Source organism: Gavia stellata, chromosome 1 (assembly GCF_030936135.1).
Source record: "Gavia stellata isolate bGavSte3 chromosome 1, bGavSte3.hap2, whole genome shotgun sequence".
Lineage (NCBI taxonomy): Eukaryota > Metazoa > Chordata > Aves > Gaviiformes > Gaviidae > Gavia > Gavia stellata.
This window is the reverse complement of record NC_082594.1, coordinates 30920182-30985142: the sequence shown is the minus strand read 5'-3', so window position 1 is coordinate 30985142 and position 64961 is coordinate 30920182. Positions and strand designations below refer to the sequence as shown.

Genomic DNA, 64961 nt, shown 5'->3' with positions numbered 1-64961 from the left:
GCAGTCGCAGGCTAACCCTGCAGCCCCTGGGTGAGGCGGCAAAGCGCAGCACAGCAAAGTCTTCAGTGCACGGAGTGAAGAGGCAAGGAGCTGCTGTGCTGATTCTGTGGCTGGCTTACCGAGCCCGAGCCAGAGAAGGCTCCTCCGTTTGGCTCCCTCGCTCTAAACCGGGGCTGTTTTGCCTCAGCAGCTGCGCGAAGAGCTCCTGCTCCTCACCGCAACTCACCGGCCGCGGGGTGCAGGGCTGCAGCGCAGCACTGAGCGCAGCCGTCAGGGGGCGCTGTTATGAGGGAAATGGGCCCCGCGAGGCTTCGCGGAGCGCGGGAGCCCGCCCGGCTGCCGGGCCCCGGCTGCCGCTGACGGCGTCTCTGCCCGGGGCGGGGCGGGGCGGGGGGCAACTGAGCGGCTGTACCTCTACCACGGCAGGGATGTGTTTTACCATAAATACAGCGAGAGGCATCCAGAAAATCTTCCTGCTGCAGACAGCAGAAGACAAGGGTGTGCCTGCGCGCTGTAAACGCCAGGACGCCAAAACATGGCTGGCGTGACTGTCGTGGGGGTAAAGGGCACCGCTTGAGGCGAAACAGCACAGGTTTAACCGTGCTTGGGCTAGGAACAGACATGCCGTGGAAAGCGCTGAGCATGGCTTTTCCCTGGGGTGTTTCGCAGTGTGACATTTATCCTCTGCACTCCAAATATCATCTCTTTGTACCTGAAATTTTCCACTTCGCTCTTCTGAGGAGCCAGGCTCTGCCTCAGCACTGGCTGGTCTCCCTGAAGCTGCAGGACCGCTGTGCCTTCCCACCACTGTCGAAGGGATGGATGGCTTCCATCTGTTCCAGCTTTAACGTAGATGGTACTTCTGCAACGTTAATCGCTGGAAGTAGAGAGGTGTATTAACAAAACCAAAGCCTTTGCAGTCTGCCCGTGTTTTTTCTCCTCCTTGGCCTTCATTGCTCAACTCTCTTTGCTTTAGCTCTGGTGAGGTCACCTCACTGCTTTGCCAGTAAATTTTCCCCCAGGGCAGCTAAATTTCTAACTTGGAGGAAAATAAAGGGGTTGAAGAAGCCTGGGGAAACCTTGAAGCATTTGAACAATAACTTTAGCTGAAGCCAAGCCTTAGGGACATGTCATACCAATGCCAGCACAGACACATTCCCCCCTCCCCCCCGTCCCTGCCATGGCCTTTCAGAAATACCTGAAAAATATATTTAAAATAGTACGAATGCCAGCACATTCACCTGCTGCTGGTCTTTCATTCCCAACGTGGGGCAACTCAGATTTATCTAGCAAAAGCAAAAAATGGCAGAAGGAGAGGAGCCTATCTGTATGGCTGGAAGTGGTCTTAGCGGGAGAGCTGGGGCTTTTGTTGGAATGAACATACGCCTCTCCTCCCTCAGCAACGCCTGCCATCCCTTGGGAGATACTGCTTTCTTGCCTGCCAGTGGGCCTGCCCCCCTGTCTCCTTCCTTTGAGCCTTTGACAGGAAGCATGAGCCACTGCTGTCAGCCCACAGCAAGAACCGGCTCTATCCCATGAGCTAATTGTGGCTCTGCCCTTGACACTCCTTGGGGCACAAGGCGAGTCCGTCAGTGAATATAATTTTTCCCCCACACCCAGCTTTAAAATGGGGAGGAGGTGCCTTTCTCTGCTCCCCCCCCCTCGGGAGTTCGTGAGACCTGCTGCCTGCAGGCTCCCGCTTGTCCTGCACACACAGAGCCCGTTGGGCATCTGACCATCTGCCTGAGCAAATGATGGGTTTATTTGCTCCCTGCTAGCTGCTGGGGCAGGGCTGTGCCTGGGTGTGCCGCCTGCTGAAAAGCTAACCCTGACTGCGTGTTTGCACAAAGCTCTGAACAGATGCAACGGGCTCTGCTTTGACAGGGGTATTTTTAAATCCGCTCCAAACCCTTGTCAAGCCAGCTGTTCTACAAGCGAACTGAAGGGCATTGCCAAAGCCATGCGTTAGTAGAGGTAACGTACCCGGCAATTTGGAAATAAAGGGCCTCTATTCATGAGAGTTGAGCAAGGCATTTTCATGGCCCCAAAGACATGGTCCTGTCTTCTCTGTGCCCTCAGAAGAAATAACGCCATTCATTAGCAGACTGGTAGCTCTCCCCAGGAGCACTGCACTGGGGAGTTGGGTGGGTTTTGTTTCTTCGACTACGAGGAGCTGTGCTATGGTGCCGTGACTGGGCTGGTGCCTGTTGTGGAGCCAAAGGACTTTGTTCGTGCCTGTCACCTTGGTGGTCAGGTGCTTGTTGCCCAACTGCTTGTAAAACCCTAACATGCTGGAGGTGTCTGCTAGCATGGCGTGACAGTTAAAACAAGTAGGTTACACTTTTGGCCATGGAACAATGGGGCTTCATTCCCAAATCTGCACATAGGGGAGAGGCTCATAGCCCCTACAAGCAGCACTAGCAAGAAGCAAAACAGGCACACCAAGGGAGGGAGGAGGTTGAGGTGGCATGGGACACACGTGAGCCATACTTCATGTGCTGTGCCACAGCAGATATCTGAAGCCTCACATGTGGCCAGGACAGTGCCATGCTTTCCTGGGGCAAAGCTCAGTAGCAGAGCCCTCGCTGGTGCCATACAGTGATGAAAAACAGCCATGGGGCTTTTGTAGCAATGGTGAATTACAGTGTTCAGCTGCATGATGCAAGGCAGAACACTATCTCACAGTATACGCTGGGACACCCCTGACCTCAGTACCTCAGTCAATATTAAGCCAGATAGGTGTGGGTGTTTGGGGGGGAGCCCCCCCTCCCTGCTGTGGCATGGCTGAGCACAGCCATGGCTTGGCCAGAGCCGAGCTGGCGCTGCGCCCTGGGCAGAGGCTTTCTCCACGCTCCTGCCACTCATGCTGTGACACAGCCTAAGGTGGAAAAGGTTATTTTTATGATGGCTTTGCAAAGCCACTCACAACCAATGCCATAGGAAAGGAGTTGCTTGTTTGATTGTTTTTCCTGCTTTCACATTCCTGGGAAGAGGGGCCAGCGGGAGGCAGGCGCTGTGGAGCAGGACCATGAGTCAGGAGGGCTGGGCTCCCTGCCTGCCTCTCCCTGGGGCTCTTGGGAGTGCTGGGCCAAGACACAGCCCTGTAAGATGCTTGGCTTACAGCTGAACCACACTGCCAAAACTGCTAACCTTGACCTGGGTTTTCCCTTAGCCTTGTCCCGCGCTGCCTGCCCAGCACCAACCGTGCTCAGAGCTGGCGTGGACTGCTGATACCTTGTGGCCTCACGCACCGCAGGCTGAGGGATTCCAGCCTTTGCTGGAGGCAAGGCTCCCCTTCAGCATGGGCTGGGGTGGCAGTGACTTTAGCTCCTTCTCTTGCCCAGGCCACAGCAGCTCTCACCAGCGGGACTGCCTCTCTCACTGTGGGGCTGGACCTCCCACTAGAGGCCCTGGGACACCTCATGCCCAGTCTTAACAGCTTGTGCTGCTCCGCTTGGTGCACGTGTATGGAATAAAAGGGCAGTGAGCCTGAGTGAGTAACTCCATAGCTCACCGGGCTCGTCGCTCAGTGGGAGAGGAGCCCTGGATTTGCTCTGGACAGGTAGAAAGACTGGCTGAGCTCTCTGTTAAGGTGCTGGCTGGCAGGGGGTACACATCAGTTCCTGGGGCTGGGCCTGCATTTATGCTAAAAACTGATGTAAACCAGCAGCTCCAGGACGTGGGCTCCAGCAATGAAGGCCCTTAGGAGCTTGCATTCATCACTGGGCACGAGTGAGTGTTGGGTGTCTCCTGCTCCGACCCCAGGAGTGCTGCAGATCAGCAGAATTTCTGCCAGCTATCTGCTCTGACAGGAAAGCAACTGGCCACTTTAGATTCATCAGTGTAAGAGCTATGAAATGGGCTTTCAGAGCACTGCTTGGCAGTAAATGTAATGAATCTTTATGGTCTATATAGTCCTCAGCTGCTTGATGTTGTTCAGCTGCAGGCAGTATGTGTAAGTCCAGCGGGTGATGCTCAAGGCAAACACAGTGTGAGCTCCACACAGGGAAAATGGCAGGTGCCAAAATGCAAGTCTAAAACTGGTGGAAGGCCATGGAAACCTGTATTTTTATACAAGAGTGCTTAATCAAGAAGGGGGAGAACTAAAACCCATATCCCCTCTGCCTCATAATGGCCTTCACCGCCAGGCATAAGACATTCTGCAGGAAGGTGCTTCCAGCCAAAATGTTGAAGTGCTTCTACTTCAGACAGAAAAATGAAGCATTTGTTGGCCCAGAGAAAAAGCTTCTCTACTGACCAAAGATCACTGCACCCTTTGGAAAGAGGCCTGGGTTCTCTTAGCCCTGCTCCAATTTCAGAGACAAGAGCAGAGCACGCACTAGAGAACAAATGGGATCCAGACCTTCTCTCCCTCATGCGAGTGCTTTTATCATTAGATTGCAAGGTCCAAGTCATTCTTTCCTTCTCATCTGATCTTGTCCCCAGAGCATGCAGATTAAGAGGCTCAAGCGGTCTGAACGCCCACGTTTCTTGAAGGCCAGAGTCCTGCATCCTCCCCAGGGTTCACACCTGCTGGCGTGCATGCCATTACAGACAAGGGAGGCTGTTGCCGCTTCTCATCAGGTTTTTCTTAGTGGCACAAGCTGCCCAAATCCCCGGACAGAAGCTTATGATTCAAAGATTCCTGGCACTCTGCTGTATCAAATAAGGTTTTATGTGCAGGATCGTACATCGCATGTTGGCACAGATTCATTCATACGATCCAAACCCCCCTGAATGCTGGGTGGGGATTGGAATGGAGAGGTTGCAGCCCAAGCGTCCTCCAGCTTCTTTTTCTCCCCGGACTACAATCTTCTTCCCTGTCCTCACTCTGATGAACTGTGTCCTGCAATCACACAGCTCCCCCCAGATATTAATTTCAGATAAACTGTGAGTTACTGGTGGGAGCAGTCGCTTACACAGAAGAACCACCTTGACTGAATGCACCAAAGGAAATCAGGAGTTCTATCGTTATTTCAAAGTTGCATTAGAAAAGACCTAATTTTCATTTAATTAGGGATGTGCCCCCACCTGCTGTGAAATACTATTATAGTGCTTAATTTCATCTTCACCATTTCTTTTCCTTTTTCTTCTTTCAAAGAGCTAAGCTAGTTGAGCTTGGGGAAGACTCGATTACTTTGAGGTGTGTTGGCAGTATCTACTTCAGGACTGGCTTCTTGTATGATAAGCTGCAAGGGGCCTGGCACATGTCATTCTACCGTAAGACCACTCCTTTTTTTCCTCACCTGCAGACACACATTCACACACTCCCCTTTTTCACAAGCCCTCCTTACCACTTATCCTGCTGTCAGATGGCTGCTCGCGCTGGGAAAGGCTACCTTTGCAGAGATGGGGCCCATCACTCTGTTCCTCGTTGGCCTGCCACATTTCTGCCTACGCAAACACTGGGGGTGTGGGTGTAACCTCACTCCTCATATGACAGCCAGGTTTTTATGTCTTCAACTGCTCTTCTGTGTCCAGACTGTGCAGACAAGAGTGGCTCACAGTGCTGACCACCCTCTTTATTTCCACAGATGCGCAGGGCACCTCTGCATGGGTTACACTCACATTGTCAAGGGCAGGCATTCCCCAGCAATGCACCATTAGACACCTTTTCCAAGCGCGGACTGTAAGCTCGATGTTCTCATGCGACTCCAGAGGCTGAGGCAATGGACATGTGCCTCTGTGCTAATCCAGCCCCGGAGACAGCCCCACCCTGGGAGCTCAGAGCACAGCCAAGCTCCTTTTGGTTTCAGGCTCCAAATCTCAGAGGATCAGACTTAAAATTACTACCTCTGAGGACTGCGATTCTGGAGATAGTCTTTATCGACCCACAAGCTACCACTGATAGTGAACGCTACCTCCAGGGCTGGGGGTGAAGATCGCAGTCAGGCTAAGCTGGACTGCAGCCTGTGTTGCCAGGCCCCCTGCCAGCCAGGGCTGCAGATGTGATGCTTGCAGAGTGCATTAGCTCTGAAGGCAGTGCTCGCTCTCTCTCCCTCCATCTGCTGAAACTGCTTGGCAAAGGAAAGAAAGAATTTAGCACTGGCTATCCAGAAAGGCAAGAGGGGAAAAAAACAGAGATAGAAATAAAGGGTGATCAGTAATCATGCCTTTAATAGCTTGTAAATATTTTTTTTTAATTCCAGGCCACTAAGATGTACATTTGTTGTGTATATCTGACATTTGAAAAAAACATGAGTCCACAACCTGTTCCGTTTCATCCCTTTTCTAAAGCACATAAATTAAAGTGTCAGTCACCCCAATATACAATAGTTTTATGAAGGAAAAAGTCTTGTTCTGTTTTTACAATTCAGTGTCACCTTTTTATCTGAAGCATTAGCTAGAGTTTTAGCTAGATAACTGTCTTACAACAAATAGGAAAACTCAGAACTTAGGCTGTCCAGAAAAATTCAAGAAATTTCCACTCCCTGCTCTCAAACTCCACTTCCTAATAAAGCATCAGAGTAACATGTTCATTTCCCGCTAGAAAATGAAAGACCCCCAAAACTCATCAGACACACCTGGGAAACACTGTTTGGACCACAGAGCTTATTAAACTTAAAACATGAACAGTGCAACTATTTCCTATTCTGCAACTTCAACGCAGAACCTGAATTCCTATCGGGATGAACAAGGATAGAAAACGCCAGACTACCAGTAGCCTTTGGCGCCTGGGGCTGCTAAATTGCCTCCCATGCTTGATTTAGGTATCCAATAAACGCTCTCAGCTTTGAGAGCACTTGCAGGTCCCAAATGACTCAGGGCCACTCAGTGGTTCAGGCTGAGGCCATTTCAGCATCCCCTTGCTGAACTCGGCTCAACCCCGGCTCGCACAGCTGGGATTTGAATCCAGATGGGAAGACGCTGAGGACCCTTCTCTTGCACTGGTGCCGGGGCTCAGCGCTTGCCACGATTCAGCAACGCAGCTCTGGCCACCACCCAAAATTACTCCCACTGGAACTGGGGCCAGGCTTCTTGCTGATTCTAGTAGATGCAGGATGACTTTATTAGCAACGCAGCATGGGCTTTGACAGAGGGGGGTTGCTCTTGCCTTCTTCCCATTGCGGGGTACATGGGCACCGCGTACCTGGGGCGGCTCCTCATCAGTCTGCTTGGGAGGTAGTGGGAATAGCCTGTGCTCTAGCACAACATAGATCATGTACAGGAAAATGGGAGGCAGGCAGAAACAGCAGAAACAGCTCATCTGCCTGATGTCTTCATCCCTTCCCTAGCACTGAATAGAAAACCTCTGATCTAGGGGAAAAGAAAACTTAAAGATGAAAGAACACAAAAATAAAGCAAAAACATGACCTTTACTGCTTTTTCATCTCCCACTGTTTTGACTAAAGAAAGAACCCTATCTATAAGTGCAGCTAACTCCAGAGACAAATGTACTCTTTCACAGTCTTGTGTGTGTGCAGCGCTAAAACAAAGTCACAACTACAGGTGCAAAGGAACAATGTTACCGTTCTCAGGAGACCTACTCTGTGCACTCACCAAACAGCTTGAGTTTGCTGATAAAGTTAAGCAAAGAGGTTCATTCTTCTTGAGCACAGATGAAAATCCATCAAACCAGATTCTATTACAGAGAGATTCTAAACTGACATAAATAATTATAGTCTTGATTAAAAATAATATATTATTCTAGATTTTTTTTTAGTTTTCATGTAAAACCCCTAACTCTTGACATCTAGGAACAAAGACAAAATAAAAACCAGGCACTTGCTGTGCCTTCTCAAGCACTATTGTGGTGTTTAAGGGACACAGAGGAACTTAACAAATGAGATTAATGCCTACAGTGGAAAACAAGAGGAGTTCTTCATGCTGTTGGCTTTTTCAAGTCTCGGATTTGCTTAATCAGGTAGTTCTTCTCATCAGTGAATTGTTCATCATCCGTCCTCTCTTTCTGGAAATTGCTCAGAAACTCAATTAGCTTGGGTTGGTTTTTCAACAGGATCTCCACAATAGGCTGTGTTTTGTTTGGACTGGCCACAAAAACCTAACATGCAAACAAAACCAGGCACAGAGAGACACACAGAGAGAGGAACATCAGTCACAACATCCCCATGAGTTATTTTCTAACAAGTCAGCTGAAGGCTGGCAGACAGATACTCTGCTGCTACACACCTTGTCCCAAGGCACAGAAAGAGGAGTTACAAACACGTTGGTTCAACAGCAAATTGAGGCAAAGCTATGCCTGCGTGTGGTATCGCTTCCCTTTAATTTTGGTCCTTGTTGATAAAGCGTTTGATTGTAAACCCAGCTGTTGAGAGTGGGATATGAATTCTCAGCCTCTTCCACGTGCAAGACAAATACACAGAAATTAATTATCAGAAGAATGGAAAAACTTCGTGTCAATATTGATATCATTTCCATACTAAACCAGGCCTAAAATTAGACTTGCCAACTTCGTTTTGATTTGGAAAAAATATGTCAGAGGCTCCACTTCCCTCTGCCTAATCCATTCATGGGAGAGTGGAAATACCCAGCAGCAGGAGCAGGAGTGCCATGGTGTGCCCAGCGCTTTTGCTGCCCTTGACGAGTGGAGGAGGGTGGCAACGCAGGGAGGTGACGTGAGACACAGATACTCACCTGGCACAGCCAGCCTAGTGCTGTGGGCTTACTGGTCATCTCAAATAGTAGTTTCTAAGGATAAACCTAGCTGTGCTCTGATTTTTCCTTCTGTAATGCCTAAAGCCGCGGAGTTTTCCAGTTCTGAACATGACCCCCTACGCTGCGACACTGTTTCTTTAACATTTTCGCTGCCCTACACACCAGCTGAGAACAGGAAACTTAAGGAGGGTTGTAAAGGCCAGTGGTGACAAGCTCTTCCCAGGGACCTCAGGATGCCGCAGAGATGCGGAGATCTGCCGGCGTAGGTCATGGGGGGGCAGACGGGGTGGGGGGCCGGCGGTGGGAACACATGCGCAGCACACCCCTGGCCACCCTGGGAGGAGCTCCCACATCTGGCTTGCACGGAGGTTACCATGGCTGGTCAACAAAACACCGCCCGAGTGCTTGTGCAACGACATAAATAACTCAAGTTATTCTCTACCCGACGAGAAGAAATTAAGGATGGACAGGACTGGAAAACATCCAGTTTCTCTCCAAGCCTGTTCAAACCAGAATGAAAACAAACATCTGCTGACCGTACAGAATGGCATGTTGTCCGGCCGAGCGCCCGCGGCACCACCACTTGCCCAGCCCCAAGGCTGCTGGCTCTACACCTGGGGCTCTTCTGCAGGTTCATTTATCTCTGCTGCGATTGCGCGCACATGAAAACCTGGGCCACATCCAGCTGGACAGGGAGCTGCTGCATTATGTGATGAGGAACAGCACACACACCATCCTGGGGGACTACGTTACAGCCCCTTGCCCCCAGAAGCAACATCTGGTAAAGCCCGGACAGGAAGCCTAACCCATCGTTAGGCTTTGTACATCCCAATTAGGGGATGTTATACGAGTGGTGTGGAAAATGCCACTCGTGGGGAACGTGTGGAAGGTATGGGGCTCAGCACACATCAACAGTGCCTCACTAAATACTTCTGCCCACACAGGAAGGTAAGGCTATTTTTTATATTCCATAAAGGTGAGGTAAAGCGTCTACACTTAAACCCTGGCATCCTGATGCCGTAAAAGCCCTAATCCCTGCCTGTGCTTTTGTCTCCTGGGGATCCCTCCTCCTCAGGTCTCTCCTAGGAGTCCCTGCTTCAAGGTGCTTTTCCCTCTGCTCTGGCGAAAGAGCTGCAACCTCTGCCATGCTGGGTGAACGTTCCCATGCCCCAAGGCTTTTACAAAGTTTTCCTTGATCTAGTGACCAGACCGTGGTCCCTGTGACAGTATAGTATCTACAGTCATTCACATTGTCTTTGCACAGGCCTCCACATCGCCCTTCTCTGATCACCCTGGGCTATAATCTCAAATAATTTCTTTTTATGCCTATTTGCCACGTAAAACTTCTCAAGAGTAGCACCAACAGCCCCAACTCCCAAGGATCCCTTCAGAGCAGCCACTCTAAAATAACAGCTTTCCTGTGAGATGCTCCAAGCACTCAAAGTGCAACATCTTACCAGGGACACGTCTATCAGTGGGTCAGACAGCCAGGTCACAGCTCTCGCTACACTTGATGGACTGTCGATAGCTGGTTGTTCTGTTGCAGCCTGCAGCATCTGAAAGCAATATCCCTTCCCTTGCAAATAACTTTGATACGCTGCTATTGATGCATTGATTCCCCATAAAAGAAATAAAGGGTTTGGGGATGTAAATCACTACTGTACTTTACAGCTTTCCAGTCTGTGCCTTATTTAGGGAACACAAATCCTGAAATCTTGTGGGTATGAATGTTTGGCTTTGGCTGAGACTGCGGCAGTTCCTGCTCTCAGTTCCAGCAGTTGCACGGTGCAACTCCCCACGTGCTGACCTACAGCAGGTCACCAACCTGATGGAGGCTGGGTACTTCCAGGATTTGGACTGTGATAAGCTCCAAGTCACCTGGACAAGCTTCCTTTGAGAAAAGCAGTATGTAAGCCTATGGGCAGTGATGAGGAACATAACCATTACAGATCTTCATTAAAAGGTTTTAATTTTGGAGTTCAGTTCCCCCTTTCTGACCAGGAGAAGAAAACAATCAAGTACATTGTGAGAGGACCCATGTTTTTAGAAATAATCTGACTATGGTGCAAATGGGATCCATTAAAGAAGGCCTGACCTTGAAGTGCTGAACATCTTCCTTCAATGAATATTAGGCCTCCTTACAAAGATAACTGAAGGCTGACTCTCAAAATGAAGAAATCTAAATCGTTCTTGTAAAAGCTATCTGGTCTGCAAACAGAACCAGAAGGTTTTAGTGGTAAACCTACTAAATACCAGCATTTCATATTGGTCCTACAACTGGTATTACCATAGCAAATAATCAAATAACTTAGTGTAATAGATGACATCACATCCTGTTTATCTTCCTGCTCAATTATTTATAGATTATAATCTTCCCCTTGCAAAACTGTCAAACTGAACATTCAAACAATGATCATCTTGACTGCCAGTCTTGCTCAGTGTGTCAACAGGAACTCTAAAGAGAGCATGTTAAAGGACCAGAAAATTCCTGAAATGTTATTCAATACTTTGGCTAAGCAAACAGAATCAATTCTGCTAGTATCAACTAATGAGCTTCACAAAGCCCAGGATTAGGACCACCATGAGACTTTACTTTTAAAAGAGCCCCCCGCATTCACAACTCTGTATTGTCACAGAGGAGGAGATAAATCCCTGAACAGAAATCATTATTAACACTATCTGGAACATGTGTACTACAATGAAGTATAACTGAAGCTAAAACACTTCAAAGAGAATTTTGTTTCACCTATGGTTTTATTATGAAAGGCTGTGTGTTCTAGAGCACTTAATTCCAATATATGAGAGAGACAGAGACCAAAATAAAGAAAGTACTCATATTAAAATTCCAACTCTAAAAATAGCCATTTCAGCACAGTTTCGTTTTGTAAATATTTGCAAAAGGCCTGGAATGAAAATCAACTCTGAAGCTTCACAAGTTGTCCAAAGTGGAGCTGTTGCTCTCTTCTCCATTAAAAGTCATACACTGGATTTCTTCAAACAAGTACCAAAATCACTTGATTAGAGAATCTGACCTTGTTTCCTTACAATTAATAACCAGGCATCATCCCCCTCTGGGACTACAGCAGAGCAAAAGCGATTACAGAAGTTGGATACCCTGGATTGAGTATTTTAAGTCTTGCTCTGGGGTCACACGCAATCTTACTGTGTCAGGAAACTGCACGTAGAAGTGCCTTACGGTTCATGTTGCATATAGTGTAATTAATGCTTCTTGTAACTCTTCCTGCCCTATAAACTCTCCAGCTAAGAAACAGAGAGGACACATCCCCACAGGCATGGTTTCAGCTTCGTACCAAGAGAAAACTGTCAGTACAGTCAAATTATGTGAGACCATTTGCAGAGCAAGCTGCAGGAGGTAGCTCTATCATGTGCATGAAAGAGAATGGAAAAATGAAACTAAGGTCACAAAACACAGTGTACCCATTCTATTTTTAGATTTAAACAGTAAAATATATCTTGCTAAATGTCTGTTTAAGAACAAGAAAGTTGCATAATCCAAATTCACTGCTACAGGGTGTTTTCCTCAAAACAATCTAATTGTTTATGTGAAAGCCAAGAGAGCTTGTTATTAGCCTTTATTTGTAAATTTGTAAGGTCAAAGGAATACCTGCACCACGTTCAAGTAAGTCTGAAAAATTTGGTCTCCCCTACAAGCAAACTCAAAGCAGGCTCCACTCATAACTGTCACAAATCCATCACAGGAGCTGGAGAGCCCTTCCCAATATTTGGTCCTCAAAGTGTGCATGCTCAAGACTGAGACCTCTCCACTGAAATCAATGCAGAGAAGAACCAATGACTGTCAAAGCCTATAACTCTAAGCAACCCCACTGGATTATTTATGGAGGAGGAGGAAAGGGGTGAGGTGTGTTAGCTTTTCCTGATGATTAAATACTGGTTAATTCTCACACATACATTGTCTGCAATATCCAGCTTTACAAAGCAGCCACAGGCCTTAGGATGGTGGCGCAAGGCAGAAGCTCCATTTTGCTCAGGCCAAAGGAAGAGAAGGAGCTGGAGCTAGGAGGAAGATCATGCATCTCCTCAATGGAGAATGGAAGGAGGCGCTGCAAGTGGGCGCTCGGTTTGTCTTCAGTTTCCCACTCAAAGTATCCTGGATGAGTGAAATGTTCTCAGAGCTTGAAGGGCTACTGGCATTTTCAGCCACTAAATGTTCCTGCAAAATATTTTTCCATTAGAGGTGCTCAGCATTTGCATCTCTATCTTACAGTTTTGAATCTTCAATAACTAGAAATTGCCTCAGGGAGTTAAAAGTCATGTGCCTTTTTCTGGGGCATGGGAGTGAGTATTGGAATTTGGATGCTTACAAAACAAGGACTGTCTCATTTCAGCTGTGTCTAACTGGTGAAACATCTAAATCAGGTAATTTAAACCCAGATCTTTCGGCAGCTCAGACAGAGCAGCAAGTATCCACTTCTCAGCAGACCTTTGATTTCAAATCACTCTGCTTAATCTACTGTAATTTCAACCAGGACTGCACAGGTATTTTGCAAGCACAATTTAAAAATGCAGGCACAGTTTAAAATGTATGAGATTAAAAGCTGAGGACAAGATTCCTCTCCCAGTTACATTAGCATGGAATTATTACAGCTGACAGGAGAACCAGGCTGAGGGACACTAACCCAGAAACAGGAGGCAGGGACACTGCAGAACAGGGCACAACAAGGCAGTAGCGTTTTTCCCCATTCTCTTAAATATTTAAGGATTTCCTTTAGTAGTTATCAAGAAGTTAGAATTCAATTTAAGAAATGAAACCAGAGGAAAATGCTTTTCTCTGACCCGCTCTACAAAGCTAATTCACAGTGCAATTTTCTATAACGGACCCTATACCCCTACCATGCCCACCAGGGAGAAGCTGAGTGCTTCTACATCCAGCTAACCCAGATCCTCAGTGAAGACCTAAAAGGGGAGCTCTGCTGCACCTCTGGAGGTATCTAGAGTGCTGCTGGTGGTTATAAACAAGCAATTTCCAGCTGATCAGGTTCTGGTCCAAGTCTGCAATTTCCCCTCAACGAGCACTATGCATGTGAGATACTGTGAGGCACACCATGGCACTGCTTAAATGCTGCTGGCAGGTACTGCTGGAAAAAACCAACATCATCTCATGGAGGTTAGTATCTAAGGACAGAGTTTAGCTCCTTGAACTTGAGAGACATAATGTTACCACCACACACTCTTTCTTTTGCTGGGCACCCCAAGCACCTCAGCACTATTCAAGGAATGTGTGGATGAGGCATTGTGGGACATGGTTTAATGGGCATGGTGGTGTTGGGTTGATGGTTGGACTTGATGACCTTACAGGTCTTTTCCAACCTTAGTGATTCTGTGATTATGTCCACATGTTAGCAATTGCAAGTGGTCAGGCAAGGCTGAGCCTACAATATCTCCACTCTAACTGGAAATGGGACACAACATACTGGAAAAGGAAAGGAAGGGAGGAATGGGAAGGCAGAATGGGAGAAACAGCAATGCGTGTCATGGTTGCACAATGGAATCCTTTCAAGTTATTCCAAACCCTTTCAAGTGCCTCTTAAAATAAGCAAAATCAGCTGTTCCCAAGGCCTGGGCCATGCCTATCATTAATTCAGGAACAGCAACTCCTGTGTTTCATACATAAAAATCTGGCATTTATTCACAGAGCGGCTAAGAGAGCCCAATCTTCTGATCCCTTCCCTCCATAGGCATCTCAAAGGCTGCAAGTATTTGGAGCCTGGCTGCTCTCTTATCTTGGAGCCACATACCTCCTGATAAGGAGGAGAGTAGAAGTTACTCACAGTGGTTCAGCTGACTATGGAGGAAGTCAGAAAGGGAACAGCTTACCAAGCTGCTTATTTCAGGGAGGGAATTTTTTTTTAATCCTCCTTGAAGCTTTTTTTTTTTTAAAATGAAAAGCTTTTTGGAGAAGCTGCACATCCTCTAAGTCTCCACACTGAAGATGTGAAAACTTTTTTCCAAATCAGAAATGGCAGAAGTACAAAACTCAACAAGTGACCCTGAATTTGTGAAAGGTGATGTAACCTTTTCACAACAGCATGCCTTTTGGTATGATCTGGTATCTTGCTTAACCATCTTGGGGAAGGATATCCTTACAGGCTCAATACTCCTGAAAATCATTAACAACTCTATTTACACAGCTTGAAATTAATGTGTTCATTCTAAATTAAGGGTAGTTTTGCATAATAACAACCCAACTCACCCTCTGTCCCAGAGCAGAGAACTTTTTTGATAGGAAAACGGTAAACTTTTCACTTATTAACATTAATCATCATGAAAAAACAGACACTGGTTGGGTCTGGTAATTGTTTAAGACTGCACTAATGATGACTGCAAAAGGACGGAAGGATTAAACTCATTTCAAGCTCAGATTTACCAAATCTTTTTAATACTTAACAATAAAAGCAAATTTGTGTTCGTACTGATGCATAGCGCTAGCACCATCTACTTTTGATCTTAATGTAGAGTTTTAAGACTTCTTTTTTTTAATCTTTACCCAGAATCACATTGTAAAATGACCTAAGAGTTGAGGGAAGGTACCCTGGATACAACCTAGAAGCTGTGTATTTTGTTGCCTGTAGCATCCACCTCATCACTACTTGAGTGACTACTCTCAGCCCAAACCAAAATGATGCTGCTTTAGATCTCACCTGAAGGAAGACAAACAGAAATCAGAGGCTGAGTGATAGAAAGGTTTTCAATTAAGGCATTCTCAAATACTGGAAGTGACTGTAAGCCCCAACCTTTACTTTAATTTTCTGGGCTTTCTCTTGCCCACCTTGAAAGACACTTTTGTGAGGAAAAGAGGAAGTCTGTCACCTCTACAGCTCATACTAGCTCACCTTGAACACGTGGAATGCTTCAAACTGAATGTTGGGGCTTTTATCTCGCAGCAAGTTCATCATCAGCTTCAGATTTTCTGGTTTGCTGATGTATTTTGTCATGATGGCAAAGTTGTGTCGGTCCAGAATCAATTCACCCAGCAGCTACAGAGACAATTAAAAAAACCCAGAGGTTTTTCAGTCCACCACATTATTTTTGAATGTAATAAAGCAGCAACATATTTTAATGCTTGCCTAAGAGGTTTCAATGTCCCTACCTTGAAAAAAAAAGTAAGTAGGCTTGTTATCATGCAGTAATGTCCAGTAATGCTCATCTTCTAAATACTACAGCAAGGGATCCCACATATGGGCTGGGTGTAATAGGAGCTGCTGTGAGCCAGCTAGGACAGAAGCAAGTGTGGTGCAGCTGTCCCACAAAGACACCTTCATTTCATTCGGATGTTACATTGACACGCCTGTCTGGTCCCATCTGCAGGTCATGTCAGACTTGGTGCTGTAGCAGCAAGCAGCACCAGACAAACAGAGACTATCACATTACTCTCAAGTTCATTTTAACCTACATTCTGAACCAAAGTACAGATTTGAGGTCAGAGGAAAAATGATAGTGCTTGTTCCATAGAAATGGCCCAATGCTTCACCAGAGATCCAGGAAATAGAAGTCACAGCAAGCTCTCATGCATTTTAAGAGCAGCATCCCCAAGCACTTATTTCTTTTTTGTTAGAAAGTACGTGGCTGCTCCATTGCCATACGTGCATCTTGACATTCTGCATAACATGGAGTTCAAATTTAGAAGTGCTGAGAAACTTTACTTTACCTTCAAAGATTGTCTCTTTGTTACATAATTCTCAGAATGAAGGAGTTTTTCATAATCCTCAAAGATCTAGAGTAACAAGAAAACACAAATGGATCCAATTAATGTCCATCCTTCCTCCTCCCAGTCCTTCCCACCCCAGAGGAGCAGCAGAGGCTGCAGCAGTGCTGCCCTCTAACACCTCACTGCCATGCCAGGCCCAGCTCTCATGGCCTTTTTTCTTGGCTGGTTATCACACAGTGAATTAATGCCCAGGAACACTCCTCTTCCAAATACTGCAGAGAGGGATACCACATATGGACTGGATGTAACAGGAGCTGGTGCGAGCCAACTAGGACAGAAGTAAGCCAGTGCCTCTACAGACTTCTCTTACAGGAGGGTGAATCTGCTGCCAGGACACATGGGTCCAGCATATAACGTCCACTCACTCATATTGTGGTCGTGACTTGCTTTGTGATTTAACGCGATACCCCAAACAGGTGACAGTGCATCCCATACTGGGGTACGCCAAAACCTTCTCTTGTGAGGTGCCACCTGCCTTGAGCAGCTCATTAAAGCCGTTTGCCCAACGAGGGTCACTAGGAGTTGAGAGTGTGCTGGCTTTTGCAGGATTGGGCCAAGGGAATCTTGTGGTCAAGAAGACTGAGAGAAGGTTATGATGTGTTCAAACCATCTACCAAACAAGCAAAAACCCCCAACGCTGCTGTCCAAGAATCACCTAAGAAAAGGCTCACTTCCACAATTTATACCTAAAAATTTTAAATGTTAAATAAACGTAGAATGGGGACTGTTCCAGTGCAGTGCTTCAGTATTAAGAGAAAAGATTAGCAGAGACACTAATTTTGCTCCAGTTAAGCTGCATTTGTGACTCAGCAATAATAAGCTTGATCTTTATTTAACCTTCTTGGTAACTCTAGAATGAAAGAAATAGTCTTCAGCCTTTTCACTTTGGCAATGAAATAAAGAATACTTCAGGTAACACGAGAACATAACCTGTAGTCTAATTCCATGATCCGTATCAGTCCAATTTTAGTTGATTCCAATTGAATTTTTCTGCCCCACATTTGGTTCAAAACTGAGCCAAAAAATCAAAGTGAAAAATGGCAGCAAACCAAGGGACTAATTGCCTTAGGATGGTAAAAGGAATACTCACACCTCAGTCCCCCAGTTAAGTACATGTAATTTCCAGTAATGCTAAAACTTCTTCCAGTAACTCTTCTCCTCTGTCCCAAAGTATTATAAATGACACTGGTATGGCTCTATCAGCGCTGGAATATCACGAAACTCTTTAAAAATGTGCATGCATTTTTCCCCATGATATATTTACATACAAAGTTGACAGTTCCATTCACATATGAGGAGATATGATGCACGCAGAGAGCAATAAAACTTGCTTTTAAACTATGAGTTCTCCTGAAACTTTGGCACATGTGCGTGTGTGTGTGTGTGTGTGCGCAGAGGGGGTACCTGTATTTCAAATGCCACGCAAGGATTCTGCTTTAGTAAAAGCAATGTTTAGTTTTTCAGTCCTATGTGACTATTTTATATAGAGCATGAAACCCTCCACTATTGAAAGTGCACTTTTTTCAGTTAAGCACATACAGATTTTTAAAAAATTCTTGTATCATTTATACTTACCGCATCATAATTTTGTTCCAGAAATTCTGCTACCAACAATTTGTGTCGCGTTAACAGGTCCTGGGAAAGAACAGAGAAAGGTTACCTGAGAGAGCGTGCTCACTTGATTGTCCCTTTATTCCCAAATGTGTTTTAGTATTTTTTACCAGGTCATCTTTTAGAAGGTATTTCCAACATGATTTCTATAGACAGAAAGCACTTTAAAACAAAACGGCATTGTGCATTTACTGGGATTTTAAGGAGAATTCAGTGAATGCAAACAGAATCAATATAAAAGTATTCTAACACTTTCTTTATATTCCTTTTCCCTCCCGCCTTTTCTTATGGTCATTGGGCACAGTACTTAAAATAAACTGGGGTGGGGAAAGGAAGAAGGTAAATTAACCTTTCATGGAGGGATCAGCTATAGCTCCAAAGCTGAAAGTGATCAACATGCTACCCCCCCACCTGGAAGATTATGTTAAGTTTGATCAACTGCTATTGCTCATCTCCAATGAATACAACAAGGCAGACTCAAATTCAACCACTGGATATATACATTTATTTATTTAAAGCCTAAAAGTTAGGCACCAATCTAAGCTAGCCATCCAGGCTCCCTCCACAGCCACTCCCTCCCCAGGAAGGGGTCTCAGGTAGGTGAGATGAATCCCTTCTGCAGCTCTTTTTCTGCCCAAGGTGGGCTTACAGACGCAAGCAGCAGCAGACCTTTTAGACAGCTGGATGGGATGCCTCCCATGCTAAAAGGCCAACTAATTCAAATTTTAATTAAAGCAACCTCTCCCACAGAATGGGAAGGCTGGTGCTCAGCGACAGAGATGCGAATGTTCAGCTCCAGAAGAAATCAAGTCTCTTTACTGGATGAATAGCTATGAAATGAAGTGGCCAGTTTGAGGCATTTAAGTTTAATTTTTATCTTACTGCCTCCTTTAAAATATAACACTGATCACAATAAATGCCTGATGAAGTCCATTTGAGTGGATATTTTTTTCGGTGAATCAGTTGCTATCTTTTTCATCATCTTTTCCTTGGTTTCCTTACCCACAATCAGATACTGAAGCTGACGAGTAGCTGAAGCAGATGCACAGACACATCCTCTACAGAATCACAAATAAAAGAAATCCTTTACATATTAATCCTCTAATTTATTTTTACCATCAATTATAAGAGGAAAGCAGAGTGCTATAAAATCCAGTACATGTTTTTAATACATTCCTTTATTTAGCAGGACTGCAATGATAGCAATTTAAAAGGCTGAGTGCAACGAATATGATTCAGAAGCTTTTACATGCAGGGCACTTAGCAGGCAAGTACAACATTTTTCAATAGGGGGCACAAACGGAATATAATCCAAAATGAGGTTTTGGTAGAAAATCACGAGAGAGCATGGAGCAGCAGTATTCAATCAGCACTCTTTCCAATCGCTGCTGGTACCCTCCACAGCCGACTGTATCTCTAAATACAAGGTGCTTTCCTCTGCTTTTTTAGCAGCTCTGTTTCCTCTCTGCAGTGCACCTGGCTGAATTTAATTAAGTAGTACATCTCCACATCATCAAAAATTCCAATACTTCCCTACTATAAATATCCTCAGACTTTAATGCACATTTAATTAAGCCCTCCTCTGCTGCATAGACTATCCAAGGCTTTCAGCTCTGAACCAGACACCCTGGCGGCAACACTACAAACCCAACACAGGGGAAACAGAACCGAAAACAGGAGTTCAGTAATCCAGCCAGCGAGCAATCATAGCACTTAATGTTTCATAGTATTAGAAATGAAGTAGCTCCATATTTCATGATTCAATCGCTTCCACATCACTTCCTGCTGTTCCAGTTATTCTGAGTAACAGACAAATAAGAGATGAGATGAACAGCTGGTTTATTTCCAGAACTGACCATGTATCAGGTCAGGCAATTTAAAATAGGAGGCAATTTTAAAAAATGCAGTTTGTAGATTTTCCCCAAGCATTTTAAAAGGTGATTTCTGCCCTATGTCTGAGGATGAACTGCCCTCATACTCTTTCCAGTGCACGTGAAGATGTAGAATCCTATTTTTAAATCCTGCTAAAAATACACTCAGATCATAGGGGACAGAAGTAAGTTCCACAGCTGTAGATCCGTGAACTACATCAATGCCTGTTTTTTTGAAAGGGTTGTAGCAGCCTGTGGTCCTTGGTGCAGCTTAACTGACCCTTGTCCCCATCGTGCCTCCTGGCTGGGAGGCTGGAAGACTGTCCATCACCAACCACACACTCTGCTGTCGTGATCAAAGCAGGACCTGGCCAAAAGATGCAGATCTCTTCTGCCAAGCTGGCAACAGAGTCCAGGAGCCCTTTTTCTGACCAGAGACAAACAGTCTTCTGAGCATAGGGTAAAATGCCAGAGACAAAGGATTTAAATATCTTAGTTGCATTTTATACAGTCATACACGTGTATTTTTACCTCTCTGTACTTCTGTGCTACTTCCATTTTCATAACATTTACCTAATGAACACCACAATAGTGCAACTTAAAATAACAGAAAGATACTGCTATTGATTAACTGGTGGTTTGAATTGGCAATCCTGCTCAACTCATTACTGAAGAATGCAATGTTATCTCCATTATGCAAATCTTTACCCCATTCAGTAGGTTAGTAAAAAACAAGGCCAGGTTTCAGTATGAGTTGAATTGCTGAGCTGAACTCTATCTAACATTCCTTAAAGTTATTCCTAAGGCCTATCTACTCATGTTTCTAATTACCTTTGAGAGGGAAGAATGATCAACTTGTTTCTTTGACAGCAAGGAACCCAATGACAGAAGAAAAAAAGGACTTATGTCTATATTCAGAAGAGTCTTTACCTGAAAAGAATTTTCCCCAGCTTTCTTAAATTAATTTTCAGAAATAAATAAATCTTCCCTGTACATTAAGCTCACAGACACCAAATTGTGCTCAAAGACTATACTAGCACCTTGCAGTAAAGATGATGGTCACAAAAAAGCTTGAAGAAATTTGACAAGCTTCACCCCACTTCATTTTAATACAACACAGACTCTTATACAGAGTCTACGCGGTGCTTTCACCTACCTAGCTCACAGCAGTACCGTCCTTACACTAAATCATGGGTCACAAAAGTAAGCATACAAATAAGTTGTAAAATAATCAGCAGGCATGGCATTAGTCTAAACTTGACTGCTGAACTCAGAATGGTCAGCAAAAATTAGACGATTTTAAAAGCAAATTTTAAATTATTCCTTCTGTTTGCTGTTTGTGGTCATGATGGGTAGTGGTTTTGTCTCTTGGGGAAGGTAGGGAGAGAAAAAGGTTATGCATTTCACAAGAACTGTACATAATACATGATTAATTTGAGTTTTAAATGGTTGCATAAAAAGCCTTGGGTTATCAAGATGAAGAACGTTAGTGAAATATAAATCTGTATTGAATTAAAGATTCTTTGCAGACTTGATCACTGTTGTGAATCCTGTTACAAAGAGACCAAGGATTAATTATATCCTTTACTGAACAATAAAAAAGTCACCCAGTTTAAAGGCAACACAATATTCAGTGATGACTACTGACGGAGTGCCATTTTTGACACAACGCTATGACGCAGGTATCGAATAATTTACCTTGAATGTAGCAAAGGCATCAGAAGCTATATCAAACGTTGACATTTCCACATATTTAAAAAACTCTCTGAACTGTTCCGAAAAAAGTATGATTTTCGCCAAGGGTTCATGCCGGATACACTCTCTCAGCATAATGCCACAGCGTAAGGCAATATTTGGGGATTCATATCTGAAGAATTAAAAGAAAAGATCAAAATGTAGAAGAACAAAGATAAACGGGCACTTTTCTAGCAACAGGGAACTTTGTAGCATAGCAAATACGTGTGCCAGAAAGAACACAACACACAGACGGCAGCTCCCAGCCAGAGCACTGTACCCAGCTTCAGGACCTCAGCCCAAAGCTAAGGAGCAGACACACAGATAAGGCTGCCAGTGTTCCCCATCGCAAACCTCTGCCTTCACGAGCCAAAACACATTGTAGTGTAAATGTGCATTATACCTCCTCTCTGCGGAAAGACTCTGGGGAGTGCGTAACGTTTCGACAGAGCTCCTTCACCCTTTTAGATTTATGAGAAAGCAAAGCCCATACAATATAACAATCTCCCTTTTTCAGATTTAATTCTGAGCTCCTCAGTTTATCCAAGAAAAATATAACACCTCATGGCCATCCATCACCTCCCACTCCTCTTATAGAGACTGTCACTCTAGAATATTAACGTCTAACAAGGAAGGTAGGAAGAGTCTATCCAGGTAGTCTACACAGGATTAAGCTTTCTGTAGCTCTGAAGATCTTTTTTTTGCAGATTAGGAGGGATTTTACTCAATCCCTCTTCTGCAGAGGCTACAACTTTGTTCAGAAGACAAGCATTCATTCCTCAAGTTACAATCCTGTTATGGCACATGCATTGCAATAGCCAGGAGCCAGCACACTTCTCGATCTTGGAGAAGGAGGGAGGGGAGAGGCAATTCAGATCATCTTCTATTTCTATAAAGCCTTGATTTCTTAAAGGTGAAATTAATCTGAAACAAAACTGTTAGAAACACAATTTAAAAAAAAAGGATGAAATCCAACAGTCAGGAAGGACTTAAAATGAACTTCTTCCAGCAATCTTCCGTCATGTGAAAGCAGTGAAGTCCAAGGGGACAGAAAGCACACTCTTTCAATAAGCTGGTTATACTATATCAGAACTGTGTATTATCACCCAGAGCTTATCAGCATCATTTTTCCTTTGTACAATTAATTCCTATCACTAGGCCAAAAAAAAGGGAAGAAAAACACAAAATGCCATCTGTGCTGTAAGTGAGTGGGCCCTCAAATTTACCACCAGCTTGCAATTTAAAAGAATGGTAGTGTTTTGCAAGCATACCAGAGCTGCATACTTCGACCTGATGTCAACAACCATTGGCTTAATGAAAAATGAACTACTATTCCAAACAGGCAAATGAAACTTCCCACCCTCAAGGAAATGCAGGCACTCAAGCCCCTATTTGTTTCCTTTTGGGAAACATCTGCAAACGTGAATTTATAATTCTTTAGACAACGGAGATTCGCTGATGTTTTCCGTTGAGGCGTACCTCGACTCCATTAACAGGAATATTAATTTTCAAGCAAAAAGAGGCGGAGGTGCTCCTAGGATTGCAGCCAGGAAAATATTTAATAGTTGGCTAAGGAATATTTTGGTTGGAATAAAAGCAAATTACATTGTTTCCAGCACAATAACTTTTTAAAACACAAGTATCAACAGAATCATTCTTAGTCAAATGCTCCATTATCTGGAAGTGGGTTATGGACCTTTGGCTGTTCACAGAAGCGAGGGAAGTTGGGTTTGGCTCCTGGAATATGCCTGGAAGAAGTTTACAGGCTGCCCAGTCATAACTGGCATGTTCTCTGCACCCACACTTACATGCAAAACCACCAGGCAGGAATGATAGAAATGTGTTTCAAAATCACTTCTAATGAGCAGTTAGTGCTCTGTGCTGACATACTCCTGCAGCAGAAAAAAATACTGAGAATACTGAGTTCTTCTCTGGATGAACTTAAAACCTAAAGAAACCCCCACATACTTCCAGGGGTGAGCAGAAAAGGAAATAATGGACTTGAAATATTTCCAAATACTTATTGTGGAGGCTGAAAGAGGCAAGACTGAGAGCAGAGATGCATTTCAGCGCAAAGGGAATCATACTTGTGTGGCTAGTGCAGAAGACAGTACAAGGTAAGGAGCACAGGCAGGAGATTAGGAAGGCATCGAGCCTGGGAGACACAAGGTCTTGACAAACAGCTATATTCTGATCTGATTTTACGCTAACTTCTGTAGCTTGAGTTTGTCCTTGGATAAGGAGTTTATCCTTGGATAAACTCAAAGGGAATTCTGCAACTTTAGCCAATATACCATTAAGCTTTAACTGCACTGTGATATGAAGACATGATCACAAAACAAATTGGGACAGTACCTGAGTACATTAGATAGCATGTGGCATGATAGATATTCATAAAGGAGCTTATAAATTTGTCACTTGTGAGAAACAATGCAAGTGCCACAAACTTCAAGTCCTCCTCAGTCACAGTACTAGAGGGAAAATATTCTAAATTACAAAGGACTGAAGTTATTTCTGGGCTAATGCACTATGCTGACACCAGAGAAAAATTTGGCCCAAATATATCCAGTACCCTATATACACCAAACATTGTATTAATCATACATTATTCATACACAAAGCCTGCACACGCAGAAAATAAGATAGTATTAAAGCAAGTCCTCAGGCAGCAGGAAGGTCAATCAATCTACAAAAAACCCCAAAAAATAGTCAACTATGTGCTGTATGTTCTTCTGAAGCTGGGAAGCTGGAAGAAAGTAGCCGACAAGTAAAAGGAAGCCTAAAAGGTAAGAACAGTTATCTCAAGTTGGCAGTGCCACTGGAGTATTAGGCAGGAAGCACTGGGCGGGAGCTCTGATTCAGGATCCTTCCCACTCAACAGAGCTCACATTATGCAACGAAAAAGCAACCTTTTGTTGATGCTGTTGGGAGCTGACTGTCAGGGGGCAGAGGAAATTTTGCATCCAATACAAGTAAAACAATGACAAGCCTTCACAATAGTCCCAGGCTGTTTCTTTTATAATCATGGTTGAAATTTATTTTTTTTTCTTTCCAAATAATGTCATATAACAAACACTGAATGGTACAAACCAGCCAAATCTACTTTCCTTTCCTTTAAGCGGATTTTGATATCATATATTTCATTTAACTTCATCCTCAAGTCACGTTTTCAAGTGTTGGTGTCTAACGTGAAGTGCGTGTTTCCCAGTCTCATAGCTGATTGCACACAAGCACCACACGCCGCGTGCACGCAGCAAGCTGTGCGTGTCGGGCCCTACCCTTGCGTTAGGCACATATTTTAAGTATTGTTTTTAGACAGTCCTGACAGCAGGACATAGGCAGGTAAGACAGCGTTGCGTTTGACATCATTACACTGTCCTGCAGAACTGCTCAGATACCGTCAGGGCTGGATAGGACTGTCTTCTGGACTGCTGCTGATGAATTCAACAGCACTTTCTAACAAGAAACTCCAGAAATGGCAGTTCTGATACAGTGCAGTGCCGTGGAAAGATCGCAAAGGAATCAAGAACAAGGAGCCTGGGGACCAAACTAACATGGACACGCTGCTGCACGCAGCAGCAGTCTCCAAAAAGCACGTAAGTGATGCCATTTAAATACATCCACTGGCTCAGGTCACCTACAGTAAAATGTCTGTCAGCAGCACATATGCGTAACATAAAATCTTTACTGTCACCTTAATATTCTTGGTTGTTACAGATGCCAAAGAATATCTGGGACACAATCCAAAAATATTTTTTAACTTTAAATAAAGCCCAGACATATGGTAGTGATACATGCACAACGTGCAAAACCAAAATGAGTGAAAAATCAAGAAAGCAAAGACAGAGAAAAGGGAAGAAAATTATTGTATCTCTATATATGGAATTGGAAACAGTTGTACAACTTAATGACAACTGAGAGAATTATCATCACTGTCCTGAAATACCTAGTTTGAGGTTTATATAAATGGTGAATTTTAATGAACAAATGAAACCAAAATCCATTTAACTAGCTTACTGGTTTCCCTTTCTGAGGAAGCTGGTGTTTAGTAACACAAAACAAGTCAAGAGTTTCAAAATTAAAGCTAAATCACAATGAATCACTGTGCTTGTAAGAGCAAGACCTAGCTCAGCCCAGCCACCTGCCCGGGCTCCCCACCGCCCTGCCTGGGAGGAAGGCAGCGGGTCCGGACCTCCTCCTGCCACAGCAACCAAGAGCTTCGCCACCACGGTCAACCACACGCTCACAATTCCTGAAATCCCTGGTACTGACTAGTTCTCTCGGTTACTTTTTTCCCTGCTCAGCTGTGCTGGAATGTGCCAATTTTGAAGGGAATAACTATTTTAGAGGACTTGCGTGCCTATCTCTCTCCTGGCTCTGGTCTGCCCCTGAGGAAAGGGGGAAAGCTGAAGGGAATTTTCCCCTCGGGGCTGCAGCCATGTCATGCACAAACCTTAGATGCTGCTTAAGTACTTCCCTAACTCTGGCTGTGGAGCAAATGGTACAAATGCAAATCTTAAGCCTCAAGAGCAAGAAAGAAATTTATAAAAATTCATTCTTGTTAAGAACCATTAGTTTAAAGGGCTTATGCCATGTTTTTAAACGGCTGTTAATAGCGTGATCATACAATTACTATGAGAGTCCATGTTGTTTCATACTGATCAGCTAATAAATGCACTTACTTCTACATCAGTTCTTTAATCCCAATCACATATATTCTCCTTTCCTTAGGGAAAAATAAACAAAATCCTAAAGTTTTGGCTTCTTTGGCTTCTGTGGTTTAGAAAACCACAGAAAAGTGAGCAGAAAACAGTAGATTTCAAGGGTTGGAAAAGCAAAGCTTCTTGCTGAACAGAAGGTGCATTTGGCCAAAAGTAAAGGGGACAGAAACCTCAAGAGTTTTAGGCCAATGCTTGTGCACTGCTGAATGCAACTACAGCTGATGTCCTCTCCACACAGCAGTCTACACCCCTTCCTTGGCCAACTTACCTTGGGAACCACCAGGTTATAGCTGAGCACTGACTCCCTCAAAGGTTAAAAGACAAAAAAACCCCAAACATTTAATGCTGAAAGTTGTGGAGTTCATTACAGAATTGATTTAAAGTTCTTCACATGTGGCTACAAGTGTTGGAGAAGTCTGCCCCACAGACACAACTATTCTTTTTCTGCTTTTTTTTCTTCTCTCTGTTCTACCACATGGTGGTCCAGCATTTGACTCCAGTTATTTACAGACACCGCTATAAGTCACTCCTGCAATGCAAAAAGGTCTAAATGAAACTCAGCAGTCGTCAACAATGCTACACAAGAGTTTAGGGCAAGAACTGAAGTACACGTCACATGGGGAGCAGTCAAAAACAATCAGCACATAATTATTCCAACATGAAGTTTGGTGAAGAAATAACGGCCAAATAAAATAAACCCGTCATTAAAAAGTATACAGTTAAGTAAAAAGAAAGTCAATATGAAGGAAACAAAGTAAGAAATCTGGAACAAAATCTGAAAATTCTTTTTTTTAAAAACCGAAAAGTGAGGAAGTAGATCAACTGCAATGCCAGCATGTTCCAGGCAATGCTCTTTAATAAAAATCAAATTAAAGCACTCACCCTTTTAGAAGCATGAATAGGATATGTGGATGGGCACTAATGTATTCCACAGTAGGGCTGCGTGTGCCAATTTGTCTTCTCAAGATGTTGTTAAATATCTGGGAAACGTCCTTTTTGCCCTGTTAAAGAAGAAGAATATATCTTCAACTGGAAAAAACATTAACAAATGACCATTCACTATAATCTCTACTTAAAGTGGAAATGAAATTGAAAACAAAACAAGTTAGTCTCTCTTTTTGGGCTTTCCACAGTCCCACCACCTCACACTTGCTGTTTCTTCAACGCCACAAGAAGGCCGCCCCACAGCCCAGACTTACAAAGCTAAAGCTTTTCGTTGTTCAAATGCAGTCAACGCCAAGTGTGACTGCATTTTTGAGAATCAGGGTTAAATTTAAAACTGCGCCCTTTATTTCACCATGAAGAATGAAATAATTACTACTGATAGAAAGGCTGCACCACATACACGTCTCTGCTTCAGTCACAACTAAGATGGAAAGGACCCTTCACTTTGTCCTAATTTTCTCCTATATACACACATCTGCACAATCACGTTTTGTCTTTGAACGCTTCCCTGTGCCAACAGCTTTTCAGAAGGTCTTTCCAAATTATGTTCTATTCAACCACAGGGTTTCCCAATACATCTTGCATTAGAAGTCCTCTTCCTCCCCCACTGCTTTCTCCCCTGGCCATAAGAGACAAATTGATGTGTGAAATTAATGGAGGGGGGAGACTGCTGCAGTAATGACCAGTAACCAAGGCAGTGAGTCAACAGCGGGTCACTATGCACAGGGCAAGCTAAAGCAAAAGGTTACTTATAATCTGTACATGCTCATTGATCTGTGTCGAGGGGGCAAACATTCCTCGGTGGAGAACTTACTGAACATTGGAAGCCAAGGAACAGATAGTTTCACACAGAGGGTAATTCCCTGGTTTCACCTCCACGAATAAATCACTGCTGAGAAACACAAAATATTCTGCTTTCCTACTCGTTCCAACCCAGCTTGCTTGGAGACTCAGGGACTTGGGAAATTAAATAGGAGAATCGAATCAGAGCAGGCCAGTCCATCTGCCTTTGTCTGCAACACTTTTGACCCTTGGACAGTCTCTTAATTAGGCTAATTCTTTATAAAGTCATCCCGTTCTCCCCTATCTTTACAATACCCATACGTATGTCTGGAATCCTGTGATCCCCAGCAGCTTCAGCAGTTACTCCAAGATGAAAATAATGCAGACAGAGAAGAACTGTTGATAGGGCAGGTGAAAATGGCCAAAAATTAAGTGATCCTCTCTACTATGCCAAATTTTATATTAGTTACTTAATATTAGGTACACTGCAGCATTATATCCAATAGCAGAGAGGAGATATATATATCTCTATATATCTCAGAGAGGAGACATATATAGATCCAATTATATCCAGTTTTCTAGAGACCAGCGATGGTGAAAGCCAGAGAAGCTGGTCTCTCTGGGTTCTTCTGGAGGCAACAGAGGCAGATAGGAGGGAACCAAGACAGACTTCCCTCACCACCAGACATCTATAAAAATTGTAGGAATACTTTTGCAACACTTCTTACTTGGATCTGTGATTCAATTTTGCCTTATAGTGAAATACATATGGCCACTGAAGCACAAGATAAGGCAGCATGGAGAGAAAGTGGCTAGACAAGAACAAAAAAACCTGCAAAGGATGCCATTATGTAAATAACCAATTGCATAATAACTACACCATAATTTAGCTCCTGTATCAAGACAAAGTAAGGGAAAGCTTCTAATGTCACCAGTCCTGGGCTTGTGGCTATTTACTGTCTCTTTTCATGGCTTTACAGCTTGTGAACCTTTACGCTTACATGTAGTTAGTAACATCTGTTTTTTTAGTTGACTTTTTCTGTATGCACACGTTCCTCAGTTCTTCAAAGTTCAACAATAAATTTCGTATTTTAAATTTCAAAAAATCCAGTCTGATCTTGATTCTGGGATCCTGCCCAAATCCAACTTTAGTGCTTCGTAACAATATCATCACCAAAATCATATCTTATTTCTTGAGTGGCAGAAGCACTAAACGCGTGTTTTCTATAGATGTGTGATGGACACATGCAAGGACACGACAGTCTCCCCTACATGCACATCCACCACCAGCCACACGTGCTGTAAGTGTACTGGCAGATAAAACACAAATGAGACAGGACTTGAGTCCGTGCTTCTGCCTTTTTCTGGGTGGGGGCATTAACTCTGGTCTCATTCCTCTGAACAACCATCAAGTTTCATGAAGTCTTTGAAAACCCATCTTCAAAGGGAAGTACAGCTGTGCAAAATTGGGATCAAAGTGGGCAGCAGGGTTGGTGAGGAGGACACAGGGAGTCAGGACAAAACAAAGTAACCTGCATAAACACTATTCCCTTCAGAAATCAGATTTTCAAGTAATTTATGATTTTGCTTTCTACTGTTACATACAGATCAAAAAAATAATTTGCATGTTAAAAAGTGATTAAATTGCTTGTTCAACAAAGAAACCTAAATGCCAACTGTGGCCACCAATATAACAAAATGGAAGCAGAAAAGCTGATAAACTTAAAAAGTCAATGGGAATATGAAGACAAAGCAGCACATGCTCTTACTATCCTCTTGTTCAATGACATTTCGTTTCTACTGGTTTGCCAAAAGAGTACGTATAACAGCTTTGCTAAACGATTGAAAAGGTTCTATCATGGAAAAATCTATTTTGCAGTAAGAGTTATTAGAATTGTTTGTAATAACAGTAATTCAGCAACAGTGCTTGCATTTGAAGACTGTGGGTTCAATATGTCCATACAGAATTTTTTGTCTGACAAAAGCAGTACAGGCTGTCAGGTAAATAAAAAAAAATGCAGTAGTTTCTCCTCTGTGGTGTATTTGCTAACAGTATCTTCTCCTCCCCCCTCTCCTTTTTTCTTAAAAACAAATAAATAAATTACTGGATTTTTAGGGTTTTGGGTTGTTGGGGTTTGGGGTTTTTTTGTAATTAAGACATTTAACAGTAACCAGGGGTGGCAGGGAGAAGACAAATGAAAGGATCTCAATAAATTCTAGCATTAAAAAAATCTCCTGAACTTAAAGACCAGAGGAAGTGTGAGAGAACTCCACTAACAACATTTTCAAAAATTGTTACAAAATAAATTCCCTTGAATCCTGGCTTTACTGGATGCGGGGGGAAGAGGGAGAAAAAGAAAACATAAATCTCCCATCATTCCTCCCTTTCATTCATTTACAAAATGGAAGGAAAAGTAAAGTAACAACAAATAATTTCAATAAGGAGAAAAAACTTCCGCAAGAAAGTAATTCCCACAAAAGGTGGCTCTGAGAGCATCAGGCAATCTCTCCAGGGAACTGATTTTTAAATTCAGCAGCTGCCCTGCCCTATACGTTGGGTATTGCTCCTGCTTCAGACTTCAGCAGTGGAGGTTTCGTTCCTGGGAGCTGGGGATTTCTCACTGTTCGGAGATGCTCGGATACCTGTGACGATTTACCAGCGCCCGGCAGCCATAGAAATCGCAGGACTCATAACAGCAGTCCCTGGGGACCACTATCCCGGCTGACTGTAGACCACAGGAATACTATAATGACCTGTCAGTGATGAAGTTTCTTCCCAGTCCCTGCCAGTCAATGGTCAATTAAAAGGGTTTATATTTATCCTGAATTACTGCAATTTTCTCTACCATAACTCTTCTTTTCCTCACTTATAAGTAAGCTCAGTTGTCTTAGTAGTTGTCTACTAAGTTCTTGGCTTTAACAACAAAACTGGCAAGGAGCTCCATGGAATATACAATTATGTTTATATATACACATTTTTTTTTCATATTAATCTTTCTGCTGGCAAAAAAAGTTATATTCCTTTCTTCTTTTAATCCAAAGAACTAAGTGGGGGGAAACCAGTTTATCCTTGCCACCTGCTGTCAGTTTTTAACACATTTTTCAACTCCCTTCCTCTCAAATAAACCATCCCAAATTTTTTTCAGTCTTTTTCACGAGATTTTCCCATGCTTCTAATTATTTTTATTCCCTGTCCCTGGACCCCTCCTAAATTGGACACACTCTTCAGAGACAGTGGCTGACTCTAGTTGCACTATCCCAAAGTAAGAGGTTAATCAGTGCAGCTTACAAGGTCGGTCACAGACAGTATTCTCAGCATCATTTCCTATCTTGTTTGGATATACATGGCAGTATTTTTTTCTTGGTTTTAAGAAAATCAAGAGATTTAAATCAGATGCATGGCATTTACTTCCAGTATACGAGCACATCTATCAGGATACTGACCAACCTATAGCAGCTACTTCCTTCAGCATGCAAAACCCACTTTTGAATACAATAAAATTATTTAGACTTCAGAAAAATACAGCTATACTTACTGACAACACTGAGACCAAGGAGATGAAAAGGTTTATGGATGCTGACCTACCTCAAAATCTATCAGCTGCAGGTTGGCAATAAGCGTCACTAGAAGGCCACTGTTGTATAGCTCTTGTGCCAGCTGAGCCACGATTTCTGTAGGTGGCTCTTTGTCTGTGGTCCCACACAGAATTTCCTTCATTGCTTGCAGAGATTTTGACACTTCCTCCGATGCCTGTTTGCCAGCAGATAAGGGTGTTGTTTAAAAAAAAAAGAAAAATGAAAAAAAAAGTGTTTTATTTTAAAAGACAAGCAGTTCAAAACAAAAGCTTCTGACCATACTTACAATGATCGTTATCTATTGTAAAATGGTTTAATAATGTTATGTAATCACTGAGGCTGGAGCATCCGCACTGGATCCTGCAGGTCCTACGCAAGCACACAGATATATTCCATTTAAACACAGACGGGCATAAAATAGGGCAGGAGCGCAATTACCAACCGGCGTCAGCAAGATCCTTTACGGGTTTGGAGACAGGCACTGCCCTGCAGAAGCGACAGCACTTTCAACATCGCTCCCCCCACATCCTCCCCAGTGGGGTCCATCGACACTCGTGGGGCGAGAGGTGCCAGATGGAGGTACTGAACCAGCTGGCTGGGTGGCCGCTCTGCTGCTTCCCCACCAACCGCTTGCGGATGGACTGTCCCAGCTCCTCTACTGGTAACCCAAATAAATCCTTGCACCCCTGCCAGCTTTGCATTGCCACCATCTATTTCTCCTCATCGTGTGTGGTTTGAGCCAGCATCTTCCGCAAGGGATTTGCCTACTGAGCGCACAGGCACTTCAGTCTCAGGTTGGGAAATTAATTAAATTAAACAATTTGCTTTAGTAAAGCTCCACAGCTGCCACCAAGCGAACTAAAATAAGTCTTTCATCCTTTGCTCCCACCTAGCGTATACCAATTCTGTGCAATGTTTCAGGTACCTAATGTAGAGGACACATCAGGAATTACCTTAAAAAATATCTTGACCAGAAAGCTTACAAGAGGAAAATGAAAGAGAAACTCATATTAACAGCTAACAGCTTAGTGTTTGTGGCAGTCAGCAGGTTTAAATCAGATGTGAACAGTAATGTCCCACTTCCCAAGGGGAACAACTGTTGACCACAGCACGGTAGCTCTGGCTCACACTCTCCTCCCAGGTTTACTCCACTTTGTATAAATAAAGACTCCATGGAGCAAAGGCGTATTTTTTCACATGTGTGTGTGCTTTAAATCCCACCTGCTCTAACCATGGGGCTATGGAGGCAATGGCTTGCTCTGGGTCAGGGTATATTTAATGCACGCATGACCCGCAGCAAGGCTGGTGGCATTTTTTGGCAGGGAGTGGGAAGGAAGTAAGGGAGAGGTTTGAAAGCAAAGCTGAGAATGACAGGAAAGTGCCAGGCAAGATGGTTAAAGATGCTGAAGATAGGACAGCACTTCATATCTATACTGCAAAACAAGGACAGCACTTCATGTCTATATTGCAAAACATTTATTTGAAATGAGTGTTTCATTAGCTTAGCAGGGGAAAAAAAAAAATAAAAAGACACACACAGAAAACCCAAGAATCATTTGTAAAAGCTAACTGGACATTAATGGATGTTCAAAGCCAGATCAATAATTTCAATGCATCTCTCACATAAACTGAAAGGAAAAATGTCATGCTTTCAAATACCACCCCATCAATCTGCATAAAATAACCCCACAGTGCTCCAGAGAGGCGCTCTCAACTGCTGCTGATGTCCCAACACTTTAATACTGATTCAAACCACAGATTTTATTCACATTAGTGAATAAAAAAAGTTTGGGGGTTTTTAGGATTTCTAGGCCTTTTCTAGGATTTTATTTACATTAGTGAATAAAAATCCTAGAAAAGGCCTAGAAATCCTAAAAAAAATAAAAAGCCATTTTCACATTGCATCTACCTGAAAGATTCAAGCATTGATTTTGCACAGCATAAAGAAATGTTCTCCCCCAATCTGTTTGTACCTACTTTCAGTTTTCTGCTAGTTGAGATAGGTCAGCATGAGCAGCGTGTAAATGAATATGACTATATGATAACTTTAACCACAGCAGAAGTCTTGTTGTTCCTTACCGTCACTCAGCAAAAGAGCCTATTTTTACCTCAAACGTTAGTGGTATGTCACTAGAGATATCCCACAGAGCACAGATGGGATTAACAACAGGGGTGCTATCTCAGAAACTAAAGCTCTACATCTTTATAAGAGCTGTGCAAATATTTTCATATCAAAGGAAAAACCCATACATTTTTGGCTTTTCACCCATTCTGCTGGGCAGGGTGTGAATATCTCTGGCATTCTGTGGTTAAGAAAAAAAAAATAATACCTTTCCTTTCAAGTATAAGTAGTCCTTTCTGATATGTAGAAAAATGTCTGCAAGACATAGCTTTAGGTTTAATTCTCAAAAAGGAGGCCAAAAAGTAAAGTGCTGCAGGAGAAAAAGAAAATACAGAACACTGCGGTGTTGATGGGCATAACTGGGCACCACAGCTGTATTCCTCTAATCATCTGCCATCCCATCATGCTCATCTTCTTAGCTTTTCTACATGCAATTTACATTTCGTGTTTAACTTCCTCCCCCTTCATATCCTCTGGATAGTCTGTGGTTTGACATTCAACCCACCACCAAAAGCTATTCCCGGTCAAATCTAAGGACCGCTCTTCTGTGCCTATCCCTCATAATCTATCTGGAGGAAAAACATAATCCTGAACACAGATTCTTAAATTAACAGCCACTTCTAGCCTCCACTTTGACATTTCCACTTAATCTTACAACAGTTTTAAAATAATACCCTAAGTACATAAGCACTGTTTCTGGGATGGAAACTTGCTCCAGACTCAGGGGAGGGGAAAAAAAAAAAAAGGGACATTCCAAGATCCAAAGACCCAATATCTACCCAAAACAAACAACAAAGCAAATACATTCACTCAAATACATGGAAAATAAGAGACGACAGAAACATAGCTGCAAAACAGCTTGTTGAAGAAGCCGGACTGGTCCTGACCCCCTTTAGGAAAATTTGCAAAAATCAACAAAAACCTCAGCATGACACCCTTCCTCCCAGTGATGCCACAAACAGAATTTCAGTGACAAAAAAAAGAGAGATTTGATAGAAACTCCAAAGTCTATTATGACTTTCGTACTACTATTTATTCTCCATCAGTGGCAACAGTAACAATAGCAAAGTGCTGCAACTCTCACTTCGGCAGAAGTTATAGAGCAAAAGAAAAGGTTTTATGAAATATCTAAACACTTTAAGTCATTTGTCTCATTCTTGCAATTAAGCACAATCTTCTTTCCAGAAGATTTTCCTTCTATCCTCTAGCTATGAGCCCTTTACATCACGACTGAATTTATGCCATTATATTTAGAGAAGCCGGTGTGAGCAGAGAGAAAAAAGAGGGAGAGGCGATAACTGAATATAGAATCCTAAACAGAACAGCTTATATATATTACATACAGATGTCGAAAGTGGGATATCCTGAACTTTGAACAATTTAAGTTGCAGACAGGGACAAAGCACAAGATGAAATGCAAGCTGATTCCCAGCACACGCATCAATTTAACGTTTGTGTTGCCGTCACCGCCCAGACGTCAGGATCTTGACCTCCTAAAGCAACTCACAGGTTTCTAGTCTACAGGCATCTCAGTTCACAACGTCCAAACTTGGGAGGATCCAATTCCACTGCAGAACACTAAAATTCAGGGTGGGTACATGGGTAAGTCACAAATCAGTTACAAAGTTGATTTGCAATAGTTGTGTAAGGGAAGTGGAGGAGACCACAACCTGTACCGACCTGTGCAGTGAAGGCTGTTTTTTCAATGATGGCCATTTCTTCTCTGTTTTGGCCCAACACAGGACTAAGAAGTTATTTCCAACAAGAAATAACTCTATCCACAGAGCATAGTTTATCGTGACCAGCAACCCACAAGAGGTTTCTGGGTCCATTTTCAAATATAAGATTTTGCGTAAATGTTGAAGTCTAACAATTCTTGGATTACTTTGCTAACCCTACTGGACTAGATGACGTACAATAGCCTGGGAGCTTGAGAAGTGACAGCATATATAAGCTTATCTCTAAGTTAAATTATAAACGTGCTCAATCACCCCTGCTTACAAAGTTGGGAGTTTGTCAACATTAATGTGTCTCTCCAAACTTACCAACAGCTTCAACAATGAGATCTGGAAATTTTATGAGTTGAAGATACTTGATCTCAAGTTTGTTTTCCTCATACACCTAAGTCTTGTCATTGTTGACTTAATGGGATCATAACAGAAAGAAAGGAGCTTAGGAAGACATTATTTCCTGAAATTCTATATGAAAAAAAGCATCTTCCCTGAAAGACCTCAAGACTCTCCTCTCCATAACATAATGCACATGTGAAGACCAGCTGATTTTGTTGCAAAGGTCCAGTCTTTGTAATAAAAAATGGGCAAAACTACGATGCCTATACTGAAATATTTCCATCCTCCAGTGTTGATCTTCCTTGCTCACAGTGCTAATAATCTTCAGTTTAACTTGCTTTGCCAGGTCTAGAAGACAATTTCTGAATTTCATCTTTTTTTTTTTTTTGACCGATCTCTATAGGAGGGCCAAAGAGCATGACACTGTTTTTAGGGCAGTAATTTAGCATTATTAAGGAATGTTGCAAAGCAGATAATTTTTTCTCTATATTCCACAATTATACAAGAGAGTTCAATAAGGATTTTCTTGGTTTATTCATTAAGGGATCACAAATAAATCCTCCAAGTCTTAAAATTTTTCTGTTCTTCTAAAATCTTACAGAGAGATTTTAAAGAGTAGCACGGAAGGCTTATCTGTTGTTCACATAGAAAGCTGAATTTTTATTTCCATAATTACAGGAGTTGGGACTTTCCATACTCAAAGGCTAAGCTGTTTTCCTCCAACACTGCTTGTGCATAATATAGCAAAATAAACACAGCAGATCTTCCGCTTCAGAAGTCAAAACTTCATAAAGGCAGTTTTTGAAAAACCCTATTAGCACACCACAGAGATACTTTACCAAGAGTCCCCAACTTCAGCAACTTAAATTTCTACCTATTCCAACTGGCTTAATGAAAGTTACCTCTACTTACAAACCTACTTACGGCAATTTCACATTTGTCTGAAGAGTGCCAATATTAAGTGCTCATGATCCAGACCTATTATGCTTGCCAGAGAGACAGATCTCCTGTTATGCAATGTAGATTCACCACCCCTTTTTACTCCTCTCCAAGGAAGATTACAAAAACCATAAGGGGAAAAGTATCAGGCCTTGAATAATCAACAGCCTGAGCTCCTACACCTGAACTGCAACTTTTCAAAGCTTTCAGTGGGTTGTCTCTATTTTACCTCTGTTTCACCAACAAATTAGCGGTTTCACATGTATGTACATACGTTACAGGCCAGAAGGGCTTATTCTTACTTTGATTCATCTGGGGACTTAATAAAACGTTTATAAACAGCCATAATAGTGAAGAAAAAAACACACTGCATGAACTTTTTCCACCTTTCCAAACTCAGATACCAAATATATAAGATGCCTGACACCTGGCATCTGCAGAGCAATCAGGAAATCCTCAATTGTTCATAAGAATATGGTGAATAGGATCATACAGCTTCTGTTTGCATACCTAGCATATTTCCAGGGCAAAAATATCTTTCTAAACTGTTGCTCTCTTGCACAGGAGCAGACAGTAACACACACAGATGCCTGCCAGCGTGATGTTAAATACTCCAATGTGTGATTCAGTGAACTGCCAGTACTCCACGCTATACATTACAACCAAAACCATAAGGCTCCTTGGTTTGGCTTTGTCTTGTTTTAGCTTACAGTCCTGCTTAAAAATATTTGCACTGTGTGATTTAAACCAATTTTTCTCCTAAAAGAATAGTGCCAACACAACTCTCTCTACATGCGACTGTAAGGACCCCCAAGAAGAGCCATTAGCAGAATCTGAATCCAACATCTATATAGCTTCAGGATCATCCCAACTGACTTACTCTTGGTACGATTTCATGCTAAACAGATATATAGGAACAAATTGTGGACATTTTGGATCAGGAGGCATGAACTCTGTCATTTAGCAAAATACTATGGCCTCATACTCAAGGAAGCTGGCAAAGACAGTTTGGCCAAACAGGCACAACAGGGAAATGCCTTTTAAAAGGATGTATGATTAAATGGAAGAGACAGGTTTGCCCCACCTGGACATAAATTCCTTTCCCACTGTTAACCCTGCACTTAAGACAGAACTAAAGATTGTAAGGTCCTTAAAAATAATTAAAAAAAAGGCAACCAGAAGAGACAGGGTTTAAACTCTTGGCATCAGCACCTGATAGTATCTGGAGTTTCTCCCATCTCTAGAGCAGTTAACAGGCCTTAGCAGAACGGGGAAGCTGAAACATGAAACGCTCCACAAAACCCCAGGACACGCAGAGCTAGAAGGAAGAGGTGCCAAGCCCTTCTTATCTCATTCCCTCGGTTTCAGCGTGCAGCGATGAAGTCGAAGGCTATTTTGCAACTAACTTTGGCAGCTGCAGAATTGCATCCATGGGTATTCATGTTCACAGTAGTCACGCAACCGTTCTTCTGTGCAAATGCACCGTGTGTCCTCCGCATGCACCTCATCTCACACACCGGTCCCCAGCCGCTTTATCAGCGCACGAGCGAGCAAGGTGAACAGGAGCTGATAACGGCTTCATAGTTGCTATGTTAAAAAGCAGGATTTATTGATATAAATATTTGTTCTGGAAATCTTAAAGTCTTCTAACTGTAGCTTTATGTAAAGGCTGCTCTCCTGACCCTTCTGAACAGTACCAAATTTGTTACAGTACACGGAGATGAAACAGAGGACAGATTACAGTGACCTACATGAAGAAGCAGTCTCACTAGATACATTTACGTGAAAGGGGAAGAAGCCAGACACTTCAGGTTATTTTACAACTCGCATCGCTATGTTTCTGAACACTAAGGGCGTTGCAGCCTGCAGTTCTGCCTGCCAGCAAAACACTCAGCACGGTGCCCTGAACCAGGTCTAACTCACTTGGGTTCAGCTTCCACGACAAATCCCACTCTTGGACCAGCTATGCCAGAAACTTCAAATCTTTCAGCCCATCTAGGCCAAGTGCAAAGATTAGGCCAAGTTTCAACCGACCCCAGATCCGTTTGCTATTCTAAATTAAAAGCCTGTGACGCTTCTGGCTTTTGTTGCAGAGTGGGTTCAGAAAATGTTGCCAAACCTGCAGGCACCACAGATGGCACTGAGTCACGGGTGCCGCACCCAAAGGTGTTTGGTTAGCAGCGAGAGGGTGATGTGTTCAAGGACATCCTTCAGTCACATACTGGATGCCACCTATACTGCTTTGTGCTGACCGGGCTCGGTGGCTGAACACAAGACTTTGAGAAGTCGGGATGTCACCCCCCTTTTTTTGTGAGATAGCTCAGGCATCTATCTTTCCATTAATGTTCTTTTACAGCATCCATCAAGAAAACACATAGCGGCATTATCAGTAATAAATGAAGCAGTATGACCAATGTGTCACATGCTGTCCGTTCTTCCTCAGGTTCAACAGATCTATCCATTTGGTATCAGGGTTTCTCCTCTCCCACTCCCTATTTACATACATCTTCCGAACGCTACAGGAGTTCATGTCAGAAAGAAGGAAGAAAGTCTAAGCTCTGAAGGTTTCATTTCCTAGGTATTTAAATACTTCCCTGCTTTTCTAGTTAATTCCAGAATGAGTACTTCTCATTAAATCCAAGCACAGTTTGGTTCTACATGACCGAGATTAACTTTTTATGGCATTTATAGAATTCTGTAATAAAACATAATTAATTGTTCTTCACCACATCAAAGCCTGGGCAGAATGTCAGCAATTGTACGTGCCACAAGAACACCTTATTTATTTTAGATGGTGGAAGAGAGGAGGATGGTTGATAAAGAAGGCTTTAGTCCACTTTCCAGCTCTGTCTTACCCTACTTAATGTCCCAATTGTTACATTAGATTTACCAGTGCTGCAATACCTTCTTTAAAATAAGTGTTATTTTAAAAAGTTTTAAAAACAAGGTATTAGAAAGAGCACTTCAGACAAGCCACGTGTGCTGGCACTTCTCAACCTGTGGTCTATCAACCATCAGAATGTAGCTGAGAAAATGGCAAAGCTTTGAGCACACATGCATCCTTGCAAGCCAATAAACAAAAAACCCCACCCATAAAATAACAGTAAGAATCAAACATTCAAACGTAGCCTGTTTTTCAGTTGAGAGTGTTTAAAAAGCATTGTGGCAACACACATTAATAATTTAAAGAGAAAAAAAAAAAAAGACATGGAGGAACTGGAGGCTATTCAGTCCTTCTCTATGAAGACAGATGCTGGTGCAGTCAATAGAGTTCAGTCAAAGTCTGAATGGGTGCTATTCTATGACTAACAAAAAGCATCATTAAGAAAGAGTGCAAACTTCTGTATATTATGTGTGTACATGGAAATGTCTCTCAGAAAAGATGTATAATTGCCTTTATACTTACAAGTGGCTTCTCTGCATCCTATCTATCAAGTTGTGTCCTCCCCCCTCTTCCCATTACTCATAAAGTCTTAACTGATCTGCTGTAAAGCTCCCTCCACCTGTGTACTGCATAGCTTGGTAGGAATGATCATTTCTGCATTATTTAAAAACAGCCCCTCCGAGGCACAGATGGTTCCTGCTGAAAGTCACACAAAGTTGTATTAGAAGCATCAAGTCTCTTCCAGTCTGACCTCGAGCCACCCCAGCTGCCCAGGGCATCTTCACCTCGTGCTTACAATTTCTTAACTGGGAAAGGAAATGAGGAGGGTCTCCGCTAGCCCTGCAGTTAGTTTAGGCTTTGCCACACTTCTCTGCCAATTCCGACTGTATTAGCAGCTTTTAGCTGTCTCAGCCCACATACCACATTGGCTGTACTACAATAACAGTTCAATTGTTGCAGGATAAATCTTCTTGTTTAAGCATCTGAGGCAAGTCCTAGTTGGAAGCGATTCTGCACGTGAGCAAAATCAGGGATGCTGTGGAGTCGTACCCTAGACGTCCTGGGAACCTCGGTTTTATGGTGAGGCACAACGATACCCCTCCAGTTCTTGCAGCAGTCAAGGAGCCAGAAATCTGAAAAATTGGAGAGCCCTGATTCCCAAACTTCTGCGTTCACAGGCCCACAGGGTCCAAAACCAGCTCTGGGATACCCAGGGTCTCTGGCTCTCGCAGGAGCCAGACCTCTGGGCCCTTTTATGAAAGTTTGACACATTTCGTCTCCCTTTGGAAATCGCATCGGAGGTAAATTTAAAAACCTTGCCAGGTTTTGAAGAGCACAGAGCACAGCACTGAGCTTTGTTTTTCTTTGCTTTTGTTTTCAGTTAAATTTCTCTAATCATACTCATGAAAAGACAAGATGTTATTCATTAGTACTACTAAGTAAGTTTTGAAAACCTGTGTGCCATTGAAAGTCTCCCCATCACCTTTTCTTCTCCAATTCAAAATGCAAACAACACTTAAAAATGGTTTTACTAAGCCCGCAAACCTGTATGGACGGTAAGAGATGTGGATGGGGTGATTGTTTTTGCAAGTTATTTTTCCTGACATTTTTTAAAGTTTATCGTTGTCACAGTACTGAACATATTCCTTATGATTTACTTCCCTAAACTCAGGGCCACGAATCTGGCTGTTTTCTTTAATAGGTATTTATTTCAGTACAGCTCAGTGCAACACTTTAGATGAAAGGTAGCATTACTGAGAAGTATCACATCTTCCCTTCTGAAGGGAGAACAGCCTTACATGCTTCCTCTACATCGGAGCACAAAGTCCTGAGTCAACAAGCTACGTACAGCCTATGTGTAAATACTGTCCAAAAAAAGGCTGCTTTCTTCACTTTCTGCCTTGCTGCTGAAGCAACTGCCTTGTCCCCTCTCCCTCCTCTCCCCCGATCGCCCACTCACCCCAGGAACAGCCTCCATCCCATAGCGATAATGTATGGCAGCAAATACTGAAAACCAACCTGCTCCTGTAAAATAAGCATTGTCATTAAATTCACGAGCTGTTTCTATTCTAATACGCCGGGGGAACGCTCCCGTATCTTTTGCTTTGTGAGGAAAACACACGCCAGCTGTTCTGACTTTTATGAAAAATTTACATCGGGTTCTCAATTTTCTAAGAAGTTTGAATTTCTCCTCCTTTGTCACTGACACACCGATAAAAAAAAAAACAGCTCAAAGCCAAAAATCCTCCAAACCACAACCCAGAGGAGTCATGCTGCAAAGCAAATTGAAAAGAAACCTGAGCCTAGAGCTTCTGCTTTGAATGTCTTCTTTAATCAGGCTCCAAAGGATGAATTCAGCAGGGGAGGGCGGACGCTGTTGGTTTATTTAGTTACTTATTTTAAGTTTTAGTTCAGAGTCAAATTCTGTCAGTGCTTTTCAGTTAACTGAAGGTATTTCAGCATGAGACATCAAATACCAGAGGCCTCCCTGAAATCCGTGTGACTGATCTTACATAATTAACACACTCTGAGCTACTCGTTTTGAACTGAAAAGTTTCAAGAGGATTTCACTAAGGGCGCGGAGGGCTCCATGCCTGCTTTTTGGGTTGGGTTCATTTAATACAGGATCTTGCACAAAGTGTGGGAAGCACAACATGCACACACACAAACATCAGCTGCACAAAAACTGTGTTAATGTCACTTATGAGCTATTTCCATTTCCACTGACACTCAGTTTTAACCTAAAATTAGTTTGTTGTTAATTAAAATCATATACGTCTACTACAGCAATGATATAGATGACCAGAGTCTCAGATGCAAAAAAAAAAATTAATTTATTTCATTTTATGTAAGCACAAAATCCTAGTTGTGTTTTGTGTGCTGGGGTGCATCTTCTCAACTGGTCTCTAGAAAAGCGGCAAAAGTAACTCAGGTCTGTGTCACAGAGTTAGAGAAGAGCTATACCAAAAACCTAGCACTGTAATTAGAATACGAGTAGCACAGCTCATTTAGGAAGCACTAGCACCCAGAAGACTGGAAAGGCTCGACAGAGTGAGATCTCTTTTATATATATCTGAATACACACAGGTTTGCTGTTTTATGCAAGCAATGTTCATCAGAAGTAAGTTTTGCTCTGTGGGTACCTACACGCTGCTTAGCGGTCTCATTTGTTATCCTGCTAAAACAATTAATGGTATAACAGTTTTCAAATAGCCTTCCAGGTAGTAGGAGATCACCCTTCGTTTTGGCTGAGGCTCCTGGATCTCAACATCTTCTGTTTGACCCCCAAACCTCTTGTACTTTACTTATGCAAAAGCCCCCTGATTTCAGCAGGACCATTCAAACACAAAGCTACTTACACGTGCAAACGCTTGCAGAATCAGGACAGTGAGCGAACACAATTTTATTCCCTTTATTCTGCTGTTTCCCCAGCATAAAAACCTTATTGGTCTTCTACAACATTAACTCATACCTTGTCTGTCTTTTTTTCTTGTTTTTCCAATATGGCCATGTTTTCTTTCAGAATTTTCACAATCTCAGCAGGATTTTTGTGCGATTTACTAAACAAAGGCATGTTTTTTCTTCACCTGGATTTCTTCCTTCAGGATAGAAGAGGAGTGCCTTAAATCAAACAAGAAACAAAAACAGCTTTTAAGGTTTACACAAAAATGCAATAAAAACACACAAAGACATTATGAACAAGAAAAGGTTATGCCTCAGGCACTATATTTTGCTTCAGCTACTCAGTAGAGCTGTAAAAGTTCTCACGCACAGTTACTGCAAGTTCATCCAGGATTCACAAGCCACCATTAGCACGTGGAAAGCAACTACTCGGCACCTGCGCAGGAGCTGGATGCTTCCTAAAGACCCTGACCTACAGGTCAGTGCTCCAGTGAGTCTATGCCTATGTATGTCGAACGTTTTTTGGACACTGCGTATCTGGCAGGCTCCACTAGATTTCTGATAGGGATTTCTGCGAAACTTCACCAGCTTCATCATGATGCAACTAACTAACGGTAGACGCCAGTATACCAAAAGCATCCTTTGTTTAGAGCATTGCAAGATAAGGTCCCAGCTTCTCCACCACTGCTCCTTCTTCTTCAGCTGCTTTTCTTTTTCAGCCTAAAGCTTCTCGAGAGGAAGCAGTTGAAATAAACCCCTAAGTCTAACAGACTTCAAGAATCTGTGGGTCAGACCTCACTTGTATAAAACATTGCCTGAATTAAATAAGGAACAGAGGATCAGGCCCAAATATGGACACAAATGTTTTCATGACATTTTAAATGAAAGACTGAGCATTTTAACGAAAATGGTTTTGTTTGTTTAATTTAAAACATTCTTCCTCTGTATGGTTAGAAAGGCAAATACCACATAACTGTATTTATACATGAAAGAAACCAAGAAGCTTAGTTTTTGATCCTACATAGAATTAAGTTGTGAATTCCCATGGGTTTTGCTGAGGGTCTGATACAAAGACCTACTGAAGTCAATGGACAGACTACAGATGGGAATATGCTCTGGTTAAGGCAGTACCACCTTCCAGGGAGAGCCCAGCACCATTCTGGACTGTATTCCAGTTTGTACAATAATGAAGAAGAGGTAAAAAAAATCCAAAAGCAAAAATAATCTCAAACTTTCATCTTTTTCCACAACAAAAGATAACCATCACCATCCTTCCCCGTACACATTTGCAAGATTAGTTGTGAAAACATAAATATACACGCAAACCACTTCAATCTCCTTATTCTTCTTCAACTTTTGTAATTAAATAAAAGCTTTATATAAGAGGTTTTAAAGGAGAGAATTAAAGGAGCACAATACACACAGTATAAAGAAGAAAACCCAGTGGTCCCAAAGAACCCACTCCTCTCATCCTTCATTGTTACTACGGACATGCTACGAGGTCCATCAGGAAGTATGACCTCATTTGTGCCATACATCCATGTGTTACTAATCCCCAAACAGCCTATGGAATTAATACCCAGATTAGATATACATTCTATTACAACTATAAATAGCAACCATCTAAAACAGCCAACTACAAAATTCAAACCATAGAGGAGTACTTTAAAAAAATTAAAAAATAATAAATAAAAAAACCTATACAGACTCTGTCCTAACATCTTATTAAAAACATTTCAAAATATTTTTACGGATTATCTTTACAAGAACAGTTTCTATGACACACAGGAACTATTTTTAAATGTCTTATTTAAACCGAAAGTTCCTTTATAGTGTCCAGAGTAGGTAAAATTGTATATATTTGTTGCTAGGCCAGTTTTACAGGAATATTTTCATGTTCAACATCTGAAAGCTCACCATTTTCAAATTTCCATTTTCAAGCTCCTTACGGTTCAGTTCAAGCTCATTTTTATTTCTGCAGTTTTGGCTACATAACCTTCACTCCTTGGCTGAGCTCTCAGCTGCGGAGTCCTGCTCCCATGGAGCTCACAACTGCAAGCTTTGGCAGCACCATCCAACTAGCAACAGAGCAGAGTCACACCTCAACCTGACAACGTGCAAGACTGAAGACGGGGTATACTAATGACTAACTCATTTGGGCACGTTCAGCTACATACAAGCACTGGAAAAGACCGGGATGCCAATATTATACAATGAATTTGTTTAAACGCCTCTAGCAAGCGCCAAGCATCCCGTAATCCCGCACGTGGTGCAATTAGAAGATTAATCATTCACAACACACTTTGAGAAGGACCTGAATCTGCATGTTTTTATCATCCATGAAAATGCAGCATGAGGATGTGAAGATGCAAGAGAGAGAGTCAGAGCAGGAGCTTATCAGGCACGTTGCATTTCAGAAAAGAAGTATTTTCATCCAAGGTGGGGTAGGTTTATTCAGATTGGTGAAGCCATCCCTTCATCTGCCCCTTTTAGAAGTCTCCACACAAGGAAAAGCAAAGGGGGAGATAATCTGATTTTTAAATTGAAGTACGCATGAGCTAGAGGTTCTGAGATTTTAAAAAAATTAAGTCCACATGAAACGTTGACTATAAATTATAAACACATTTTCCTCCCCAAAAGTAACTTATATAGCTGTCTAGAGTATGGTGTCTGTATTTAAATAATCACTAATTTTGCCATAAAACACTAACAGCCAGGCTAGCACTTTCCCACTGTATAGTTCCAGTCTCACCACCAAGTCGCCACAGAACTGCTCAGTGATAAAATACCATTTCTCTTCACTTCATACCCTACCAGTGTCCTAATCGCAACAGCAAAATCACCGATAATAGAGCAGGAAGGGACTCAAGAGACTGTTTAGTTCATCTCTCCGCTGAACAGAGCCAAGTCTCTGCTTCACTTCATTTATCAGTCTTACATACAAAGCAAAACATCTGCTGTATGCAAGTGGAGGGAGACAGAGAGAAAAAGGGGAAGAGGCCCAGATGTGCATCAAAGAACGTTTTTGGATTTACCCCTTTTCAGGACACAGTTTTTAACCCATCAGCACCTGGCAAAAGATAATCCATCACTTCATAAAATAGATATTGGCAGCTGCAGGTTATGGTCCCTTTTGCTTCTCCATGCAGCAATCTCCTAGGGGACACGTGCTTTTCACAATTACAGGTAGAAGCAAACGGTAAAGTCACTTTGCTGAGATTCGGGAGTTGTACTCCTCAGTCTTATGGCTGGCTATTCCATAAGGCACATGGCAAAACAAGGACTCCTCTCCTCTAGCTTTGCTCCTCATGACTGGATTCTCCAGCATCAAAGACAGCACGAGCTCTTGCTACAGCTCTTAACACAGCTGGGCATTTCTGCCCTGGTCCTCCTCCTTGTATCAGCTCTCTGCTCTAAGCTTTACTTGGAAGGTTTTCTCTTCGGTAGAGGCACTAATTTGGTCTATATTCCCTATTCCTTTCATCACTTATTTTCAGTCCGTTTTTTGGAACTCGGTATTTTCCAGGCATCGAGACCTCTATCAAGGTTGCCTGAAATTGGCCAGTAAGCTCAAAAGTTACCACGGGAGGAGAAGTAGAATGAGAGAGGACAGTGTGACCACAGAAGCTTCATTTTCTCAAGAAACCAGTCTAAAAATAACTGAAATACAAAGATGAATGACAACTGAAAAGAATGTAACACAGGCTTACCAAAGGCAGCTCATACTACAATCCCTTATAAATATATTTTCAGACAGAGAAAACACAGTAGAACCCATGCATCTAACATGGAAATACACTAAATTGAATACAGTAGAAAATAAACTAGTTGAAGGAAAATTACCATGTAAAGGGAGACCGATTGTCTGAGAAGGGAAGAGCAATTTGGGGATGGGATTGTATTTAGAGAGGCACAGGAATTAAGAACCTACCCCAAAATTGTGATGACTCAAAATAGGAAGGTATTATCACCACAGAAGAGGACTGGAATATCATCACCTGAGAAACTGGATTGCCTCAAGGACTGAGATAATAAAAATGGGATAAAAATTAAAGAGTAGAAAGTATCAGATAATGCTGAATGGCTCAAGAGACAGAGAGTTTGTAGATGCCCCACCCCTGGAAACATTCAAGGTCAGGTTGCACAGGGCACTGAGCAATCTGATCTAGTTGAAGACGTTCTAGCACGGGGTTGGACTAGATGACCTTTAAAGGCCCCTTCCAACCCAAACCATACTATGACTATCTGCTTCAAGCTGAGGACTTACCATGAGAAGCGACAGACACCTGGTGACTACACCCGTATCTTACAGACAGGAGAAAGACAGACACAAATCTGTGATGAATTAAGAAAGTAATTGCCAGTAGAAATACAAAGGTATTCACGTATTTGTACAAAGTTTTGATGGAACTTCATATGGAACACTGTACACAATCCTGAATGCCCACAGTCAAGTAAAATCAACAGAGATTAGAGCGGGTGCAGAGAAGGACCCTAGGCTGGCCAGAAAAACCAGAAGACCAGCATGTCTAGGAGGCTAAAAGTGCTCGCCTTGGTAAACTTAGAATAAAAATACAGGGAAACTGACATTATTTCAGCTCAAAAAACAATAACTTTATTTATGCAGAAGCAAATGGCGATAAACTCAATGAACAAACTTAAGCTGAAAATGTAAAGGTTTCCAACCACTGGAGCTCTGAGATTCTGAAATTACCTACTCTACCAAGCACACTACAGAGCATCTGTTCAGAAATTTTTGACACTGCTGTCTGGCAGCAAGGGAGAGGGCTGAATGAGGCCCTTTCTTTCCTACTTTCTAGGAAAACTTTTTCCATCTAATGGTTATAAAACCATATGTTGAATAACATCAGAAACGCATTGTGGACGCTCCTGAATTCGTAACGGGGGACCAGCCAACTTCTGAAACATTTAGTTGTGATGATGTTATTTCTCCAGGGCTCTTGTGAGGAGCTTATGAGACTGAGGAAAGAAACAGCTGTATCTCACCGGACCAACTCTCCCGGCCTCGGAGGTTGTCTCTCCTGGTCATGGAGAAAATGCCCCGGCAGCGCTGTAGGAGGAACAGTGGTTTCCAAAGCCTGCTGTTGCCATCAGTATGAACAGGACGTTTCAGCCGCCAGAGCTGGAGAGTCCAGCGCATTTTATGAGCATTTCTTTTACAAAAATACTTTCAGGGAATATAATTCCGTGTTTGTTTGGGAGAAAAAAATGGCACTGATTTTATTTTAGGTGACAGAAACACCAAAAGACAATTTTAAAGCACCACTTTCTAAATGTTTGGCTGGTTCTGTTCGAGTCATAAAAAAAAGAAAAACAAATATATTACACAGACTAAATCAGCAAGTTGGATCCAGAGGTGGATGAAGTTTACAAGACGTGAGTTTTAGAGTATTCAGTAGCCTGTCAAAGGTAACATAACATCCCTTCATACTCAGGACATGCCTTCCCTCAGAGGCCTCCAACTCTGCAAACATTTAACCTAGATGGAAAACACACTTCCAAAAAAAACTATATACCTGCTGTTACTCTGCCTGCTCTGCAAAAGGAGAAGCTGAAGCACAGAAAGATTAAAAGACTTACCCAAGGCCACATAAAAAAAAAAATCTGTGGTTGTGTCAGGAATGAAACGTAGATCATTTGACACCAAAGCCTATGCTTTATCAGCCTTCAAAACATCTCTTCTGCCAGTTTATCTGCTTATAAGTGGAATGCACTAAAAAAAAAATTAGTGCAACTTCAGCTCTTTAATACAACTATAAAGTACAGTAAGAGATCTAGTTCTGTTTATAGGCACTCTCCCCAATTTCTTTGCTCTTAATCATGTACTTTCTCAAAAGATTACAGTGCAACTGAGCTTGTAAGCATGATGAAGGAAAAATGCAGACAGCAACATCACTCTATTCACTGGCCCATCCCATGATGAAGTGACTCACTTAAGCAGCTCGGTAACAAATGCTTCCTCCTGCCCACGAAGGCAAGAGTGGGAGAGAGCACGCGATCCCATCCATGCACTCTTCGCAGACATTCCTCCAGACAAGCCATTTGGTCTTCAAAAATGAATGAGCGAAAAAATTTCCTTCCCTTCAAGTATCAGACATCCGTCTCGTCTTAGTTCCTAACCTTCATCATCTTATTGATCAGAATCAAAACGTTTCAATAACTCATATTGGGTGAGAGCTTCTTGAATGGAAAAAAAGACCTTCATTTTCCATTCACCCCAGTGTGCCTAAGACCCATACATCTGGGGCCTGAATTAGCGCACTTTCTTCATAATTTTGCCTAATTCAGTCTCTACATAATGGAAGAGACGCTTTATTCCCTCCTCTTTTCTCCCTCCTGCCATATTTGGGAAAGTTGTTGCAATTACAGAGTCACATACTCAAAGCAGGGGATGGAAGCCCCCATGTGTGATGATCACCTGGAGAAGTCCGGTTCGTCCTCTCCCGCGCAGTCCTCTCACATGACCCACGTTTCATTTGATAAGCAGAAGGAATCAGGGCTACAGAACAAGCAACTTCTCTGCAAATCCTCAACAGGTTGCAGATTTTGGAAGGTAGATTGCAAATGAGACAGAAGATCAACAGAAGAGAGGACAGTTTTATGGTTAGGGTGAATGAATGCCATCTCTGCTTGGCAACCAAATAATTCCAAAAACTCAAGAATTTACTCATCCTAAGTCTTGCTATTGGTTACTTGTTGCATTACCTAGAATGAAGGTGGATACTGGCTGAAATGTCACCTAGACATACAAAACATTGCAGTAATGCCTACCATTGCCACAAACATCTTTTTTTTAGCAGATGGCAAGCATCCTGAAGATCAGACATGGAAAATAAGTAGGCAGCTCTGCCCTTAATCTGATCACCTCTACAGAATGAGAATAATAATATCACATAGTTGTTCAATACTGTTATGAAACTGAAGGCATTCATGGTGATGCTCCACTCAATTGCTGTGGTATAGCTCTGTGGGAGCACTGAAAGAAATTAATAATTCTATTTTTAATTGAGTGCTTCAATGCCCATTCAATAAAAAAAGCCTACATACTTGCTCAGCAAACATGGGGGATAAAATGAAACACCGAATAGCTATCTGGTCACTGAGGCCACAGTTTGATAAACACTTTGTTCCGTGACGGTGCCACCCTGCTCCACATCTATTCATATCCCTACAGCCTTTGTTGGAGTGCTACAGCTGTTTGCAGGGCCACGTGGTGAGCCAGGTCAGGGAACTGACCCAGGTTAACAAAAAATTGCCTGGTGGGGAAAAAAAGGTCACACTTGTTTCCAGTCCAGTCCTCCCCACAGTCTCACGAAGAGCTGTACCAGCACAAGAGGGGAAGAAGGAGAATGGAAGGAGGGTAGAGAGACAGGGCTGCTGGAGCAGATGCTACAGCTCAGGTGTTCACCAGCCAAACCCAGAATGAGGCAGTGATGATGAGAAAGGGGGTGTAAATGTGTGATGGTGCAAACTTAGTGAAAGTATCCTGAGTAGGGTACAGAGAACAGACTACATGGGCACAGATAAATGCCATACTTCAAGTTAGGAACTCTTTGAGTGTTTGACTTCACTGCCTAGTGTCCTTTTATTGCAGCAAGTCCTGTGCCACCACATTTATTATTACTATAAAATATTTTTTACAAACCAGCATTCGCACACTGCAATGCCAGCTAACATTCAGGTTCTAAAGCCATGCAGAAGCGGCATCCTGTGGCACCATACTCAAACAGGCATCAGTCATCTCTGTATCATCACAGGATTACACAGGCTCTCCCACTCATGCTAATGAACTAGCTAGAAGTAGTAGGTTATTACTTCTTGTTGAATAAAACTAGAAAGATAAAAAAACAGTGGTTTTACAGCCACCAACTTTGCAGGATTGATGAGTCAAGAATGTTTGGGATCCCTATTTCCATTTGTCACCATGGAGGTGTTTCAAAGCTAAAAGATTAAGAATTCAATTCCATGCCTAACTGTAGTCCATAGCAAAACTCCCACAAGCTCAGTCACGCAGAAAGAGGTGTCTTAGCTAATGTCTCTGAAGGACACACAATTCTAACAGAACAGCCCTTAACAGCTTTTCATTTACTTAAGTAAAAGGGAAACCAAGTTAAATTTCCATTTCTAGTAGTAATAATAACTGCAGAAATAATGGAAACTGGTAATATCATTTAAACACCATAGGCAGCAGCCAAGAGGGACTAGGACTTCCTCTAAACCCATTAGTGGAGAATGCAAATACTATTTTTGCTTTTTGTTCAGTATTACTGAAAGTTACCTCTACACAGCATTCACTTGACCATGTTCTTAGCAAACCTGTTGTGTTACTTTCAGTAGCTTCATAACACATTAAAATAATTTTCTATAGCAGGAATTTCACTTTACTACTAATATTAGCCCAAGAAAGAGTCTTTGCTCAGAAAAAAACCTTCCCTTAAGCTCAATGAAAGTTCTGCCCAATGACGACTTCATGAATAGCACAGAATTAGCCATTCAGGTGGACAAGACCTACTGACTATAAATAATGAGATGATTAATTTACATACGCCGTTTCTTGTGACAGTTCACACGCGCGCTCATCTCCCCTTCATCTCTAACCGTTTCCTGCTGTCTTATGCAAGTGGCCACGCTCTCATTCCTCTGCATCTCAAGAGCCAGTCCGCAGCTGCAGGCAGTCAGCGGAGAGGAGCAAGAGAAATGATATATTGCAGATATTTTATTTTTGGAAACCGCACTGTAAATAAAGCCATTTCCAGAGATATTCCATGGACACGGGGTGCTCGGTCGCGGAGCCAGCGCCTTATGTAACAGGAGGATTATTGTTTAGGGTTGCCTGCTTTAAAAAGCCACTCCTGGTAACGCAGTTTACAAAGCTATAAAAAGCTAACAGCGTAACTATCGAGAACAAGCAGGCAAGCAGTTTCTTATGAGAAGGCTGGTGCTAAGTGCAAAAAGAAAAGTTTGACGAAACGACTTAACTTTTTGTCATTCTGAGGACATCATCTCGGCTGACACTTACCGGGTGCGGGAAGGTGGGGGCTCCTAGGCAGCCCTGCGCAGCCCCATGGCCAGGTGCTGAAGACAGCTCTGCCGCCTCCCCGCAGCCCAGGCCACCAGCAGTTGCCTTTAGTTATCTTCCATTTAATTCCGCTTTTTCCCCCCCGCCGATTATCGACACGTGGCAGAGACAAGGGATCCGGCGACTCGGCCTCCCGCTCCTCTTCTGCCGAGCGACCGTCAGCCTCTGGAAGAGCGCTGGCTGAAAGGATCGCTTGAACATGCACAGGCGCTCACAAGCAGCTGTAAATTTCCACTCCCCGCTGCCTGCGGCCGGACTCCCGGCCTCGCTCCGGCTCCCCGCCGTTCCTGCTCCAACTAGCTCCGTGGCTGGGTGTGCATTTTTCCCCACTGCCCTCCCCGCTTCCCACTCCCTGGCTCGTCTTGCTCGCAGGCTCACACACCCCCAAACTCCACGTCAGAGGAACGCGTGGAAAAGCAAAGGAAGAAGCGATCGCTCCGCCGAGAGACTTCTCCAGGGTTAAGGGAGGCGATGCGACGATTTCGCATCACTTCTGTAAGTTTCCATTCCCCTCCGAAGTCTGTCAGTGGAGGGGAGGCATCGCTGACGAGTCCTCGCACCATCACGTGGCGGAGGCTGCTGGAATTAAATTATTCACCTTGCCGTCCTGCTGAGAATGCAAATAAGGGAGACCAACAGCAGGTTGCTGTTACAAGATAATAACAAAACCAACGTGCTCACACACCGCATCTTTCGGCGGAGTTCTGCCCAGAGAAGCCAAAGTTAAGCTGCTTCCTGCCTGACTATATATTATAACATAAAGATCAAAATACCTTTCCACAATAATACTGGAGGGGAAAAAAAACCCACTGCAGTATACTCTAAACAAAATTTAAATCCCACTGAAGAAAAATATTAGCCTAAAGTATTTTTTCAAAGGCTAATGTGATGGGGAAAAAAAATAATCATACAATTAAAGTATTCCAAAACAAGCACTACCAGCTACTATCAAGCACACAAATACAACAAAATGCAATTAAAGGTATTTTTAATGCTTCACTTTTCTCTCTCAGCAGCTATTGCTCAGCAAGCGCCACATATTCCCAAAGGGAATGGCAAGTGCCTTTCTCCCTGCCACCGGCTGTCTAACAGGCATTGAGAGCAGGGAAAGGAGGATGCTTTACCAGCCACTGCGGGCACTGCAGGATGGGATTTAAATCCCATCCTCACCTGGATCTCGGCCAAGCCCCAGCAGGGATGAGAGCCCAGCATGTATTCCTGCTGTGCTCACCAGTTTGCAGGGAGATTTCACCTCCCATCCCCTCTTTCTCAGGGCAAAGCCCAGCCAAAGTCCTACATTATTAAAAATAATAATGCTGTATGCTACATTTGCTTGGGGACCTAATCTCAGCCCCCAGCGCATACCAGCACTACAGTCGCATCAGATGTTGATTTAGGGCTCACCTGCAATAGTTATTCACAGCCCTACATTAAAGGCAACCAAAAAAGCATGAAAAACCTCATTTCTGAGGAATACAGATGAAACAGCCACCTTTTAAAGGGCTAACATCCTTTGCTAGTGATCTCAGCTCCTAACCGAGGCAAACAGGAGTATCCCAAATCCTCACTTTGAAGAGCCAAGAATCAGCAGCTTGCCTGGCTTCAGTCGCTCCCCGTCCCTCCCGGGCTCAGAGGCAGAAGCAATCCCTGCTCCCTCAACCTCCCTGCATTTGCTCCTGCGTTTGCACGGGAGGTGCCGAGCCGACCTCAGATCAGCAGGCTCGTGCTCCCCACTTATCTGTAAAGCATGCCGCCGTTTGTGCTTACGCTTTACCTAACACATCATCAAGATACCTCAGCCCCATGGTTTTGGTCTGCCCTGAACAGTACTGGGAACAGGCATTAGTGCTGCTCCCGCTGCACCCAAAAGCGCTGCAACAAGTGACACCAAGTGGCAATTTCTGCTCCAGTCCCGTAGTGAAATATTCCTCCAGCACAGAATTAAAGGCTTCACGTTAGACACCCCCCGGCGAGGTTTCCTCTCTCGCCCACCGCCAGAGAGAGCTCAGCGAGGGACACTGTGGACACCAAGCTCGGAGCGGGACGAGCAGCCCCCTGAAGCGGCATCTTTCTCCATGAAGAGGGAGAAAGACGGACATCTTTCCATCCCATGCAGGCACATGGACAACCAGCATGGGCTGGTGTTTCGCGACATGAAGGACTTGGGGGGAAAAACTGGCGCCAGGCATCGTTTCATGAGCGCCTTGCTCTGTCCCAGCTCGGTGGGGGGAGGGAAAGGGCGCTGCGCCCTGCGGCACCCCAGCACCTTGCACCCACCCTGGGGTTGGCCCTTTCCTTTTTATCGGATACCACAGCCTTTGGGTAAACATCATAGTGAAAGTCAAATGATAAAAACTCTGCCCTTGGGCTACTACTGAAGGTACCGGCTTTTCCTAAGGCAACACAAAAATCTAAGTACGCCATGTCATTCATTTCCACTACGTGTTTTTAAGAGAATAACTTTTTTTCCTCTAACTCTCCCAGTGAAATTATATTCTTTCCATAGTGCATCCACCACCACTTCAACAGGTAAAAAGACACCCCTCTGTTGCCCAGTGGAGTTAAACGTTGGTGGGTGCTACCCTGCAGCTGAATAATCACAAAAAAGATTGAATAATCACAAAAAAAGCTGGTTTAGTTGCACATTAAGGGGCCTCACTTGATAATCTGTGTATCACTGAGTTCCCTGAAGTATTCACAGACCGTTCTCAGTAAGCAGCCCTTTGGAAGCATAAGAAATTTATCTAGAAAATTACTATCCTAGGTTTCGGACTAAATACGCCTGTTTTCCTGGTTCTGAGGAATAAATGGAATATGCACGCAATTTACAGTTCAACTCTGCCAGTCTTCTAGCTGAGGAAATACTTTGGGGCTTTAATAGGAGCCCTCTACACACCAGGAGGGCAAGAAACACGCCTGCCCCCATCCCTGCATTGCAGCCGGAGAAACAGTGCAAAGCAGAGTAGCTAAAGGGGCAGGGGAAAAAAAATTCTCTGCTGTTCCAATACTCTGTATCATCTTCAGTGCAGCTAATTCTCAGATGACAGGAAAAGGCCCTGAACCATCCTACAGGAATTAAGCTGTAATTACGTAGTGCTCTTACCTGTTTGGGTTTTTTGTTGCCAAGAGGTTATTAAATATTTCAAAAGAAATGTTTTCTTCAATTCTTCATTTGTAGCCATCTCAAATTTGGAATGATGTAATTATAAATAGCCAACAATTCTTTATAGTCTCAAAGTACACTGAAAAAAACATCTCTGTGCACTGCTAAAGGACTCCAGCCTCCACATATTTAAATTCCATTATATTTGTTTCCTTTAAAGTGAGCAGAGTCCTCAGGCTAAAGCATGGTTAGAGTACTTTTGAGAAATGTTTGCCCTTGTTTTCATAACTTAAAATCATTATATCTAATAAAGACCAAAGGAAGAAAACCCAGTCCATTATTCCTGCCCTTTCCATTTATTTTCTAAAGTGGAAAAGAGAAATTAGGGAACTTGAACAATGACTGCGGTAGCAAAAAATTACAACAGCAGATGATAAACACACAGTACATATATATTAATTCTGCTCATTTAATCACCCACTTCCAGTCTGTCTAACTCCTCTGAGATGACTTCCAGCATTCCAAAGCCCTAAGCAGCCTCAGATGATGATGATAATGATAATAATGATAATAATAATAGTAATGATCCATCCTTCCTTCCCCCAAAATTGCTCAATGCCAAGGCCCCAGGCCATCAAAAATCAGTTCTCCACAGCGACAGGTTTAATTGTGTAATACTGGATATTAAGAGGAGAAACTTCAGAATACTAAAAAGACTCCCCACACTCCAAAACCTGAAAACTAAAGAACGTGTCCCCCCCCCCAGGATTTCATCCTACTCTTACAGATCCCAAGATATCAATATTCTAGCTGTTTATCGGGGTGGAGGGGAACTAAAACCAAATTACTTCTATTATCTACATCATAAAGCTGTTACACTTTAACACAAGGCATTTAGCTTTACGACAAAGCAATATAAAAAATGTGCCCAACAACACTTCTAAAACCTCATAAAATAAGAGGAGAGACTTTACAGTAACTTTGCACTTGTATGTTATTCTACAAGCTCGCAGATACTCATTTTCCTCAGATCCCCTGCAAGAGCAATGTGGACACTCCAAATTAATGCTGCTAAAACTCTTCTTCATCTAATTGATCCCCAATAGAGACATACACCAACACCCCCACTTTCTCTCTTTCTCCCCCATATAATCTCGGAGGGAGACAAGCTCAGAACTGACCCTATACACCAATCCCCCCTAAAAAAGCCACTGGCACCAAAAGGCAAATTAACCTTTGGCTGCTCATCCAAATACAAAACAAGGCAAAAAAAGGGGTATGGTCTACGGAGGGGCAGGTGGTTTTCCCTGCAGCCATTTAGAAAGCTTCTGGCTCTCTCAGGACTAGAAAATTGAAAATTCTTCAGTGAAGCATGGGAGAACAGAGAGCAGCCAGAGGCAGCGGCCGACCTGTAGCTGCATTTTAGCTGAAGCAAGCAGGAGGATTTAAATGGATGCTTTGTATAAGCTATGGCTAAAAATTCAAACATGTCTTCAATGGTTTTCCCCTCTTCTTCCTCCTGGCTCCCTCTAGTGCTCTTAAGCACATACTGCCTTTTTCTTCCTGTTTTATTTAACGCAAACATAAACAATTGCTAAGATGATTTTTTTTTAAAATTTTTTTTTTAAGACCTCCACTAACTCTTATAAACTGCTCAGGAGTTTTTACTGAACATATTATTCACATGTATGTCACTCCAGCAATCACACACCAACACCAGCCTTTCTACCAGAAACCTTTATGTATTAAAATACTTTACATACAGGCCAGCATATTTAAAATTTTACTCATTTCAAATGCATCCATCATCTCCATCCTTAGAGAAAGTCAACTAAAATGAATCCCTTTCCTTGCACATTCCCACTACCAAACAGGAATTACGTCTAAACAGGAGGTTATTAAAGCCCAACAGCTGAAATATAAAACAGATTAAAATTTTATGCCTGCCCTAAAGAGTCACTTATAAAATGTTAATCGCATCCCTTATCTATGTGTCCCAACATAAAACACAATTAAGAACCACACCTGCACTCCCACTTTTATGAGTGGAGGAGCAGTGAACTCATGACAACATCGTGCTTTTTACCTGTGGATGTATGCAAACAGAAACTAGTCCTCCAAAATCAGTAATTCCCTGAAGAGCTGAACAGTTATTTTTAATATAATTAAAGCCTTCACCTCTCCAAACTGTTTCTATCCCAGCTCTGTATAGTCAACCACTTCAGTGGACATGTTTGTTTGTTTAAGGTCTATTCACAGAATTAAAAATGTGAAAAGGAAAGCTCATTTCAGAAGGAACAAGAGCTTTGCTGAACATCTAAAATTTAACCTCTCGTCACACTTGTACCACGAGAGGCCCAACCTTACAGTTCATATTGCAGCACACTAAAAAAAAGTTATTTACAGTAGCAACAAGTAAAAGATGTACACAGCCAAGTAAGCCCTTGCTGTCTAATATGCTGGAAGATAGTCCTTGCATCACTGCTAGCATTTTTCTTCGTTAGATTGCAAAATTCTTTTGTGTGTATAAACGCATTTATCTGCCATCTCCCACTTCTGAAATATCCAAACAATATTAATACTGTTTAGTCTTCTTGCAAATATTGAATTTAGTTGCTGGTTTCCACATAAGTTCAGCAAACAATTTTCTTAATGTTAGGCACCAGTTAGTAAGACAGCACGGGGTACTGCCAGTTAAGACATCCCCTTCCAACATGGTCAGGTATGCAAAAAAACCTACCTATGTTCCCTACAACTTCCCCGGTGGTGAAAGACAACAGAGCATCCCTAATCAAAACTCTAAACTTCTGAATAGTGCTTGAAGCTGAAAGCTGTGTTAGTGCATATTCATCTCACTAATGGTGATGTGCAATGAAAATACTAGGCAGATCAACTGCCTTTTGATGACAGTAATTCTTTATACATCATGTGTGGCTTCGTTTTTGAGAAGGGAGAAGGCAGTTTCGCAAAATAAAAACCAACAGACTACGACTTTTCCTCTACTGACCAGTCCTATAGAAGTCTAAGGCTTTTTTCATCAGATGCTCTCAAGGTGACTTGCAAACAAAGAAAATTAAGCTTAATTTGAAACACAAGTTAAACACTCCTGTGAGGCACTCACCATAACACCCACTTTAGTATGAGGCAACCGAGGTGGCACCAGGCAAACACGCAAAAATGTGCACTCTAGAATCACAGAATCATTAAGGTTGGAAAAGACCTGTAAGATCATCAAGTCCAACCATCAACCAACACCACCATGCCCACTAAACCATGTCCCACAATGCCACGTCCACACGTTCCTTGAACACCTCCAGTGAGGGTGACTCCACCACTTCCCTGGGCAGCTTGTTCCAGTGTTTCCAGCTTGTTCCAGTGTTTCACCACTCTCTCAGTAAAGAAATTTTTCCTAGTATCTAGCCTGAACCTTCCCTGGTGCATGTCAGTAGATAGGAACCATCATTCCGGATCAGACAAAGCTCCATCAAATCCCACCTCCAAGCGTAGCTGACACCAAGTGCAAAGTATAAAAGAAATATATATCAGAAGAAGGACCACTCTACTCTTCCAGGTTTTGGCAATTAGCACCGTAGAGGTTTCCTGAAGTGTCATCCGAAAATCACCATGCTAAATAGCTACAAATGGCTCCACACTCCTTTGCTTGAAAGATCCTAAAACCAGCAACTATTCCCTTTCTTGTAAGACTTTGAAATCATATCTGCAGTGCTTAGATGCAACAGTTTGCTTCTGATTCTCAAGACTGAGCAGTCAAGAGAGCTCAGAGACTACTATTCTCTCTAGATGAGGGATCAAACAAGAAATCAGCACTGTCAATAATTTACTGCATTCCAGTTAGTTACTTTGTCAGGGCAGCAAAGGCCAGGATTTAGCCACAGAACCATTGTACTTCTCAAGTGACTGCCTCAGACAAAAGAACAACTACTACCAGAAAGTCCCATACAGAGGTAGGGTGTTGTACAGATGAAGAAATGAGTTCAGACCAGAGAAACCAAGAGTCAGTTCTTATTTGTGTCACGTGTTTCTATGTGATCTTGGAAAAGCCACTTAGTCTCCCCATGGGAAAACAAATGCATTCGAGACCATAAGGTGCTTTGACACTACAGTGATGGAACCCAAACAAACCTAGTAGGCAGTGCCCAGCTTGCCGAGTCCTCTTCTTGCGGACTGGGATAACAATCTCGCAGTTTGTGTGATGTACATCCCCAGAAACCATACCCACAGACAGAACAAACTTCCCAGTCTCTTGTCATGCAAGTTAAGAATCCTACTAAAGCAGAATGGTTGAGCCAAAAATAGAATAATATTAGGCTGGAACAGTCTAAACTGCTGCTTTCAGATAAAGAATTACAGGCTTTTCCAGTGTCAAATAATGAAACCTAAGCATTATGATAATTCATGAAAAACGAGCAAGTGTTGCTCTAAACTGACTTGCCCGAAGTCACACCAGAAAATCTCCGTCAGTCAAACCGTTCCCCTGGAGAAAGAGAACCCAGGTCGTCTCACATTTTTGCTCTTTACCAGTTTTTGTCTTGCAACAATGTTTGTTTAAAATATCAGACCAGGATAAGGAGCCCTGAGAACAATTCATTGAGCTCAAGTTGCATGTGGAGACAAGCACCTTGAAGTCCTTCCTCCTGATAAATGATTAAGTATATTCATCACTTGTCAGATTGCAAATATATTTGACTTCATGTAACGGATACATGGTCAGTTAGTAGATGCTTGCACTTTCTGTCCCATGATAAGGATCATAACATGGCTATAATGGGATCATCCTTCCTGTTAGGTGAGGAATGGTCCCTGTTGTCACAAGTCCCCTATCACAGATTTTAGTCACGTATTCTTCTGATCAAAGGATGGAGCCTCCAGTGCTTCTCTATGTCATCCATCCTGGCCAAAAGTTGACTATATTGAGCCAATTAACCTCTCTGGTATTCTATGAAGTCCAGTACTGTTACTCCCCACTGAGGAAAACCTAACCACGCACATTCCCACCCTACTAAAAAGCCAGCCACTGTTCTCCCCATCTGTGTTGCCCAACAACTGACACTACAAATTAATTATTACGTCAGACACGCACAACCACAAAGTGTCCAATTAAGGGCTGAGTTCCTTTAGTTTTCATTAATAAACCAGGATCATTCCTTGAATTCCTTAAATAGCAGCAGGCATGGCTGGCATTTTTTAGCGCAGGAAGCCTGTCCTGAACAAAGACCAACATGCAGCAGCAGTGTGCTTGTCTTCAGGACGATCTCTGTTTTGGAGGGAGTGCAGCTGAGGCACCTGGGTGTGCTTTGATTCAGCTGGGCAGCCTCAACAGTGAAGATCCCTGACAGGCTCTGGATACCTGGAAGAAAATAACTCACCGTGTGACATAAATGGCAAGCTCTAGATATATAGGTTGTATCAGGTCAAATGTACTGATGGAAATCTTGGCAAACATCACTCCTTTACACATCACTCAACGAAATCTGACAGTTCCTTTATTACACAGCATACAGATCTATACTTACAACCATTATCACACCCTCTGGAAATAGTTCAAGAAGTGACAGTTTTCTCATGATAATGGTCGTTTACATATCTGTTGTCTTCCTACAGAAGCAACTGATAATTTTTCTCTTGTGTGTGTTTTTGCAGTGTGCATTCACAAAATAACTATGCACCACCAAAATCTACACTTCTGAAGGGTAAAAGACTGCTGTCCAATAAAAAAAAAAAAAAGGTCATGATTAACACTGAAAGTGAGTAAGGTGTACCGCCTCACAAATGAAAAAGGAGTCTCAAGCTGTATCAGGCTAGACCTGAGAAGTTATCTAGTATCTTTGCAAAAAAATAATACTTATATCATAGTCATAGAACCATTTTGGTTGGAAAAGACCTAGAAGATCAAGTCCAATCATTAACCTAACATGGCCAAGTCCACCACTAAACCATGTCCCTAAGTGCCTCATCCACAGGTCTTAAATACCTCCAGGGATGGTGACTCCACCACCTCCCTGGGCAGTCTATTCCAATGCTTCACCACTCTCTCAGTAAAGGAATTTTTCCTAATATCCAGTCTAAACCTCCCCTGGCACAACTTGAGGCCATTTCCTCTAGTCCTGTCACTAGTCACATGGGAGAAGAGACCAACACCCACCTCTCTGCAACCCCCTTTCAGGCAGTTGTAGAGAGCGATGAGGTCTCCCCTCAGCCTCCTCTTCTCCAGACTGAACAACCCCAGTTCCCTCAGCCGCTCCTCATAAGACTTGTGCTCCAGACCCCTCACCAGCTTCGTCGCCCTTCTCTGGACACGCTCCAGCACCTCAATGTCCTTCTTGCAGTGAGGGGCCCAAAACGGAACACAGGATTCGAGGTGCGGCCTCACCAGTGCCGAGTACAGGGGCACAATCACTTCCCTACTCCCGCTGGCCACACTATTTCTGATACAGGCCAGGATGCCGTTGGCCTTCTTGGCCACCTGGGCACACTGCTGGCTCATATTCAGCCGGCTGTCAACCAGCACCCCCAGGTCCTTTTCTGCAGGGCAGCTTTCCAGCCACTCGTCCCCAAGCCTGTAGCGTTGTATGGGGTTGTTGTGACCCAAGTGCAGGACCCGGCACTTGGCCTTGTTGAACCTCATACAATTGGCCTTGGCCCATCCATCCAGCCTGTCCAGATCCCTCTGCAGAGCCGTCCTACCCTCGAGCAGATCAACACTCTCACCCAACTTGGTGTTGTCTGCAAACTTACCGAGGGTGCACTCAATCCCGTCGTCCAGATCATTTGTAAAGACATTAAGGAGAACTGGCCCCAGTACTGAGCCCTGGGGAACACCACTTGTGACTGGCCGCCAACTGAACTTAACTCCATTCACCACATCTCTTCGGGCCAGGCCATCCAGCCAGTTTTTAACCCAGCAGAGTACACCCATCCAGGCCACGAGCATCCAGTCAGGAGCTATCTGAGTCTGAACACCTGCAGAACACATTTCCTAATATCATTTATGCATTCAGGACCTCAATTTTCTCTCTCATATGGCACTTCTCAATCTCATGTCCAAGCCTAACATCACAAGGAGACAAAATTTCCTATCTACTAAATCAAGCAGAGATTCCCAAACCCAAGGATTCAGAGCTGTAGGCCTGATAGTAGAACTGAAGAGAGAAAAGTCCCAAAACTATTTCTTTCAAAACAGCAGTGCTCATAAGGACAAAAAATTATGTCTGGCATTATTGCCGATTTTGGAGTTTCCACCCACGTACCAGTGAAAAGAAATGGCTTATTTTCAGAGAGCAGGCAGAATCCTGTGAGAAGGTCACCTAGTGAGAGTCATACCAGTTTAACTTTCCATGACCACAGCAAGGCAGTCCCTACTAGCTGTCATCATGGGATGAAATCACTTTCACAAGTGTAAGAACTTCCATTGAAAGATTTCAGCACACAAAGACCTGTATCCAAACAGCTGCATAACAGCCAAGTAACTAAAGACATAAACCTAAGCTATTTAATACCTCGTCATTTAACCCAACAGCCACACTACCTATTTTTACGTCTTTCCATTTAAAAAGAATATAGATTACGTGGTTAGGAAGTTTAAAAGTAACAAGTAATAAGAATCTGTGACAATTTACACTGAACTGGCTTTTCTTTCAAAATTGCAGAAAGATTCTATATGCTTCCTGTAGACTTATGAAATAAGACCTTATCTGGAAAAAAAGTTTGAAACAGATTTTTTCCTCTTCTCAAAACAAGAAATGAATATTGTTACTACCAACAAAGGAATTTAAAAATTGCAAAGATCTACTCTGGTTCTCACAAAGCATGAATTATTGTCTGACATAGCTCAACAGCTTCTTGAACAAGAGCAGCTTTTTAAAAGATCTTGGATCCTGACATTAATTTCAAGTGTTAGAGAATCTGTGAAGTCCCTCAATAAGCTAGTGTAATAGTTAAATAGTTACCACGTCAAGTATTTTTTCCTTTTTATGCAAGTTCATATTCTTTTTTTACTTTCTGCTTCCTGCCACTGTGACTCCTGTATTTGCAAATGTATGCTCTTTGAAGGTTCTTCATTTTGTTCATGGATAGGCACATGATCAAATCACTTCAACAAACTCAGAATTTACTTATTCATCGCTATCCACATTAAGTGTATAGATACCTTTTCCCAACACCTACAACCAGTAGAGACTTTGATTTAAAAATATGTCTTGAAGTGAATCCATCAAACCTGATGATACTCCATCAAACCTGATGATACTCCAGAAGAGAGATCAACGATATTGGAAAGGAAATCTCCCATTCTGCGTTCAGTGTATTCAACTACTATTAGCTCTTGGCTGCCGCTTATCTACAGGGAGTGTCTTGTCCACTGACTGTTGCCCGTGAGCCTTGACACCTTGCAGTGCTGTTTTTTAGGATAGTGTTCCTCATCCTTAAGGTGTATCCAGCCTTCTTTCATGTTGATTAACTTGCCAAAGGTTTCAGTCCATCTTTCAAAAGAGACAGCTAATGTGCTCTTTAGTTCAATCAAATACATGAGGCCATGCCATCATTTGTCATTTTTCTACTCTACATGGCCTAGATAAAACTGTCAGGAAGGATTTTGCATTTTCTTCGAACTGTGTGTTCATTTGGGGTTTGGTTTTGGGGTTTTTTTTTTTGAAAAAAACATCCAACAACTGAACATCAGAAAATATTATCTTAATTCAATGAGTCTTCATTGAGTGTAATATTTTCAGGAGTCAGTTTCTTAGACAGATGAGATCAAACGCTTAATCTAACTGATACACCAGAGATTTTATAATACCTGTTTTCTATTAATCATATTGAATAGCACTTGCTACAATCCTTAAGATTTCGGACAGTTTCACATTAGCCATTTTATAAAATTTTTCAAAAATGTTCTTTCGGTCTTTATTTATTGCTGTAATATGATGGATTTGGTCACCATTACATGATTATTTGTAATAGTCAGCTTTGTTCTCACTACAGATGCACGTAACAGTTCTGTCTTTTCAGCATCGTTGAGAACTTTAGTGTAGCCATCAGACAAACACCACTATTCTTTCTGTTCCTGGTATTTTTAGAACTTCTCATTAGCCCTAGATTGTAAAGAAAATCTAAAGAGTTTTCTTTAATCATCTTTATAAAAGATTACATATACTTATTCCTATATATTGGCTGCTGCCCTTGAACCACTTCTAAATCAAGATGGGACTCTTCCTTTGCTTAAACTATCTTTTAGTATTTGGCTCTGCACATTCTAGACAGCCACATGTTCTCACACTTTCCCCCCCCTTTGAGAGAAACTCTTGTAAATGATGTTAGAAATATGAGTGATGTAACAGCATGTCACATCACGCAGAACTGAAGATTTTCTTAGTCCCCCATGTTTTCCATCCTCAAAGACAGGAATGCCATATCCTTTTGCAGCCATCTTCTCCCAGGACCTTATGAACTGTGATGAGACTTTATGAACCATGATGAGGAGATGCTCAGTTTACAGAGTAGAGAGAGTTAGCAGGAGAGAGAAAAAACAATGAGCAACATCTCTGTACATGCTTTCTTAGCATTTAACTGCTGCCCAAGAAACTAGAACAGCATGAGGATATCTCAGGAAATTCTCTGACAACATTTTCCTTTCCCCGACAAAAGAGGGTGAAACACAGATGAGTTGTAGGGCTATATATCTCCTTACATTAATGTTGGGGTTTTTTACAGGAAAACCTT

General features: G+C 42.7%; 1 protein-coding gene across 1 annotated transcript; it reads right to left on the bottom strand.

Moving 5' to 3' along the window:
- Window positions 1-6128: 6128 nt before the first annotated feature.
- Window positions 6129-43216, bottom strand: CAB39L (calcium binding protein 39 like). The gene is made up of 8 exons (XM_059819224.1): window positions 43091-43216; window positions 31615-31779; window positions 27183-27301; window positions 21544-21712; window positions 17939-17998; window positions 16304-16369; window positions 15489-15632; window positions 6129-8002 (listed from the first exon to the last, which is right to left on the bottom strand). The coding sequence occupies exons 1-8, from the start codon at window positions 43190-43192 to the stop codon at window positions 7823-7825; spliced, it is 1005 nt and encodes a 334-aa protein (XP_059675207.1). The 5' UTR covers window positions 43193-43216; the 3' UTR covers window positions 6129-7822.
- Window positions 43217-64961: the final 21745 nt, after the last annotated feature.

Excerpts from the sequence above, each read along its gene's own strand:
- CAB39L (XM_059819224.1), bottom strand. The coding sequence starts at position 43,192 with ATGCCTTTGTTTAGTAAATCGCACAAAAATCCTGCTGAGATTGTGAAA. Across the intron at positions 17,999-21,543 it reads ATGCCTTTGCTACATTCAAG|GACCTGTTAACGCGACACAA; the intron begins GTAAATTATTCG and ends GTTCTTTCCCAG. Across the intron at positions 16,370-17,938 it reads TGGAACAAAATTATGATGCG|ATCTTTGAGGATTATGAAAA; the intron begins GTAAGTATAAAT and ends TTGTTACTCTAG.